This window comes from Cheilinus undulatus, linkage group 14 (assembly GCF_018320785.1).
Source record: "Cheilinus undulatus linkage group 14, ASM1832078v1, whole genome shotgun sequence".
In the NCBI taxonomy this organism is placed as follows: Eukaryota; Metazoa; Chordata; class Actinopteri; order Labriformes; family Labridae; genus Cheilinus; species Cheilinus undulatus.
In genome coordinates, this window is record NC_054878.1 from 12,681,611 (window position 1) to 12,753,699 (window position 72,089).

At 39.5% G+C, this 72,089-nt stretch overlaps 1 protein-coding gene across 1 annotated transcript; it reads left to right on the forward strand.

The window, feature by feature from the left end:
- The first annotated feature begins 247 nt into the window (after window positions 1–247).
- Window positions 248–13,027, forward strand: LOC121521196 (leucine-rich repeat transmembrane protein FLRT2-like). Its single transcript, XM_041804957.1, has 2 exons — window positions 248–926; window positions 3,152–13,027. Exon 2 carries the CDS (start codon window positions 3,593–3,595, stop codon window positions 5,570–5,572), a length of 1,980 nt encoding a protein of 659 aa, XP_041660891.1. The 5' UTR covers window positions 248–926; window positions 3,152–3,592; the 3' UTR covers window positions 5,573–13,027.
- Window positions 13,028–72,089: the final 59,062 nt, after the last annotated feature.

Sequence of the window (72,089 nt, forward strand, 5' to 3'; positions counted from 1 at the left end):
AGAAATGAACTTTCGGGAACATTAAAGGACTGTGGCCTGTGGTGATTTTTCATTGAGAATATGACTGGAGGCCGATTTCCTGGATTTTGTGATTAAAATGCAAATGAAAAGCACAGACACCGTCGCGGGGGTATGAGGTAGGCTGGGCATATAGCATGTAGGAATGACTGGTGTTGAGAGACAAACTATTTTCTGCAGTGTGAGGGCAGCAGGGAGGATCTGTGGCTTACAGCCATCACGGAGCTGCTGGAGGAGATGCATTCTTTATTCTGAGGAGGGGAGGAGTGACAGAGAGGAGAGAGGGAGAGAGAGAGAGAGAGAAAGAGAGAGAGAGAGAGAGGTGAGCAGAGCACACACGTCGCACTATCAAGTGAATCCATCTAAGAAAACAACTCGCAGGGAGTCCGGGGCTGAGCTGCGTAGGCACTGAAGCCAAGTTTGAGCTCCCCCGCTGAAGAGCGCGCAGGACGGACGCAGCTGGCCGTCATGGCCCGTGGAGGATCAGGCGGCGGACACTTCGGCGAGTGCGTCCTCAGCGTTCGGGCAGAGTGTGGACGGAGAAAAGAGGGCTTTGTGATCACTCTGCCACCGCTTTCCTTGGTCCCCATGCGCTGCAGACGGTGCAGTTAAAGCGGAGCAGCGCCGTTGAGAAGCGCCCGGGCGCTGGGCAAAAAGAAAAAAAAAAAAAGAAGAGGGGGGTGAAGTGTTGGACAGCGGTGTAAACGGAGGCACAACCAGGGGGGACCCATGCAGGGAAATATGCTGCTTCGGAGACTGGACGGGCTCACGCTGCTGATCGGGACCGAGTCGCACCAGCTTCACCGAGCGGAGCTTTACGCACGGTCATACAGCAGGACCGCATGAAGGACAGAGGGGAAAAGTTGAACGCGGTAGCTCGGTTTGTAATGGATAAAGGCTCGCCAAAGGTACAGTGCATGTTTCTTTTAAACATGGGCATAAATGTCTGGAAATGAAGTGGCAAACCACAGGCTTGAATTAAGTATAAATAGACTACTTTTCAGTTAAATACTGAGTGATTACGCACGCCAAGCGATCTTAAATCAACCCTTTTTACCATGAAAGAACAGCATATTTGTGTCCTTCGTAGATCCTCGAGCTCTCCACGATCCTCTCAGACTTTCTAAGTTGAATTAAAATACAGCAGAACAAAAGATGAAGCTCTCCGCTCCACATTTTTCACCACGAAAAGCTGACTTTTTAGAGAGGTGGGGTGGGGGGGGGGTGTTTGGTGGTGGAGAGGAGGGGGCTTTCACTCTCAATGCATTGCACGGTTTTCAATTCTCCCTTTGAAATAATTCACTCAGATGAACACCGCTCACTGGGCAGCCTTTGAAGTCTACCTGATCCGCTTCTTATCGCCTCTTAAATACCCTATCCATTTTAAACTTTTAATTGCGTTTCTGTCGCTAAATCCAGTTCTAATCGGATTGTGCTGGCCACATATCACAGCGTTCATCTGGCGGTGAGAAACTGTGCTCCCTCGGCTGGAAATCAAATAATAAAGAAAGAAAAAAAAAAACAGACCTTTTATCACTCTCCCTCTCTTTTCCTTCCATACGCGCCATGAATTTGTTTTGGTGTTGTCAAGTGAAGCTCAGCCTGACACTGTGCGTTTTTACACTTATTATTTGGATTCTTGGTGACATTTTATTTATGCAGCTATAATAATCTTGATGCTGCTGCCTTCTGCTGTTGATTCTGCTGCTGTGGCAGCACATTTTATCGCCTCATGTGGTTGCTTATACCCCTGGAAGCTTATTTGATTAAATTTAGCTCTTTCAATTTAGAGAAGTAGATCACAGATGTGTGTCAAAGGATTGTTTCTCCGTCTCTGCCACAAAGAGCCTGTGCACGTCAACAAACAGACAGAACAGGGGGAATTTAAAGAAGCAGGGCCATGGAGATGACTAGATCCATCTCTTTTATTCACTATTTTTATTCACTATGTTTTCCTTTCCTTCTCTTTCATGGCTGCCAGATATAACAAATCTGGTTTTAAAAATATCCCAAACCTGCAGGACTGCTGATTATTTTTCTTTGCAGATCCCTCAGAACACCTCAATCAGCGCCCATGGGCGCTCTTGTGCAGAACATTTAACCTATCTTTCTCATAATTGTACAACATCGACTCAGGGTGGAGCTTCTGTTAAGCTGAGAGCTGCTGGTGACAACCAGGATCTTTCAATCATGTGGAGGAAGAGGTGTAAAAAATGTTTGATGGGTCGTAAAACTTGGAATAATGGATCAAGGGGTCTACTGTAAACCAATGGCCTTGTGCTTTACCACAAACCTCCCCATGCTGAAAAATAGCCTGTATCGATCATTTATGGCCAGTGTAGGGACTAAATTATTTTCCAATCCCATTTCATTTGACAGCTCCTGTATGTCACTCCAGATAGAGGAGGGGCACATATGCAGGGTCTCTGTCCTCACTATTGTTTTGCAATTCCAGCCTCAGCGGCTTTAAATCTCCAGTTCGATGGCTGTGTCCAGGCCTACCTGAATAACAAGCTCCTCCTAAGGCCAGCGTCAAAACAATTGCCTCTGTTGACTGTAAGCACTCGTGTGTTTACTCACGCACCTCTGCCCACAGCGTCCGTGAAAGTGCACAAACCAGACAGCTGTAAATTGTTTTGCAGATTTTTTTTTTCCCATGAAAAATTCTGCGAATCCATATCTGTGCTCAGTGAGGTGATGTCTTTAAAGGCATTATCTCGTTTGAGCCTGTTTTCCACGGAGCAGCATTTATGTTGCTCAGAACCTCAGTGAGTCCATGAGCATGTGTCCTTGCAGTGCTCTATTCCCTCCTTTGATAGAGAGGAAGGGATAAAAGCCTTCTTTATGTCTGTGAAACCGGATGTGTGAGAGCTGTTGTGAATATTTATCAGACTCTTTTTTATATCTTTTTTTCTAAAGTGGTGCATAATTTTACATTAGCAGTGAATGGTGTGTTTTGTGGCCCCGTCTTTCTATTTTGGAGGAAAGGAGGGCAGGACAGACAGTTGGTATTTGTGTGTGCATGTTTGTATGTCAAATAAAGAGCCTAGAGGGAAAGAGAGAGAGGCCCCTTTTTCCAAGAACAGGCCACCCTTTAAATATACTAATCCCACATTTCTTTGTTTTCCCACAGGTTTCTGGATCCAAATGTCACCCCCCTTGGACTCTGCCCTGGTCGGGGCCCAGCAGTGTGTGACGGACAGGCGTGTGGAGCCTGCGGTGGCTCTGTACTGCGTGGCTTCAAATTGCCCCTGGCTGAGCTCTACATGGAGCAACGAGTGAAGAGTCCAGCAATGGTCTGACGTCTCAGCATGGATGGAGTCAGTCAGAGGACCGGCCACCACTAATGAGACCATCGCGCTTCAGCTGAGGACTAGCATTTACAGGATTACTCCCACGTTTTCCTGCTCATTTTCCAGCTAACTGCATCGTTACCAGACTCTCCTAGTGGGACTTTTAATGCGTCTGGTTTTTGGTGGATATATACGTCATTGCCTTTCTGATTTTCATATTTGTTTTATTCCATCCCACTTTTTTATTGTTGGTTTCCCTTTTCCTGTTTTGTTTTTCCACTATGGAGTTTCTGGTCGGACCCTGGAATAAGGATTGGGCTTCATTCTTGCAATTTTGGTTGACTGTCATCCTAAGCCTCCAAATGCAGTTCAGGCCGGGTGCTTCTTGCCCGGAGGTGTGTCGTTGTGACAACCAGTTCGTGTACTGCAACGAACGCAGCCTGACATCAGTGCCTCTGGGGATACAAGAGGGCTTCAAAGTCCTCTTCCTACACAACAACCAGATAAACAATGCTGGCTTCCCTATGGAACTTCACAATCTTGCCTCGGTAGAAACTGTGTATCTCTATGGCAACCAGCTGGATGAGTTCCCCATCAATCTGCCCAAAAATACCAGGGTCCTTCATCTCCAGGAGAACAATATCCAAACAATCTCCAGGGCAGCCCTGGCCCAGCTGACTCGGCTAGAAGAGCTGCACCTTGATGATAACTCCATCTCCACAGTGGGGGTGGAAGAAGGGGCCTTTAGGGAGGCACTGAGCCTCAAACTCCTCTTCCTTACTAAGAACCACTTAAGCAGTGTTCCCATTGGCCTTCCTGAGGACCTTAAAGAGCTGCGGTTGGATGAGAACCGCATTGCTGTCATTGCAGAGGAGGCCTTTCAGAATGTGACACGTCTGCAGCGCCTCCTGCTGGACGGGAACCTGCTGACAGATGAGGGCATTGCACCTGGGACCTTCCAGGACCTGTCCAACCTCCGTGAGCTGGCCCTGGGTCGCAATTCACTCACCTTCCCCCCACCCCTCCTTCCTAGTCAGTCACTGGTCAAACTCAGCCTACAGGAGAACCAGATTGACCAGATCCCTGTGGCAGCATTCGCTGCCCTTAATAGACTAGAAAAACTGGAAATCTCTAGCAACCAGCTTCAGACTCTGACACAGGGAGTGTTCGATGGACTGTCAAGCCTAAAGCATCTCATGGTGCGAAATAACCCTTGGCGTTGTGACTGTGGCATAAAATGGGTGGTCGTGTGGCTCAAGGCTCTACCTTCGTCCATCAACGCCCGGGGCTTTGTGTGCTCAAGTCCGGACAAGGTGCGTGGCATGGCAATCAGAGAGCTCACGCTGGATATTATAGAGTGCCCAGTCGATGCCAACCAGCCGCCCTGGCCAACCCTTCGTTCCACACCTCCTCCCCCACCCACAACCACCCCTTACACAACCATGATTTCCACCCTCATCACCACATCCATCCCCTACTACTTTGACTCACCCTCCCCTCCTCTACCCCCAGTCCATAACCCTCCTGGCCCTCTGCCTCCTTACGAGGACCCCCTTCAGATTTCCTTCCATGTGGTCAACTCCACAAATATCGAGGTGAGCTGGGCTTCCTATTTCACCGTCACAGCCTACAAGGTCACCTGGATCAAAAGGGGCCAAAGCCAAATAAACGAAGGGATGCGGGAGAGGACTGTGAGTGGGGACCGGCGGCATATCAGCCTCACCAACCTGGAGCCCCGGTCGGTGTATCGTATCTGCGTGCATGTTCTGGACACTCTTAACTCCTACAGGCCAGGAGAGGATACTATATGTTCTGAGGCCAGGACCAAAGCTGCTGTGTCCACAAAGCCTCCCGGCAGAGAGCAAGCTCCTCAGGAGAGCATCAACACTACTCTGCTGATGGCTGGAATCATCGGCGGGGCGGTGCTTATCATTCTGGTAACGCTGCTCAGCCTGTTTTGTTGGCACATGCACAGGAAGAGCCGGTCATCTTCGACCAAGTGGAAATACAACCGTGGTAGGAGAAAAGACGACTACTGCGAGGCTGGAACCAAGAAGGATAACTCCATTCTTGAGATGACTGAGACCAGTTTCCAGATAGTGGCGCTGAACAATGAGCAGCTGCTCAAGGGAGATTTCCGCATTCAGCCCATCTACACGCCCAACGGGGGCATTGGATTTAGAGACTGTCACCTCAGTAACAACAGCATAGCCTACTGCAAGAGCAGCAACGTGCCCAGTACAGAGTTCTGCCACACGTGATGCAGCAGCAAATAGTACATTGGCATTCAAATAAACACAAAGAAAAACGCTCGACTTGCATAAATACACACACTTACACCGTTTGTGTAGACGACAAAATACATAAAAGTTCTAGTGAAATATAACTGTACTATATATATTTCCAAGTTCTGTCTACAATGTAATTTATACTGTGGATAATAATGTGGGATTCTCTGCTATCTTTTTTATTCTTAGAAAAGAGATACAAGTGTTTCTTTTTTATAACCAGCAGGGTTTTGAAAGTTGTTTTAATGGTCAGTACTGTACATGAACATGGATTTGTACAATCATGGCACCCTGGGTGTAGCTTCTGACAAACGCTGTCAGCCTTGGAAACGTTGGGGCGCTTAGAGGGCTGGGATCCTTTGCTAACCACAGAAGTAAAAATATGGCCTTTTTGTGCTTTGAAACTCTGCAAACCCTCCCTGCTACAACAGAACAGTAGTAAAGACAACACAGCACAGGGGAAATCCAAACACCGCTGATTAGAGCGCTGTGGAAATATAGCACTGGTTCACTGTTGGCATGTTGTAAAAAAAAAAAAAAGAAGTGCACTTTCTTATTAATGGAAGCAAGGCAGGAAATGAGCAGAGGTGGTGATCGCATGTAAGGGAATCAGGATGGCTGTGTGGGGAGAATGTCATCGGTGCTGTTGAAAAGCCTGGAATGAGATTTCCCAAAGGTACCTTAACACTAAAGCATCTTTGTTCTGTTGCTTTACAGTAGAACAAAGGTGGGTTTAGTCGGGGGACACGTTTTGGAAAATTCTGAAGAAGGATGTGTCATCTTCAGAACAGTTTTTTCTAAAGTCAGGAGTTGCTATCATTAACACAAGTTGAAAAAGCAACAAAGGATTATTGTCCCTAATGAGGCGCAGGAGTCTGCTGGGACTCCCCGATCCTTTTGAAGAAATTCCCTTATTTGTTCTGCTCCCTTTTTTTCCCCCTCTTGTGTTGCCTGTTTTGGCAAGTGAGGCCACAAGGGGGCAGTTTGTTTCCCTGTGTGTCGTGTGTGGGACAGAGGAACAGAGGGCAAGAAAGAAAAAGAAAGCTGCATAGATCAGTTTACCTCCTCTATTCCCCCTGGAGCCCATTACCCAGACGGCATTACTCATGCTCAAACAGCATTGTTGGAGTATTATCGCTCAACGAGCAACTTAATGATGTGGAATCATTTAAAACTAACAGTGTTTTCTGCGTTTGGTGGCTGAATTATATGGATTTTCACCACTGTGGTCTATCACGAGGCTAAAGGAGTCTGTTTCTCCCTGCGTGAATAGAGCGTGATGAATTTCCACTACACCGCTAATTATACACCCACTTATTTCAACCTTGTCCCAGCATTCATTACCCTATTTGATAAATTGGGAAATTACAACAATAAGATCGCAGCCCGCCCATGATCCGAACAATGCTGCGCAATTTTGACTGAGCAGCTCATCTTCTGTCTCATCATTTACTCTTTTGTGTACATCATACAAGCCTGCCTCATTCATCCACGGTCACCTGAACAATGCAGCTCCTCAATGTGATGATTTTCACCCGATCTAGCCTCATTTTCTGTCTCCCTGTTGGTTCTCTGATCCCTGCATGGGCTCAATTAAAACACTTTTCCTGCCCTTCAGCTCCCAGGCTGCGGTAGCATCTCTGTACAAGTGAGGTGCCAGTGAGAGGACTTCATTATGCACTTCTCCCTAAGAAGATTTTATTTGATTTGACAAGATATTTTTTCAAGGGGCCAAGCTTAAAGAATTCCCACCCATCCCCCCCCCCCACTCTCCCTATAATCCTCGACCAAAAAAGGGAGAAAATATGTAGACGTTTTTTCACTTGGCTGCATGGAGCTCACGCTGAGAGAGATTGGTGTTAACTCTTTGTGAGGCGCACAGATACAGCGACTTAAATGTAAAGGATAGAGGAATCTCCACAACTAGGATGAATATCTTTTGTAAAAGACAAGGTTTTTAAGGGCTTTTACTCAAATTATTCCAGAGTATTGAGATTATCTCTGAGAGGATTCACCTTAGAGGAATATCTCAGAGTAGCTGCACTCAGTGTAATTCCTGCAAAACCCAATCCCATGGGATCATACTTTAATTTGAGGTGATGCACGAACAGATCCCCCTTAAATCTGTTTCACAGAGGCAATGTTGAAGTGAAAAACTGAGTGATTGAATCATTTCATGTCTTTAAAATTAGGAGAGCTTCAGACTTTTTAACAGCTGCTTATTGGTTCGATTTAATGTGATGTTATGACCTTAAGGAAGACAAAAATCTGTATTTCTGGAAAGGCCTTTTAGGCAAGAATTCACAATTTTGGGAAATGCTTATTTACGGTCTTGCTGAGAGCTTAATGAGAAGCCTAATTCCACCCCCAATGTAAAGCCAGTGCTTGCAACCATGCTAGTTTAGCTTAGCATGAAGAAAAAAGGGGCAAACACCTCAATTAAAGAGGACAGTTTGGCTGCAGAATGTTTATATCTCTGACAGCCATTCTCACAGACACTTTCAGCTGAGACGCTGTATATCTTTGAAAGGAAGTGCCGTAATTTGCTGCTTCAAAGTTTCATATTTATTTTATTTTAAGTCTGGCAGTTACAGTCATGCTATAACCACATTACAACATTTCATCGAACAGAGAAAAAGATTAGAGGCCTAATCCAAAATTAAATTATGTATGGATCTGTTTTAGAAGTCGATATGTCTACTCTGCCTTGCTTTAGCATCATTAGCTATAGCTAATGCCAACATAGTTATGCTAGCTGCTTAATTATCATCACTACATAAGCCATTAAATCTAAGTGACCTTTAGAAAATGTAACTAAACCTAATGTAGCTACTTAGCTTACATACCCACTGTACTACAGTGTGTACATAACTACATTGGTATAGCTACGTTTGCCAAAGCTCACACTGCCTATGCTACCTTAGCTACATTGGCTTATGTAGTAACTTATGCAGTATTGTTAGCTATATAGCTACATAACTACATAAGCTAAATAGCCATGTAGGAATGATAGCTTATGTAGCTCATGTATGTAGCTGCATTAGAGTGGTTTTGTGGAGGAAAATCTGGTATTAAATTGTATATAGATCTGTTTTAGAAGTAGTTACACAAACAGTAACTTGTTTTACCTCCATTAGATACAGCTAACATAGCTATGCTAGCTATCTAATAATGTTATTACATAAGCCATTGTAGCCATGTTAGCTTCAGCAAGACAAGCTTTAGCAAATATAGATAAAGGTAACATAGCTACGCAAATAACATACCAAAGTAGCTTACGTAGACACTTTATAAGCTTGGCTTTAGCTACAAAGCTCTGTTATCTACATAGCTTACTCAGCTAATGGCGCTACACTTGCTGCGTTAGTGTTTCCATGAAGGATGAGCTTTTTTCCTGTAAACAGACTGCTTACTCAGCTTTAGTAAATGTTTTGTTATCCCTTACCTTAACTCCAACTCTAAATGAAAGTTTAATCTGAAGTACTTCTAAAGTTTGAGCGTGTATTTCCCTCTGAGCTGTACAGCAGGTCAGATGAACGGTCTCTTAGAGTGGCTGTCTGAGATGAACAGTATCCAGCCAGACCTCTCTCCAATAAAATACAGCAGTTGGGGCATAATGTATGTTTTTTTAACATAGAGAAAAAACACAATGCCAATGAAAATGTCACAGAGGTGCTTTAAAATGATTTTTTGGCAGAGCCAGACCTGTTTTTGCCTGTATAGCATACACGAGTCACTTTAAAGCAGTGTAGCTTAGCATGCAGTTTTCACACCAGGCCAAACACATTTTTTAGCTGTGTATGTTATGCAAAAACTGCAAAATGACCACAATGTGTGCTTTCTACTCAAAAAACAAAAACAAAACAAAACAAAAAAAAAAACAAGAAGCTACTTAGGGAGCTTCAGAGGTGATCATAGGTAGATTTGATTTCCTGCAGATCAAGCTAGCTTAGCTGTTACTGTCTGAATGTTAAATGTGCAGCCAGTGCCTGGAGCAATGTTTGTGTAGCTTAGCATTAAGACTAAAGACAAGGGCAAACAGCTAAGCCAGCTCAGTCTAAGGTGAGAAAATGTGCCATGTGACCACATTGTGTTCTCTACAGAAATGTTAAACAAACAGAGTGTTGAGAATTTTAGTTACCTTCAGAGAGGAGCTGCTTGGTTGCTACTGTCTTTATTTTTAATATGGAGCCTGCACAAGGAGCTTTGTTGGTCTAGCTTAGCATAAAAATGAAGGTGGGGGCACCAGGCTAATCTGGCTTTGTAGAAGGTGAAGAAAATCTGCCTAATGACCCAAATATGTCCCCTTTACATGTGTAGAACAAAAATCTGTTGGTAATTGAGCTGTAGAGGTGCTAGTAGAATAATGTTATGGTTGGAAAGAGCAGTGATGGGTAATAGTGCTTTTAAAAGTAACTTGTTGCTAATGTCAGGCCAAAACCTCATATCTCCAAGATCACCACTTTTAAGGAAATGAAAAAGGCTGTATTTTCCAAATAATTTAACCCTGAATGGACAGAACCACCCTCTCTTTGACACTTTTATTGGTTTAATTTTTGTAAAAAACAAACAAACAAAAAACTACTGACAGATTCAAAGGGTGACCAGTAGCACTGATTTATGAAAAAATGAAAATTAAAACCATTAAAAATGGAGATACAGGGTTTGGGCTCAACACCGCTGGTATGTAACTGTGTTACATACTGAGAAAAGTAATCCATTTAAGTGCTTTTGGATTACCAAAAATTAAAACTCTTGCATTATATTATACATGAGTGAAACTGGACCCACTAAGGGGGGCGCCAAAGGTCCATGGAGGAGTGTGAGTCTGTGGCTTTACTTAAGTTCTTAAAATTAGATTCGCACATATCAATTAAAATCATGATAGCATTTACTAGATAGATATTTTGGTAAAAAAAAAAAAAAAAGATGTGTCATCTTTTTCTTAAGGTTTTCTCAATTAAAGTAACTATTGTGGAACTATTGGTCTAGACAACAACACATAAACTATCATACATTTGTCTCTGAATGTGCTGACCCTAACACCTTACATAGCCTCATTCATAGCCCATTATCTAGGATTGTGCAGACTAAATCACAGCTATGCATGTGTACTGACACAACTGTAGCCTAAAGCTCTGCAGGTATGCAGCTCACAACAAAGAGGAAAACAGAAACTGTGCAGACGCTTCAGAGATTTCCATTTTTGGCAACATATAGACATGACTTTTTTTAAACAAGTATTATTTTTAAGGAAAAAGTAGCAAAATAACAGATTCCTTGAATTGTAGAACAAACAGGTTAAGTGATCTGAGTACTTTCTCATGTTAGATCCTCTGGCAGAAGCCCACCCTTTTGCTATTTTTTAAAATACATTTTACATCACAAAGGCACATATACAAAAAAAAAAAAAAAAAAATGCACATCTGGATTTTACAGTTTGTAATGTGTCTTTACATGTCTTTGTTGTAAACAGCCTTTTATTATTTGTCTTAACAATAGGGCTGTCAGCATTAATCACACTGGGATTAAGGTCCATAATTCATTATTATTGTTTGACTGCATGCTTCATTGTTCTTTTCAGTACAATTTAGTTAAGCCACTTCATCTCCTTGCAGTGACACTGTAAGACCAAACAGTACAAGGTTGTTAAAAAATGAGTTGTGTCAACTTAAAGATCCAAAACAGCTCTTTCAGCTCTATGTTTCTAAATTGATAAAACATATTTTACGTTTTAAGTGAGCAAAACTCAGTCATTCGTAGTATGCTTTGTCACTGTACTCAAATATTTGACAATCATCCCCTTATCTGCAGAGTTATCCCAGAACGCCTTTGGGCATTACTCACCTTTGCACCATGAGTGAAGTTACCCGCTCAGCTAGAGAAGGCTGAGGCTCTCAAACAGGACGTTGCTCTCTGAACTGACTTATTCATGAATGGCACATCACCATTTTGTACCATGTAATTTCAGACAAAGGGAAAAAAGCTGTTTCCTCATGTGTTGCCTTATGCTAATCTAACATGCTTTAGCTTCTTCCTGACCATACAGACACTGGCTTTCTCATTAAACTCTCAGCAGCAGTAGATGTATTTCAAAACATGTCAAACTATAAAATATGCTCCCAGTATCCTGATGGTTAAATACGCTGGTTTTAAAGCTAATAGGAACAGCTGTGCTTGATTCCATGTCTTGTTTGGATTATTATTTTTCATGTTGGGCTTATTTTAAATCAAAACTTCTGTGGTTATCAAAGTATCTCCATTTTCTTTCCATTTTAACCTTTTTTCTACTTACATCGACAAACCAGAAACACTTGAACATTTACATTAACTCTTTTTTCTTCTTTGTTTTTGAAGAAATCCCTGTTTTACGTCATGTACTGATCAAAGAAGAGGACTTTAGCCACACATACTATCTCCCTCATCTGTGAATGTGTAACAGAGACAGATATTTGCCTTACCTTCAGTGCAGGACTGAATGATTAGCTAGAGAGAGATAAAGTGGGAGAAAGCGACGGAGAGGAGACAATGAGACGTAAAACAACAAGAACAGAAAGCACATTTCCCCAGTTGTTGCAGCAGTGAAGATAAAGCTAACAGTATTAAGAGGAAGAACATTAGGGGTGCTAGCTAACGACAAACTCCTCATCCTTAGTGCCAGACCTGAAGCAGTGCACGGCTAATGAGTCAACCAAACGGGGGAAGAGCTTTGGTGGTTGTTTAGCAGCATACATTACTCTTAATTTTCTACTGGCTTGATGAAAGAACTAGGCTGCTGTGCTGTGACCAATGGAATTAAACAAACGTATTGCAGGCTGCTAGCGTGGGATTATCACTGGTTCAGGGTGCTGAGGAGTAATTTCCCTTAAAGCTCATTGATTCACGTTGAAGTAATTGTTTAATCTCTGAGAGGTCAATTTAGACAACAGAAAACATCTGAAGTGTTCTTTTCTTCCTATTGGGTTAAACATTCACTGCAAAATATCTATTCGCCACTCTCATTCATTCAGAGATATTTGCATGTACTGTGTCAGCGCTTTGTAGCCTTCCATCTTTGTTTGGACTTCCGAGTTTCTTTTCCAGCAGTCATCCAAAAGAGATCGAGGTACCATGAGGGAAACTTTACAGAGAGGATCTCTCATTTCTAAGTAAAAGAAGGCGGGAAATTTCAAAAATGCATGTAAAACAGCTCTGTCGGGATCATTCTTCTCATGGAAACGCTGCAGTGTTGCGTTCGCCACCCACACCACGTTTTCTTAGGAACCAAAGTTAAATTTCTGTTCTCATGATGAAATATTGATGTTGTTCCATGTATGTGCCTTGAGGTTGAACTTACAATGTAAAGTCCTTGAAACCTTTAAATGTTTTTGCACAAACTGTAAATACTTAAGTGAAGCTTTTTGAAAATAAAAGAGCCATTGGATTTGAGCTATCATCCCTTTTTTATTTTACAAAGCCGTAGCCTCTACGTAGGGGGTGTTCGAACTTTTTTTCACTGAGGGCTACATACAGAAAAATAAAAGGATGTCTGGGCTCCTCTGATGCGCCTCATCTCTAGTGTAGTTGAAGAGTAACTAAACTTAGTTTTGACTCTTCAGAAAGGGCCATAAGAAAGTCATGGACAGGGCTGAATGGGGGGAGAGATAAGACACATCCACTAAATCCTATAGAGCTCAATAGTGCCTGCCCACTTTTGCAGTGGCTCTGGTTTCAGGATGGAAAATTCCCCATTTAAATCCTCCATAGACATTGTGCAGAGTCCTTATTGCAATGCTTTGAATCCATAATCCAAGCTAACCAGTGACCTGTATACTAGCAACAATAAAAAAATTAAGTCCACAGAACAACAGCATTTGATAAGGGAGAAAAGGGCATATTTTTTATGAGGATGAAGAAACTACGTATCCTGCAATCCATTGCATTTAATTTTAGCTTTTCAGGTTTTCAAGCCTTATAGGCACTTTTGTAACACTTTCTATGCCCCCTCTCTATAGTGAATTAAAACATTATAAGTATACTTCTAACTATGGTTATACAGCATTATAGCTGTGCTATTACACATTATAAGCACTCATGACTATTTATAATGTCCTAAAACAGTGATTATAAGTAATTATAATGCCTGTGTCTATAATCACTTATAATGTTATAGTGTGCATTAAATCATTATGGACAATGGTATTATAATTAGTTGTCATTATTGTTATAAGGCAGTATAAATAGTCATGAATGCTTATAACTATGGTTATACAGCATTAAAGGTGTGGTATAACACATTAGAAGTATACTTGGATTATTATGTTTTAATGTGTTATAGAGAGGTAGGGCATAGAAAGTGTTACCGGCACGTTCTTTCCACACTTATCTTTATTGTAGTATATACATTTTAAACCAGTGTTACTAAACCCTTATCAACCAAAGAGCCAAACTGTTGAAAAATACCTTTGCAAGTGCCACAATCTAAGTGGTATAATGTGGCAAGGGTAAAAGTGGCAATAAAAAAACGCTAAAAATGATTTTTAAAAAAAACTACAAAAAGGTGGCAAAATGGGTGAAAAGGGGCAACATAGGCATAACATAGCAATGACAGTGAAAATTGGCAAAAAAAAAAAAAAAAATGGGAGGAAAAGTGGCAAAAAGGGTAGAAAGTTGCAAAAATGGTTGAAAATAAAACAAAAAAAAAAAGAGTTGCAGGTGGCAAAAATGGTCAAAAAGCAGCAGATACGTAGCAAAAAAATGAATCAAAAGTGACTAGAATGGGCAAAAAGCTGCAACGAGTGGCAAAAAATGGGAGAAAAATGGCATTTATTTGCCAAGGGCAGCTTAAAGTGGCAAAAAAAAAAAGGAGGAAATTGCATAGCAAAAAGCAAGATAAACATGCCAAAAATTGGATTAAAGTCACAAGATTATGTGGCAAAAATTTGCTACAAGCAGCAAAAATCAATTAAAAGTGGCAAAAATTTGCAAATAAGGGGAATGGAAATATACAGACAAAAAATTTAATTAAAGCCTACTGTATAAGCATGGGAAACAAACTGATTTATGTGACTTCAATGGATAATTCTGAGGTCAAAGTGTCCCGTTTTAAGGTTTTCTGGGGGAATAATATTTCAAATTAAGATTTGTAAAGAGACGCAAAGCACCGCTCAAGAGCCACAGGTTGAGTAACACTGTTTTAAAAGATAATGTTGCAGCAAGTCATAGTTTGCGTGTATTTTGCTTTATGCCAAGGCAACATGTATTGCCACCTTCAATAGTCAACAGTCTTCGTTCGCTGGCGCAGTAGACACTTCCAAGAGACCCCACCAGAGACATCAGAGGCATTCCTGCAAAATTCTTTGATTTTGGTTACTGTAGTATTTTTGGTTTAGTTTGAAATATGCAGAGTTTTGTCTGAAGAAGAGGCTGATAATTTAAGGATTTTTGTCCGGAGCATATACTCATGCTTAACACTCAGGCAGCTCATAATAAGTCTAATAAGGATTCTAACAATGTGGGTAACAATCGAATCTGCTATGGAGAAAATGAATGGGATTTTTCTTCTGGAACCACGCTATTGAGCTTAATGTGCTGCAGTGTTAATTTTGACAGCTATTTTCAATTTTAGTCCTAGTTTTAGTCTTTTGGTTACACTTCTTTTAGCTTTAAGTCTAGTTTTAGTCCATAAAAAGTCCTCACATTTTAGTATTTACTTTTAGTCCAAGCATTTTTTCTCTCGCCTGAATCTGGTACCAAATCATAGTAGTGTGTTTTCTGCACTCTGCTAAACTTGGGGTCCCTGCTTTCTACAGCTGAGAGGCAGAAGAACTACAGATGCATTGTTTTTTGACAGATTTAACCACAGTGGAGAAATATCCTGGATTTTTAATGTCTGATGAAAACTACATTACATTTTAGTCTAGTTTTATTCATCTTGATAAAAACTAAACTTACTTTTAGTCAGTTTTAGTCATCAAAGATCTACTATTGGTTAGTCTTAGTCTAGTTTTTGTCATGGAAAAAAAGGCTGTTGATGAACATTTTTAGTCATAGCTTTAGTTGACAAAATTAACACTGATGTGCTTTCCCTTATTAGCCACATTATTATACAGCTTTTGCTTATTTGATTATTAGTCATACATACTGATTTTAAAAGGAATTACATGATTAACATTAGTGTATTTTATGTGTGTTGAACAAAGAAAAACACCGGATTACCCACAATCCTTGACTAACACAGCAGCAGCTTTGATTGTTGGAGCCCACCATGAATTTAATTTATCGGCTGCTGTGACTGAAGTTAATGAAGTAATGAAAGCTAATGTCACAAATGCCACTTGCCTTTAGATCAGCCAATGGAAAAAATCAGTTGCTGTAGCCAGATTTCAGCCTGTAGAGGGCAGTCACTATGCATATTTTAACACAGAAAAAGAATAGTTGTGTTCAAATGTTAAGATTTGCATCCTAACTGATCAGCACAGTACTTCTTAATACTCAGATACAGGCTCTCATCTGAAAAACAGTTGTTACACCATAAAAATGCCAATCTTTATAGGGTTGTTTCTACTTGATAATAATAGGTGAAGTATGCTCTGTGAATTGGACTGTAAGATGGAGCAGATAGCAGAGCTAATGGGCGACTTTCATGCTGCCATTCGCTGCATAGACATTTTATCCTCATTCTTCATTTGGTTGTCTAAGAAGTACAGTACAGCCAAGCACAATCTTAATGTTCTTATGCCGTATTTCATTTTGTTTTAAGAATTTGCTACAGCCAATTAAATATGAACCACAGGCCGCAGTTGGCTCACAGACCATAGTTTGGACACCCTTGTTCTACCAGAACAAAAGTTGTTCTGTTTTTTTTTTTCAGTGAGCTATTTTCTTTTGCATGTTAGTTTTGCATGCTTGCGTAACTTTCTAAGTAGTCTTAAAAGGGAACCACACGCTGAGTTTAATCTATTGTGGGTCAGACATAAGTAATTCTGAGTCAAAGATTTATGCTGTACACACCAATCCAAGTTATCCTCTTATTTCTATACGAGGAGCGAGAGACATCTTAGCGTAGCCACCACAGCTTAGCCCTCAGCTGGGGAAAATCCAGGATACTCTCTCATTCCACTTGTATGGCAAAACTTAATCCCAGAATGGGCTTTTTTTTTTTTTTTTCAGATCTACCAGAGTCCAACTTCTCCCCCTCCCCATGACCACATCCCAGTGCTGCCTTTGTAACCTCCAGCCCTCTGAAAAAGCCACATTAGCCTAATTTTAATTCATAATGACTATTAACCACAACATTCAGCTGAATCACATGAGGGTGTGCCCCTCTGGGTTTTAGAGCAGGAAATACGTGTTTTTTCTCCAAATCCTTTAACGTCAAAATGTGATTTGTTGATGCAGAATTGTTGGCTTTTTGGGGAGATTTGAGGCTTTGGCTTACACTTAAATGTTCTACTGTGCCTGTGTGTTTTACAACGAGAACCATGAAAGATTTAGAGGGTGTGTTTTCAACATTGGCTCCAAAGTCCAGTGAGTTTTGGCTTTAAGGCCTTCCAAAATTCTTTCTGACTAATAATTCAAACCTTGGCTTTACAAAACCATTTTTTTACATTATGCCATAGTTAATTGATATAAAGGGGCAACAAATTTCCTTGATATATGGGTAAGTAATACAGTATTAAGACTACAACTAGGAAATGACCATACATTTTAAAACCATGACATATATCTTCCAAAAATGCAAAGCAGTGGTTCCCAACCTTTTTTTCCAACCTGCATTTACTAAATGCTGAGCCCCTCATGACTCTTGGGTTACCCCAGTGTTCTCCAGCCTCCTCACACAGACCAAACGTGCTGGTTGGGTTAATTGGTGGCTCTAAATTGACCGTAGGTGTGAGCATGCCAGGTGGTTTGCCTCTATATGTTAGCCCTGCAATTGACTGGCAGCCAGTCATGGGTGTACCCCGCCTTTTCCCCCTGTAGCTGGGATTGGCAGCCCCCCATGACCTCAACCAGCATGAGCGCTGTAGCTAATGAATGCATAGATGTTATTCTTACCAAAATGCCTTCAAATTAACATGACCTACTTCATATATGCAAGTCTAATTTTGAGGTTGGGAACCAAGTAGATCTTTGGCTCCCAGGAATCATAACATGAAGTAAACTTATATCTGTATGTTCCTCTTTGGTTTTAAAGCTAGAAACATGCTAATAACAATATGTTTCACAGGAGAATATCATCAGATTATACTAACCTAACTAACTCTATGGTGTGGCTGACGACTCTTTATATTATGTCACCTAACTGCAAAGTATTATAGATGTAACTTAAGACATCACTCATACAGCCTCTCTTTCACAGCAAAGTAAATGACTAAAATTATGAAATTGACCTCTGTTTTGTTGTTAATTTACCTAAGAATCCAGAGTACATGATGTGTTTTAGTATTATTTCTTCCACATAAGTGCCTGTGCAACTAAGATTCCTGTATTGAATGCTGAGAAATGAGTGCAGATGTAGCTCTGCTGGTAGTGCAGGCAACCACATATTGAATCTACAGTCCTTGGCACACAACAGCCCCACAGCTGTTTGGTCCGTGTCTTTCCACACTCTCCCTTCCCATAATTCCTGTTTTTTTTTTCAGCTTTCCTCTCCAAAAAGGCAGAAAGACCCACAAAAAATCTTTAAAATGTTGAGACATGCACCGTTTTACCACAAGTTCAGTTACCACTATTACATATTGCATAAAACTTGAAGCTATTGAAAATTCACTCCTAGATGTCATGAATGGCAGTGCCTCCCAAAGTGAGCCGCAGCCCCCTGGGGGACCCTAAAGGTACTGCAGGTGCTTTTAATTAGATTTACCAGTCATCTCTCAATCAGTTATTCGATCTCATGTGCAAAACTGGTGAAGTTACCAGGTGTGCTTGGGGTCTGGCCAGTGACATTTGACAATGTGATTGGTTGTATGTTGGTATGATGTCATGGCACATTCTGATTGGATGAGTCACAAAAGTGAGTTGTTTTTGCAGGTTTGTTGGATAGTACACTTAAACATATAAAATATGCCAAAGTAATTGTCCTTGTAAGCATGGCTGCTCAATAAAGTTCTCATTGAAAAAACACAACAAATCTATTTAAAATATATGAAATATACTAGTAGATTTATAGCACTCATTTCAGGGTTGCTAGAGGTTTTAGCCAGCTATCAATGCAAAACTGACTACAAACTACAAAATGAACTGTATGATTACAGCGCAAAACTCACATACATTACTGACAGATACAGGTAATTGAACAATTCTGACACCAGAGCACATATGGAACCTACACCAGTGTCATAGTGTAACTGGTGTTGAAATAATTGGTGACACTCCGTTAAACATACTATACGCTGCTCACCTCCTGATATTAAGAAGTTACCAGCACCTTCAAAGTTATTAACATCACTTTAAAAGAGTTTGCAGAGTCAAAAAGTAAATGCAGTGTTACGAGTTTTATTTGGGCCCAAGCAGATTTTTAGGTTTTAAATTAGAGCAAGAGATACCCAAGTATGGGAAAGGCTGGTGTATGGCATAGCTGCTCAGAATATGCTGGGATGCATAGCGATGAAGACCAGGCTAGCATCAACACTTTTTAAAACTTTTTTCACTCATTAGGTCATAATCCCACATTTAAAGTCCCTGTGAAGCGAAATCCAAACTTTGTCTCTTAACAAACTGGATATGCTGGAATAAGGCTGCTGTAAACATGTGAAAACACTGCGATCTATGTGTGGCTGAGTTTTTTATTAAGACTGTCAGAAAGTCTTTCACATCTTTCCTAGTTTGGTTTTATTTGAGCAGGACAAATATAGGAGCCCATTGCATCACCGGTCTTGACTGGAAATTACCCCACCCCTCTAAAGCAACGATGATATAAAATCACTGCACAGTTCGTCATAGTACAGTCTGTTGTTAGAAAGTGTCACTGTCTTCATGACAATGTTTTATTTATTGTGAGGTAAAATTTCCCAAATCTATTAGCCACGGTGCACTACAGCTAACTATAAGCATCATAACAGAGAGATTTGTGCCAGAAAACAGTAAATTTTGTCTCTCTGCTCTGGCACAGAGCCAGTCAGCTGCACTCTGATTAAAAGCATTTTTCAAATGTAAGAGATTATTTTTTTGTTTGTTTGTTTGTTTGTTTGTTTTTTGAGTGGGCATGGCTTCAACTCATTCAACTGGCATGCCCACTAATCTTAGTGCTGATTTTACTGCCACATTTTTCATGATTTTGAAGCTTAATTTTATGATTTAGAGATGTTTTTTTGACAAATTTGGCCTGGTGGTTCATAACCCAGTCGTCTGTCGTACAACATTCCTAAAATAAAGTTGTTGTTTTTTATCACTTCACAGGGACTTTAACATGCTATACATTAAAGCAACAGTGGAGTTGGACAATATGTGTCTATAGGTGAAGTGGTCACTGGCGGTGAGTTTGTACGGTACTTGATAATAGTAACCATAGGCTGAACAACAACTGTACTGGTAGCTATTACAGGACTGCACATTCTGCAAGGCAAAAACAGATGGCACTTTAAGAGCTGCACAACATGTTAATAACTTTGCTTGATGCAATGGAATCTGTGATCCAAGAAGACCACTGAAACATTTTCCCTTCTAGAAGAAACCCCCCAAAACAGATTGTGTCTCATATACCACCACATCTTTTCCAGACTTCAGTATTGATTATTACAGAGCAGTTCTTACTAGCTATCTGAATAAGTATGTATTTATTGAGCCCTGGGGGAAATTTGTTGAAATTTTTACCAAGAATTTAAGTTTAAGTTTGACTTTTGACCTCTGGCCTCCATTTTCACTGGATTTGAAAATGTTGTTAAGCCCCTGAATATTACTAAGAAGGAATGTGGTTCATCCACAAAAGCCATAAACACTGAAAATAACAGACAGAAAAAAATACATGCATGTAATGTCACATAAATATTCATAAAGATTGTCTTTTAATCCCTCTTTATACTGGAGACTGCAGTAGACAATACTAATAGCCTTACCACTGATACAGTCACTTGCTAATTTATACATTAAAGTGACATATAAAACTGTATCATAAACATCTAATGTGATACAATAGGATGGATTAAACTACCCAGTAAAAGACAACCAAGTGTATCAAGATTCATAACAGTAAAATGATACTAAAACCAGTATGTAGCAGTAACAATAATTCAAAAATATAGCTATGTTTACTTGCCAAATCACTAAAGGTTGTAAAAAAAAAAAGAAAATATTCTGAGAAAGACAGGGTAATACTTTAATGAGATTACTAAGAGGAGAGCAGAAACCTGATTTGAGAGATAACTTGTAGATAAAGCACAGGAATTAATATGTAAAGGAGAAATAATTGCAAATGGAGGATTTAAAAAAGGCTTAAGATAAAATTTCTAAAATGTCCAAAAGGTATAAGAGTATTAATTTGAAGTAGAGTTTTTATTTTGTTTCGGGAGCTTTTAGAGGGAACACATAAAGGAATAATTCATCTGTGTTATTAGACTTCTTCTTAAGATAAATTAGTCCAGTTTGCTTCTATACCTACAAACCTCTAAGTCTATAAATGCCTGTGTTATTCAGAATGTCTTGTTATAAAGGCTTGAGCACAGAGTGGTGCAAGGACTTAATTGCAATTCCAAAGTTGGAGGGTTCGTATTCTTCTCTGTCTTTCACTGGACTTCTGAGTGCCTCAACATGCTCAAAAAATCATGAAATTTTGCAGATGCATCAGGACATGCAAAAACTTGCAATATTTTGTGGTCTTAAAACATGCGCAGTCCAGACTGCCTCAATAGCACCCCTAACTGTTTTCAAAGACAAAGCCCCCTCCTTGAATGTTGTCCTAGAATTCTGAAATTTGGTGGATAGATTTGGCTTGACATAATGTACAAAACCCCCTCTAGGAGCAATGCCCTAACTCCAACAGGAAATCAGCCATTTTAAATAAATTAGTCAAAATCGGGTTATTTTTGCCCATTTTCTGGGGTTCTTTGAGGATGAACTCATCTAAGAAAATTAAGCCTATTCAGCTCAAATTTGGGTTACTAATAGTAGAGACCTTTGTAATTAAAATGTGTTTTACTCAAGTACAATATTCAAAGGGCGTGGCCATGGCAAGCCCTCAAATTTAGCATATTTCAAAGAAAAAAAATGTTTATAACTCAGCTATGCATGGTGCAATCTGACTGAAACTTTCAGTGTATGTAAAGGGTCCAGACCTGATTACATACAGATGGTCATATTTTGACAGATTATAGCAAATCCTACTGATGACAGGAAATACCAAGCTTTATAACACAAGCTAATGATTCAAGCCAATCCAAGATGTAAACATGAAATTTGTGTCAGGGTGGCTTACATAGATGATAAAAACCTTTATTCCTTGCTTTGTGTAGTGTCTTTCATCTTTCAGTTTGTTGATGTGTGAGGCGCTTTAACACCTAACTCGACTGCTTGGATTTAAACAAACTCAAGGTTGTTTTCCAAGTTGGTGTGGTTTGTTTGTGCTGGTGTAAAAGCCAACAGTTAGATCCTGGTGTTGACCAAACAACTGAGCTCTTTGGAGAAAGGGGGGCAGTCTGCTTTTATTCAAATGTAATGAATAGCCAGTCTGTCCCAGATAAAGACTGGACCTGGACCTCACTCCGAGCTAGGTCTATATTAATGGTCAATGCATTAATTTATATTTGGGGAAACTGCAAAAATAAATTAATGGATTGAGAAGTGAGATGAATTGAAGAAAGAAAGAAAACTCAGTCACCACTCCCACTGCTCACTGGGACATACACACACTGATGAATAAAAACTAAATACAGTGATTTACAAATCCTTTTTAACCTATACTATATTTAACCTATATAACCTATATATAGATTGAATGCAACACAAAGACAACATATTTAATGTCTAAATGTATGAACTTTATCGTCTTTCGGAAATGTACACACATTCTGAATGGAATGCTTGCAACACATTCCAAAGAAATTGGGACGGGGGCAAGAAAAGACTGAGAAAGTAGTGGAGTGCTGAAAAACACCTGGACCAGTCCAAAGGTAAGTAGGTTAATCGGTAGCAGCTGATAATACCATGACTGAGCTTTTTTTTTTTTAAAGCACTCCTGAAAGGCTCAGTCATTTACATCCAACAATAGTGTGAGGTTCTCTAATTTTTGATTAGGGATGAGTATCGAAATCCGGTACTGACATGGTACCAGTACCAACACATCCCATACTTACCAGACCGAATTACAACACAGGTATCGAAACTTTATTTCGATATCCTGCATCCCCAATGTGACCCCCTGCCATTTCAGTTGAAAGGCAGAAATATGTAATTGGTGTGATTTCCTTTTCTCATCCCATGTACGACTGGCATCTTATAAAGATATTTCTGCGAATCATTTATGATACCCAGTCAGCTCTTATTCTCCCCGGACTTTCAACCCCTTTTTTTCTTTCAAAAACTTCAGTTCAGGCACTGTTTTGGCACTGGAACCTAAAAAAGTTTCGATTTAGCACCAGTATCAGAAAAAAAAAAAAAAAGATACCCAACCCTATTTGTGATAGACAGCATGGGCCTTTAGTCAAACAGTTTATGGACAACATCCTTCAACATGCAACTGCATTTACAGATTTCATATCATAAAATGATTCAGAGAATCTGGAGAAATCTCTGCATATAAGAGGTAATGAAGACCAGCATTGAATGTCTTTGACCTTTGATCTCTTAGGCAGCTATGCATTAATAACAGGCATCATTCTGTGATGAATATCTCATCATGGGCTCAGGGAAACTTCAGAAAATCATTGTCAACTAACATAATATATCACTGCATGTAGGAATAGAAGTTAAGACCCTATCATGCAAAGCAAAAGCCAAAGCCAAAAAAAACAACATTCAGAAATGCTGCTGACTTCTTTGGGCCCAAGCTAATCCGAGATGGACTGACCTGAAGTTGGAAATTGCAATGTGCTCTGATAAGTCCACATTTAAAATTGTTCTAGAAATAATGTTAATCAAGTCCTTGAGGCTGAAAAGGACCATCTAAACTGTTATCAACACAAAGTTCAGGAGCCAGCATTTGTGAAGGTGTGAGGGTGTATGAGTGTATTAGTGCCCCCAGGATGGGTAGCCTGCACGTCTGTGAAGGCAGCATTAATACTAAGAGGAACGTTCAGGTTTTGTAACAACATATGCTTCCATCCAGATTACATTTTTTTTTTTTTTTTTTCAGGGATAGCCTTGCATATTTCAATAAGACAATGTAAAATCACATTTTGCACAAGTTGCAGCAACATGGCTTCACAGTAAAACAGTGCAGGTGTACACTGGCCTGCATACTGGTTGGACCTGTCTCCCATTGAAAATGCATGGTGCATTATGAAGTGCAAAATATGAAAATGGAAATCTTGCACTATTGAGCAACTTAAGATGTACAGCAAGCAATAATGGGAGAGAATTTCACTTTTAGTACTTCGACAATCAGCATCTTCAGTCCTCAGATGCTTGCATTAGCGTTAGAAAGAAAAGGTGTTGGAACACAATGGGAGATATGCTGGTGTCCCATTTTTTTTGGAACAGATTGTAGGCATCTAATTCAGAAAATGTGTTTACTTCCAAAACAAAGCAAAAAAAGTTGATCTGATTGATTGAAAATCACTGTATTCAGTTTTAATTCACACACATTGACACAGTGTCCCATTTTTTGAAGTATCAACGCTGCATACCCATCATCTGCAGGAAAGACAGACCAATTAAAGAGCAGTTTCCCCCCTTGTGAATCTCTGGATGTGAACACAGGGCAAATTTTGACATATATAACAATTCTGTTTTGCCCAGGAACTGGTGGGCTGGTCCAGATGTCAGGGGTGACCGTATGTGCCCTGGAGGTGGCAGCTGGGAGGATACCTGGAGAGATGCGGCATAGGCCTGGACGATGGCCATCAGGAGGCCCGAGCAGTATAACACCAAGGTCGACGTGGCAGTGCTGAACCAGCATATGCTCCCATACCTGACCTGACCTATGCAACCATATAACAAGCTAGGTTTGAAACGTCTCCAGTCACGTCACAAGTCTATTTGTGCATGTACAGCTTATTCAGTCAGCTCCAGGCTATTTAGTCAGCTGTCATAACCCTGAAAAGTAGCATCATATCCATGTTTGAAGTGCAATATAAGTCCATAAACATATGCAGATGTTGAGCTGCATTTAAAAGAAAAGAAGCTGTGTTTGTCATACTCCATATGGCAGGAGCTAATGAAATGTGGACTTTTGCCTTTGGATTCTTCACTGAACAGGTGTTAGCTTTGAGACGCTGTTTTCTCGTCTTTTCCTGCCAAAAGAACATTCAATTTTCTGCTTAGCGCAAGCTCACATTGTGATCCTTGTTTAAGCATCTTCTAATCAGCCTCAATATGGAGGAAAAGTCATTAAAAGATGCAGTTTAAAGCAGAATTATTCCAGGTATTACAAATATTGACATCTGGTAGACTTAACACTGAGTGGGTTGGTTTAAAGCGCCGCTCTGTTGTTATTCCAATCCTCTGTTGGCCTTAGTAGCCTTTAATTACAGTCTGAATGCAGGTGAGGCCTTTGGCTTTTTTCACAGTCCTTCAGGCTAATGCATGCCATGATGGGTCGCTGGATTTGAGCCCATTTGCTGCCAACGCAGAATGCCATGAACATTAATAAAAGCAAACTAAACGGTTGCCTTGTTGGTCTTTGAAATTATATGAAAAAGCTTAATGAATAGAAAATTGGCTGAAAAAGGGCAGCATGGTTTGCATTTATTCCTTCAGTTAAAGAGCAAACAGCCTTTGCAAGGTCTGTTTTCTCTTTCCCCTTGCACTGCTGTTTCCTGAAGGTGCTTACTCTATTTGATGCTGGTCATTAAAATTTGATGTTGTGAGTTGAAAGGGACCAAAAATGCAGCACAGACTATAGGATTTTCTCTGCCAGCATTTCAGCACTAAACACAGGGGATTTTTCAAACACTCATCAATCAAGGGAATGTTTTAAAATGCAAATTTGATCTGTCCGTGCAATTTAAAAATACTAAAGTGAAGGTTTCCAGTGAGGGTAAAGAAAGAATTTATCCTTTTTTTCCCTTTGAGCAGCAAAGACAGTGCGCTTTGTGCCATGGAGACACATTTGATATTTTCAGCACTATAATGAAAACTATGAATACTGTCTGTCTGGTCTTTAATGCCTGCAAGGAGACAAAGGAAAAAAAAAACACCACAGCAATTTCTGCTACGGCGTACACAATTATACTGTTTCCCTCTCCTTTACAAGTTAGCAAAAACAACTCACCAGCTATATGGAGTCCTAATGGGAGACAAAATGAGTTTTTAGCCTGAAAACTGCAAAGTGCCTGAGCTTCTCTCAGGCCCTGAAGGCATTCACAGGTGTCAACACAGTAAAAACACAACCCCTGCTGTATACAGTGTGATGCAACCTACTAACAGAGCTCTGCAACAAACCCCACCATTGTGAAGCTTACATTCGGCAGGTTGTGTTTACACCGTGGCCTGGAGGCATCGATTTCACTGCTGGAGTTGCTGTTTTTGCAGTTGTATATTGCATTATTTTCTGAGGTACATAAAAGGGAAGATTGAGGGCTAAAATTGGTGTGCCTCTAACACTAACCTTCCAACATCTTTTTCTTACTTTTAGTCTTCAGACGATAACATTTGTTAGTTTTCCTCACATTTTAGTGATTATTTTTTAACCTTTTCAGCCTTAAACCTTTATGAAAACTCAGAAATATTGGGATCCAGCTTTAGTCCATGAGAGGCCTTTAAATGTCAAAGTGAAAGCAGAAGTCTACAAAATAATGTCAATTACACAAAAATATGTGATTGAATAAATATTCACTTAATTTGACCCTTAGAGGTCCACTTGCTATGTTTTCATTTTGTTAATTCTTTTCTTTTCACAATATAAACCACTCAGAAAATACAGACCGTGATCATGTTTGGGATCATTTTTCTGTACAACCTCAACTTTATGAAATGAAACCAATATTTTTTTTAAGTTTAATTTACTGTATTAGATTTAGGACCTCCAACAAAAACAAACCCCCCAGAATGGATTTTTAAATTTTTTTATTTAAAACGATATTTATTGGCATTTTTAAAAAGAAATTAAAAAGTGCTGAAATTATATTTAAAAAACCCAGTCTCAGTCCTGTACAATATGGTCCACTTTCCCCTATGTGTAAAATCATTTCTATATCAAATGATCATATTTCCTGTTTTACTTGGTCTGTTGACATCAAACTAAAACGGAAAGAAAACTTAAAAATCACACTTTCCACACTGACTGCAATGCAAAACGTGGCCCTAAGGCATTGGTTTCCAACCTTTATTTGCCCAAGGCACACCTAAGGTTAAGCCAGAATCTCAAGGCACACCATATTTATATGGATAAAAAACAGATTTTTAAAAATAATGTTACAGTCAAGGCTGCCCATAAAGGGAAGAGCTTTCTGAGTCCCAGCCAACTGGGGGATCATGGAGGTCAGCAAATCATGGTCAAGTTAAACTGTGATAACCATTATATTTGACCCAAATAATAAACACTCCTAACAAAGCAACAAAAAATAAGTTTTATTCATTTGTGCTTTGGTATGATATAGCTAAATATCTGAACCCTTCAAGAATTGGGCAAAATTTGGCAAAAAGTAGCCAAATAATGGTAGAAATGGGTGAAAAGGTGGAAAAATGGGTTTAAAGAGATTTTAAAAAGGGGCAAAATTGGGCAAAAAGTAGCAAATTGGGATTTGAGAGCCAGATTAGTGTAAAACAAAAACAAAGCAAAAAAAAGACAAATGTGTTAAGAGAAGAGGCGAAGATGGGCTACAGTTAGCGAAAAAGTGGGAAAAGGGACATAAAATTAGTTAAGTGTGACAAAAAAAAGTGGAAAAAAATGGTTGTAAGAATGGTTAAATTGGTTGACGTTAGCACAAATAAATAATTCCAACATCTGAACCCAAAAATAGCTTGCCAGACTTTTCAGCTCCAAAATGAAGTCACTGTTAGCCAGGATGCTAGCACCAATGCTACTGAACCAGCACACATGCACTGATAACATCAATCACAACTGGGGAGGGCCCATCCACGGGGTTTTTCAGGGCTCAGCTAATTTTGTGGGCAGAACTGGTTGCAGTGCTTTTCATAAAGTTGTAGTCATAATGGACGGATGTAAAAATTTCCAGGGCACACCTAGATTTGCTTCGAGGCACACTAGTGTGCCATGCTGCACCATTTAAGAACCACCGACCTAAAGGTTAAAGTGACCAACCTTTAACAGAGGTAGTCTCACATTTAGTGAAATTAGGATCAACTGAACGCAGTGAATGTGTCTCAGGTGATTGACATCTCTGTCTGAAAGGTCCAGTCACTGGTTAATCAGTATTCCTGGTTACCATTACACCATGAAGACAAAAGAACACTCCAAGCAACTCAGAGAAAGGTTACTGAAAAGTTTAAGTCAGGGGATGGATCAAAAAAAATCCAAGGCACTGAACATTCCCTAGAGCCAGGCCATTCCATTGGAGGCCCTGGGTTGGGGTCAGGCCCCCAAGGTCATTTTAAGTGACCCTTAAGTAGACTGCCTATGCTTAAAGATGATCCACACAAGTTTTTTTTTTTTTTTTTTAATAAAAAAATGTGGGATAATTGTATTTGTGTGATAATCAGTCATATAGTTCCCATTTAATTTATTCCACCTGACATTCTTGCAGTTTCCCTTGTTTATACATCTCCTCTCCTTCCTACCTTACACATACGCCTTTCTCCACTTTGGCATCTCAGCAACGAAATTCAGCACTTGTGGGCATGTCCTTGCAAGCACTTAACCAGTTAAGCCAGACAAAATATCTCTTCTTCTTAATTTGAAAAAAAAAAGTAGATACAGGGGACAGAAAGTTAAAAAAGGAATGGAATGAGAAGTTTGTGTTTTTTGGGGGGTTTTTTTGTTTTGTTTTTTTTTACCTTTTAGTGCTTACTTATGAATGAGTGCATATCAGCATGCAAGGAATACAACTTGATATGACATTTTAAGACAACATGCTAACTTTGACACCACTAATCTCTGATTTTTCTCCCCAAGACTTTGGGGCTGACATCAATTTAAGAGCAAAGGCATGGCAAATCTGCCTGGATCAGGACATACTCAAAAACTGAGTGACCGTGTAAGAAGGAGACTAGTGACAGAGACCAGCAAGACACCTATGACTACTCTGTTACAAGCTTCATCAGCTGAGACGGGACTCTGCAAACAACAACTGTTGTGAAAGGTTCTTCACCAGTCAATGATTATGGGGAGAGAAAGCAACTGTTGAAGAAATCTCAGATTAAATCTTCACGAAAGTCCACCTAAAGGCATGTGGAAGACTACATGGTCAAGCAGAAGAATGTTATTTGGTCTGATGACACCAAAATGGTGCTGTTTGGCTGACACACATCTGCACAAACACACCATCCCTATTATGAAGCATGGTGGTGGCAGCATCATGCTGTGGGGATGCTTCTCAGCAGCCGGCTCTGGAAGGCTGGTGAAGGTAGAGGGTGAGCTGAATTCAGCGAGATAAAGGGAAATCCAAGAGGACATCATTATTCAGTTTGCAAGAGATCTACAGCTTTGGGGATTTATTTCCCAGCAAGACAATGGTGAAAAGCATACAGCTAAAGCTCCACATGGTTTGCAGCCATTTCAGGTGGGGTTAAGTTGTAAAGTAAGCCAGTGTAAAATGCTGTAGTGATTAGCTTCGATGTCACTGTAGAAAAGAGGCTGATTTATCAGAACTGTGTCACATTCCTTTATTGAAACAAGAGCACAGAGTCACACCGAACGTTTTTTCATCTCGGTGAAGATGTTTTCACTCTTCTCCTTACCGACCTCTACAAGTTTTATTCCACTGTTCATAAACTACCGCAGTGTTTGTATCACAGCTACACCTGCATGCAACCTCATTTGTCTGGTTGTTCTGATTGGCTCATAATGATTGCGACGGATAGAATGGTCGTCCAATCATCCACCAAAAATTGTATAAAAAGTTCTGCCCTTTCCAAACACTTTGGATGGGAACTTTCCCAGATGATCATGAACTATATCCTAGCAATGGAGATATGAAACATTCTATCTGGCGTGTCGGGCTGAGGCACTTCAGTTTCCCTTTTTAAAAAAAAATACAATATAGCACTTTTATATTGATACTGGAGAAACATGCCTTGATAATAATAATGATTATAATGTAACACACTACCATTAAATGACAATAGTCTAATCAACACCTCTCTGGTTTCACAAAACCATATTTTTTAATATATACTTTCTTAGATTTATCAACAAACTGCATTGTTAGAGAAACAAAGAAGAGGAACATGTTTCGTTTCTGTCAGCGTATGTTTAGGATTGTGTTTTGAGAAGTGAATGTGTGTGTTGAGGCTGCAGAAATAGTGTTACCATCACATTTAACTCCCAGAAGTATAGAACAGACAGAGCTTCACACCATGTGGAGCTGAGATAGAGGCGAGAACAGCAGTGGGGGAGGAAGGATTCAGATCTTTACCTTAAGCAGAAGGTGTAATGCTGCAGTATAATAAGGCCACCAGAGTTTAAGTTGTTCTTAAGATACACATATGAAATATTATCATCTACAAGCTTTAGTTCTTCTCTAAAATACAACCTTATTTTAAATATATTTTACAGGGTGTGTTATTAAATTGCAATTAATTGCAGTAACAATGTTAGAAGGATTGCATTACAGGAAGACTTACTGCTTTTTCATGTTTAAAATGGTCCTTTTAATCGTCCACATTTTAATTTCAGTCCAATTGTCCCTCTATTGATTATTTATTTGATCAAATTTCTTCTTTTTTACTGTTACTTTTTACATCTACTTGTTTGCTGTAACAAAAAAAGACTATTTTTGGCTGATGTTTTGCTGTCAAATCAAGGCCTAAGTTTACAAATTAGTATTTCATATATGTATATTTAAATCAGGATACAAAAGAATATTTATCACCAGAAGTGGTTCAATTTTCTCCTTCACAACCTGCAATACAAGTTTTCTTTGAGTTGGGGATACAGCGGTGGAATATCATCAACATTAAAATCTAAATATTAGGGATGCAGTGGTCACAGGTGGGTTTATACCTGGGTTTTGAGGTCTTGTTCAGAATGGTTTAGGTTCAGCAAGAATAAAGCAAGAAGAGATCCCACAATTCTAGATTTCTCTGATTAATTATATGAAATTCACAGTTATAATTTACAGTTTGTTCCATCTTGTGTTGTCTAAAATGACCTGTAATAGTTCAGTGTGTAGTGTACCGCGCATTAAACTAAAAATGAGCGAGGGCTAGTTTGACTTAATTGTTACGGGAGATGTCTGTGTACAGTTGCTACAGTCCTTGATGCACTGGTTACAGGATGAACGTTTCCTGACTCTCCTCAACTGTCAAATCAAAACAGAGGCTAAAAGCCACAAAGAAAAAAAATAGATCAAAAAGTCACCGTTCAGGTACAATACAAACAGTGTTACAGCCCCACAGTGCAGCCCTGATCAGCTTGAGACAAGAGGATAGAGACAGAGAATTATTTTGGCTTTCTTGGCTAGCCATTCATTCCAACATGATTCCATGATTTTATTGCTTACACCATGTGTGAGTACATTATGAAGTTAAGAGGTTAATGTCTGCTACAAAAAATCTGTTGTTTCCCTTTGTGTTGAAATTTTGGGTAAAAGTGACAAGAGCAGCATCACAGTGAACTGTGAATTTAAAGGCTTGTTTTGTATGCAATTCTAACAAGGCATACAGTATTACACACAGCCAGCCTGTGTATAATACTGTCTCAAGTTTGTTATCAGATTGTAATCAAATCAAAGAGCTGTAGAGGTTTTTATATCCAACAGTGATGCTGTGGAGAGACAGACTGTGGACCATAAACTGTAGAATGTCAATAGAATGGACACATTCAAAGGTAGGCATACTGCAGACTATGTGCCAATTTTATAACCATTAACTGGAACAAGTGGTCAAATATTTTGAAAGTAATGCTTCTCAACACCAGGGGTAGCATAGCCATTGAATGTTAAGGAGAATTCTCAAACAGCTGACAGACCCCAGCGTGACCACCAGCTGTCTATCCTTCAGTTACTGATATCAGAAGCTACGGATGAATTATGAATAATTCCAAATGCACAGCTAACAATGACTGAGGCAGGAAAACAATTTACAAAAATAAACCATTATTACAACACAGTAATGATGACCTACTTGACCTACATGCACACAGTTTGCATGCATTAGGAGGAAGCATGTTCTAGAGGGCTAGCTTCTGGGCTTAGCTTATGCATGAAATGCTAGAATTATTCATATGCTCATATTTGTAGGCGGTAAAAAGATGCAGCACATGTAAGTACTATTTCTGATTTTCTGTTTGTGTTTGCTTTCATGTTGTTGTTTATAAAAACTCAACTGTCCAATTAGACTAAAGTTAACCCTGTAAAACCTACCATTGTGCAAATCCGCCAGGACATATTCTTACATTTTTACATACTGTAGTACCATTTTTGGGAGTATGTTTATTTGCTTTACACCAATATAACCCTTATATCCCAAGTTTTAATAATATGTATTGACTAATGTCTTAACTACTCCAAAACATTGCTTAAAAGTGCAATAAACTTAAAATTTTTTTTGTTTTTTTTTTTGTTTTTTTCACAAATCTGTCAAAATACAGAAATTGCACAGATGTATCCCTCAAATTTGTAAATGTAAAAAAGTTGCACAACATCCTTTGGAACCACAGGAAATTTATTTGGAGTCTGTACATAACTTGCTTTTTGAGATATAGTCAATTTTGTAACCTGTAAACAAACCGAGCTAGATGAGTAGTTGGACTCTTCATCTGACGATGTAATTAGTTTGAAAGCTTCGCACCGCCTCTAAAACTGTTTGGCACGACCAGGGTTTTGTAAATCTATAACTACATATGTGTGGAAGTCTGTCTAAGGTGTATGTCATGGATGTCTGGTGTGTGTGGGTTGTGTGTCTGAGTGTTTTTGTTAAAAAAGTATGGGTGATTAGAGAGCAAGGGCGAGTATGTGTGCAGGCTAAGTTCTTCAATGTATTCCGTGGAAAAAAATACAACTCCCGGGAAAATACACCACTTCCTGTTGTTTGGTGGGGCTATCAGGTAGGGACACTTAAGAATCATGTGACAGGTCATGCCCACAACATGATGACGTTTATTTCAACGTAGGAAGTGCTGCAAATACCCGTGGTCTTGTTTATAAAGATTTTTGTGATGTGCATTTTATTGCGTATTTTATACAAACCGATCACTGCAAAGAGAAAGCGCTCTGAATCATGGTGAATGTGTGAAATGTTAGTGCAACTCCCTAGGTTTTATATGCCAAAAAAAATGAATGATCTATCTTATCTGGTTTCAAATCTTTCCAATCAAAAATGGATATGCTTATCGTAGCGCCGGCGCTACACTGGGTGCTATAGGGTTAACAATCATATCATTTTTTTTTTGTGTTAGCTGTCAAAGCCAGACTCACTTTTGGAGGTGATGAAGGACAGATTGATGTCAGTCATGAGGATGAGGGGGACAAGGAGCAGATGGAAACACAATGGAAGTCACCTTATGAAATCTGCAGGACTGGGTATAGGCAGACATATTATGTATAGAATTAGATACATTAACGGTTAGGATTAGCATTAGGGACTGAGTCTTATGCTGGTCTTTAGCCTTGGAGGTTGGTTGTTTTTGTCTCTTTATCTTTGCTTTGATTGTAATAATGCGCTGAGTCGGTGAAGTCTGAACAGCCTGTCATTGAGTTTTTAATGGTTGCATTAGAGATCAGCATCAATGTCTAAATGTGAAGAGGTGCTAACACTGGACTAGTCATCTGGTAAATTTATGAAACATATTTAAGGGGAAAACCCCAACATTTTACGCATCCCAATATCAGAGCCTTTCCAATCTCAATATCCCTAAATTTCTACCCGTTTATCCCTGCTCAACACAGTAAAAACATCAATATAAGCCATCATTTTTAAAAATTGCATCCAAAATTGGCCAAGAGGCTACAGACCTCTAAGGTGGGGCATTCGGCAGCAGACCTCTACAATGGGGCAACCCCGACCATGGGGCGGGACATCACACAAGCTGGAACCAGAATAACATATTGAATTAGGTGAATTGCTGTCAGAAGGTTATGTTAAGTGGCTATTTTTCACAAAATCAGAATTTTATGAATACACATGAAAGATTTACCGAGAGGGATACATACAAAGGAAAACCCAAAGAGGGTTAGAGTTAGGCCCGTGTACCCTAAAGGTTAGGGTTAGGGTAAGGGGGAGGGAGATAAAATTACAAATAACATCCGAACTACGGCAAAACCCAAACAGAGTTAGGGTTAGTATGTCACTTCCTAACCCATCGTCGAGGTCGCCCCACCATTGAGGTCTGCAGCCAAATTCCTCTCAGGCCCTGTCCATACGAAGACAAAGTCAGGAGTATACACAAAAAGTTTTTTGTCGCATTGGCATGTCAGCCACATGGAAACTGTGTTTTGGGAGGCCGTAAATGCAACTTTTTGTAACTGGGTCCCAGAGTGAACAAATCTGTTAGCACTTACCATTTCGTCTCAGTGTGGACAGCCAACCACATCTTTCTTGAAACAGTTACATCATACATAGAATAACCTACTTAAGCCGTATACGCCAAAACAACAATGGTGGGTTACAGGGTTGTGTTCCTGCTGCAGTGCTACTGAGCTTATTATGGCCTTCACAGCAAAATCCGATGCTCCTTTACCACCACCAAGAACAGCATACACCAGATGTTCTTAAATCCACCACAGAGAACAACCAGAAGGGCAACCAGGAGAAAGTTTGTGGCAGTTTTCTGTAATCTTCTTCTCTTTGGGTGTATTTTCACGGCAGTGTTACAGTGCCACTTACAGGCTTGGCATATATACTACAGGGTTTTCATTGGCTTTCAGTGGTTCCGTGCTTATGCGGACATTTCCTGAAATTATCCTGTGTTATGGAAAACTTTTCAAAACGAAACAGAAATATATAATTTTCATCTCCGTCTGGACAAGGCCTCAAAATTTGAGTAAGAAACATCTTCATTCATTGTAAATCCTCTGTGGTTCTGTTGGGTTGTCAGTCTGATATCTTTGGAGGGAAATATCCGCCTCTGCAGCTGCCCACTGTTCACAGTCAATGTCTGTTAAAGTGGAGTGAACAGGTACTGTTTAAATGGTTTTTAGGTCTTTGTGACTCTGCCAGAGCAGTGAATGTGGAGGTGTAGGGTGATTTTCTTTGTATCCATCACAATTTAATGACCCTCTCTTCATTGTCACACTCTCATCTATGCATTGTCACTGTTAGCTAACCAGCTAAAGCTGTTAGAATGAAATGACCTTTTATAAATAGCTATTGTGACAGAGTGAGGTGACAAAATGATGCTCTGGTTTGCATGGAGCACAATCACCTTAAAAGCCACGGCTCTAAATGTGCATCCATATGGCCATTATTAATATGCATTATGAATTCCTTCATTATAAATGTACCTGACGCATGAGATGCCTGGTCACAGATATCACAAAGCGGATCATAACAAAGCTTCTTAATGAACTCTCTTAATGCACAGACTTGGATACGATACTCCATAATTCTGCTCATTTGTTTTTAAAATTCTGTTCTAATAGGGCTTAATTATCTGCATCTGTAGTTTAGCAGCGCAGTGGCTGAGCAGACTCAGTTCATTAGCTGAATAAAATATCAAGTTGTCCAAACACCCCCCCCCCCCCCCATGCTTTAGCAAGCCAACAATGCATATGTCTTCTCTGTCTGCAACACAATTGTGAAATTCATCTTGGTTGTTTTTCATGAAGCTGCACAGAGTGATCTTGTGCATATTTGTATGCTAATTGGTGATTCCTCTGTGTTGCTCACATTGCAGTGTTATAAGCCTCAGAGAGGCTGTTATCGCGGGGAAAGGTGATTTCTCAGAAGACATCAGTATAGAAAAATAATTGGTGCGGATCTAAACACATCCGCTGTGTCTGCATTCCTTGATTGAAAGTGCTTTCACCTAGCGCTACTTGAATTTTGAAAAGTATACAATATTAATGTTGTTGAAGGGCACACTGATGTGTTGCTTAAGAGTAGATTTTTATGCATGCACAGCACATAACAGCGCGACGGGGAGAGCGCTTCCCTTTTCTGTAAATCTATTGTTCTGGCTGCAGGATGAAAAAGTAATCTGTGGCTAAACTAAATATGAACCGAGCATTTTAAATAATTAAAACGCCACCTGCCAGGGAAACTTTAAACAAATTCCCCAGCATGGTCCAGATTAAAGTTTAACTTTTTCCCGTGGACCACATGGAGCACGGCAGCACCTCCATATGTTGGGCCAGTGGGTCAGAGGAGTCACAATTCCAGGAGGACCCGAGCAGCTGTGACCCCGAGTGAAACTCAGCCTCTAGTAAGGCTTGTAATGGATGAAGACGGTGATGAATAGTGAAGGCAAAAGGCTCAAGGCTTTCTGGAGGTGACCAAGAGGAAACTCCGAAAATGCTCTTTTTTGGTTTCATGTTTTCTACAAGATCAGGTTATGTGGGGTCGCAGCCCGAGGAGATTTATTGGTGTTGCAGAAACTCTGCAGAGATGGATCACGCAAAGGACCAAACAGCTTCCTGCTGCTTTGTAGAGATAGAATCGAAATATTCCATTACAAATGAAGTGAAATAACGCTGTTCTCAATGATCTTCATGTTCTGTGATGTACAGCTCAGGACAGCACCACAAAGAAATTCATCCCTCAACAAGGCCTCTCTGGATGTATTTATGGCAGCGACTATGAGTTGCACTTTGGGGGTCAAGTTTTCCAAACATGAGTTATGAGGAGCCTTGGTAACAGACAATAAAGTCAGCACACTGTAAAAAACACGTCTTTATTTACAACCATAGCAGGGGACCATAGGTGATTTCAAAAGTAGCTCAGACTGTAGCAAGAGAAAGACAAGCCTGCTTATGTTGTAAAAATCGCAGAAAATAAAACCTTCACTCTGTAATTCTTCATATTTTTATGTTTAACCCTTTTACACTCCATTTATCAAACCTCCCTATGTTGTCTGGCAATTGTGCATCCTATTTTAATAATCTAGTTCCCAAAAAATTGAAAAGAATGCATTTTTACTGCCATCAAAGGAGGAAACTTGCCTCAGGCTCTCCAGATACAGAGTAGCATAAGTCAGACAGGCAGATAGAACAGCTATATTTTCACTACTATAAAACAGAAAAAAGGAATAAAACATTAATTCCACGGGTTAGAGCACATCAGTCCTTTTGAGGGTTAAGAATGTTTGCCACACCTGGGATGAATTACTTCTTTGATAACTTTTCATTTTTGCATCTGGTATTCATTGTGGTGTGCCACAAGGCTCAATTATTGGTCCATGTTAATCAGCTTGCATTCCATTATAAATGGTTCTATCATGGAAAAACATGACGTCTCTTACCATCAGGGCCGGTTCTGGGCATAGGCGATATAGGCGGTTGCCTAGGGGGCCACGGTGAGGGGGGCGCCTTCATGAGCCCTGAACACTTTGAATAGTTCCACCAATGTAACAGATCAACTCCTGCATTGCTCTAACCTCTGCGTCCCTCGTTCGTGAAACAGTCCAGTCTCGCTGCTCTCTCTCTCTCTCTCTCTCTCCATGCACGCCCCCGGCATACGCACACTGGGAGCCCAGCAAGACGTTTAGAGAAAAAAGTTTTCTTTTTCCCCGTTCACACAGCGCCGAACAGACAAGAGGTAGAGATAGAGCCCTGTGTGGGACAGCTAACTCCCTACCTGCCCATTCCCCCTGATTTCCTGATCATTAACACCTGCCTGTGCAGCGTGTGTCATCTCTCTCCCACCTGGACCGGCAACATGCACGTCCAATTCCTCCTAAAGTCTGACCATACACGTAATGAACAGAATGACAGAAGCTGCGTTCAGTTTAAGAAATTATATTGCATTCACTCAAGCACTGCCCTTGAAAAATAAGGTTTTTCACTTTTTTTTGGTTTTGGATTTTCACAACGAATTGTAAGATCGCCTAGGGCATCAGAATGGCTAGAACCGGCCCTGCTTACCATACCTATGCTGATGATCTGATGATACACACTTGTATTCAGGGTGCAGGCTGTTGTTAAACCAAAGGTTGTGTTGAAGGAGGCTCAGCAAGGCCACATCTTGTAACTGGCCTTTTGAATAGCCAGGGTACACTCAAGGCCTCCCATAAGAGGAGATAAAAGGGAGAGCTTTCTGGGGCCCAACCAAATATGTGGCCCATGGAGGTCTGAACAGTCCTGTAAAGTGAAGCTGTGATAATCACATTTTAATTTCAACCTAAATTATAATCACTATTATCAGAGCAACAAGAGTGAATTTTGCTTTTTAATGCTGCTGTACAATAAAGCATTTTTCAAGATGTAAACCCTGTTTTCTTGATCAGACAAGTTCATGTTATTGGATAGATATTTTTTATCTCTCATATTTATATTGAACAACAAAACTCACTAGATATCTGCCTTTTCAGTGAATTTATGCTTATAAACTTACCAGGAGGTCGCCATGTTTTGGCCCACACTGGCACTGTGATGTCACTTAGCCACAGCACTCCTCGCCATTCGTATGCAGTAACCACGGCCAGTGTCAGGGCTACATCTCAGAGACGCTGCACATCTCACGCACTTAGAATTTTGAGATTTGAGGTCTCTTTTATTTTTTCTTTCACCATACTCTAAACTCTTGTGAGTTTTTTAGATCAATATACATATGAGAGGTACAAATATCTATCCAACAGGATAAACTTGTCTGATCATGCAAGGTTCCTTTTAAAACAGAATTACTTTTATAAGGTTGTTAAGAATGTGGATAGGCCCACTGACACACAATGACTCAATAATGGGCTAGGAGTGGCAAAAATGATTAAAGTGGCAAAAGGAAGCCAAACTAAGTTTCTTTGTTTTGTTTTGTTTTTTAGAAAGTGGCTAAACTTGGTTTAAACTTGCAGAAAAATTTTGAAAATGGGTTAGAAGTGGCAAAATGGGTTAAAAGTTGTTAAATTGTTCATATTGAAATGCAGCACATAGGTGTCAGAAATGGCAAAAAACAGGGTTGAAATGGGTTAGAAGAGGCAAAAATTCGTTTTTTGTTTGTTTGTTTGTTTGTTTGTTTAAGTGGTAGAACATAATTTGAACTGGCAGAAAAGTTGTGAAAATGAATTTGAAGTTGCTAAAAAGGGGTAAAGTGGAAAGGTTAGAAGTTGCAAAAATTGTTTAAAAGTGGCCAAAAGCTGCTAAAAAATAAACATGGTGGAAAAGGGATGAAGTGGAGAAGCACTGACATATTTATCATGGATCAACTTTAAAATGAACCATGATTTTCCTGACCTCCATGGGCCCCTGCTTGGCTGGGCCTCAGAAAGCTCTCCCCTTTATCCCCACTTATGGGCAGCCTTGGTAGTCGGCCACATTTCTTGAAAACAGATCTCCAAAAAGCACTGACCTCACATCAGGTCTTAAAGGTATACACAGGAATGTTGAATCCAGTCTAAATGGTTTAATTGTTTAATCTCACATCATAGTGCCAAAATCAGATATAGCTGTTTGACTTGTACAGTGAGGATAAAGATCTACGTTCAGGTCTGCTGTTGCCTGAGGTTTCAACATTGCACTATTGTTACAAAATCTTCTCCATCTTTTGTTCATTTAATGATACGAGGGTCCCTGTAATAAAAGAACAAAGTTTCCTCTAGTCATGAAAGTCTTCTCTGTGATGCATCAGGCTGAAGTCATAAATATATATCTCAGTGAAAGAGAATGAAGTGACACTGTCGGCCAAGAACAAGGCTTTTACAAAAAAAAGGAATTCTCTCATTTGAGATGAAAAGACTACAAAGTGAGTTCTGTCCCCGGCAATCATCTGCAGCTGATGTAACAGTGAGGCATATTTATGTGCACATTCCCAATCAGACTGAAATTAGTCCAGATGAAAGTTTATTCAGAATAATTGTTTTGATTTGTCTTGTTATGTTCAGTCATTAAAAGTTTTTTTTAAGTAATTTACTCTTTAGATAATTTTTCTTCCCTTTTGCTTTTTTGTCCTTAGTTTGATGTCTTTTAATTGATGTTGGTACTGTATAATAGTTATGTGCTAAATGTGGAGCCTTAACATTTTCATATGCCATCCTATTTTGAACAGATAATCAACTGTTGCTAGCTCTATCCTCTGATTTTTCTCTGTCATATGCCGTTATACATTTAAATCAAACACTTCAGATTCCAGTTAGAAGATCATCTCATTACTGTGAGTTCACTCTGAGGTCATTTTCAATTAGAAACTTTATTCAACACAGCAGATGAAGCACATTTTAATGTGATTTTTGCTGACACATGAATCTCTGAATCCATCTGCAACCATCATCTGTCATCTTCTGATAGACGTGTTATATGAACAGAGCTGAATCATTATTTTTTTCCCATTTCCAATAAAGTTGGGAGGAAAATGTGAATTAAAACTGAATACACTTTTCAACATTTATTGTATTGAAAACAGAGACAAGATATCCAATGTTCAAACTGATCAACTCTTTTGTTCTTTTAAATTCTTACTGAATTTGATGCCTGCAACCTGTTTCAAAAAAGTTAGGACAAAAGCATGTTTACCACTGTCTTACGTCACCTATTCTTCACACAACACTCTGCAAGTATCTGAGGACAAGAGACACAAATTGTTGAACTTTTTAAAGTGGAATTCTTTCCCATTCATAATTTATATAGATCAAAGTTTCTCAACAGTGACGGGTTTCCATTGCCGTATTTTGTACTGCATAATGCGCCCGCCATGCATTTTCAATGGGAGACCTGTGCAGACTGCATGCAGGCCAGGCTAGTATATTCACTCTTTGACTGTGAAGCCATGCTGTTGTAACCCGGGCAGAATTAGGCTTGACATTGTCTTTCAGAAATAGGCACGGATGAAAAAACAGGTTTGTGTGGAAGCGTATGTTGCTTCAAAACCCCTACATATCTCTCAGAATTAATGGTGCCTTCACAGATCAGCAAATGACCCACTTTATGGGCACTAATACACCAGAACACCATCACAGATGCTGGCAAATATCTTAGGGGGGAAAGGGCACAAGGCTTTGTCTGCTCAATTTGTCTGCGGCAGTGTGTCACCTTTTCTTCTCTACTGGGCAACAGACAACATCTTCAGCCATCATGGAACCAGACCCCTATAGGGTAAGATTTGACCATCTTTTCATCTCATCATGTCCCAGCTACATCTTCAGCCATCACCTCAACCACCAGCATCTGGACTCCACAGGAGGACAGATCCTGCTGCTGCTACACCTGCTTCAAAGCCTGGTCCACATCTAGGGGGTTGTTAAAGCATGCCTCTTTAATTTTTCACTGTGTTATTGATTACATATTAGCAGCATGCCCATAAAACATGTGTTTCTGTAACATTTGGGTCCAGCTCCCATGTTAATAATGCAGTATGCACAATTTCAGTCACACCAGCTCTGCTGTTGAAAAGTGTGAAAAATATGAGCAATAATTTAAGATGTGCTTTTTCTCATCCTTGTTTGATGTTCCCCGAGTTTGCGAAAGTTTCCAACTTTTCGCTTCCTTTTAGAGGACTCAGACAGCGAGTAATGCCTTTGTGTTTGTGGTTTAGGCACTAAGTGTTATTTTCACAGGAAAATTCATGATGTGCGTTTCTTAGTTGAGTCCTTGGCTGCAAGACATAAACAAGAAATGCACTGATGTTTCAACAACTCTCCAACTATGTGCTGAATCACAAAGCTCTTGCTTTTTAGACTGCATTTTTTGACTCAATCAGTTCAAGTGCCTGTGTCATTCTCTTGAACTTGTTTCCTGATTCTTATCTTCTTATGCTCATGTAAAACATTCTCTATGAATGAGCAAATTCATGCAGTCCCAAATAAACATTTCTGCCTAAATTGGGAGCTCATTAGAGTCACACATATCCACCGAGAGCACGGGAAAGTGAGCCATTATGAATTGATTTCGCTATATCTGGACCATAAAAGCACAGTGCATTAGCATTAGAGAAGATGAACGTTGCATTTGAGATCAGGAGAGGGATGAGAGTGGCTCTGAATTAAACCGACATGTTTAACAAGCTGTTAACAACTCCCACAATCCCGCTCTCCGTCTTTTTCTTCATCTCTCGCTGTGAGTTGCAGAGACAAAAACCAGCCGCGGCCTGAACGGGAGCAGGATCCCACGAGAAAACAGCGAGAAAAGGGCCACTGCGGTGAGGTGGTGACAGTTCACACAGCGAAACTATAGAGGAGTGGGCTGGAGACAGAAAGCAGAAGCCTTTTGTCTCACAGCTGGGGAAAGTGTGCCTCAAAGCTGTTTAAATGTTATGGTGGGTAGGAGCGCTTCTTATGAGCCCGGGTCCGGAGTGCATATTACATGTTAATGACTTGGAACACAGACAGCAGAGCAGAGGCTCAAACTGCCAATTAAGCATATGCTGCAGACGCCACTGGTGTTCAGACACAACCATCTGATAGCGCTCAGGCTTGGCCTGCAGATCTGAATCTCTCCATGGGACGTGGAGGCGCTCCAACGGTGAGTCATTAGCCACAGACATCCCTGAAAACCACCGAGGAGTAGAAGCAGCAGCTCATTGGACATCGCTCATTCAGCTCCATCCTCCTCTGTCAGAGCTTTATTCCTCCGTCAGGCTCACCACTGTTACTCTGATTCTCTCTCATCTGTTTAGTGTCACACCTCCAGATGATGTTTGGATGAGTCTGTAAACAAACCGTGTGCTTTAAGCACTTAAGTTATTCTGTGAAGGTGACACAGCAGAGGAACGGCTCCTTATTGAAGTGGCATTACATCAGTAAAGTGTTATTTCTGAAGTGGAAAGAATTCCAGGGTAATTTAAATGCCTCGCTTGTATAACAGAGAATAGTATATATAATGCCTGAGAGTTCTTTTGCTCTTTATTGTTGCTCAGTCAGGGACACATTTAGAAACTCCTCATTTGTAAATACGTGTTTAGACTCACACTGAGGCAACAGAGTGTAACTTTTCCACCTTAAAGTTGTTTTTCAAAGTCTATCCCAGAGTATAACTTTCAAAACTGAGGATGGCATGTTTCCACCAGTGTTAATTTTGTCAATATGACTAAAAATGTTAAACTTTATCAGGAAATTTAGTACATGGGTTCATGGGTTTAGCTGTATATTGAGACTATGGATTTCACAAATGACTTCGCCCTGCAGATGTTCTACTACATTTCTAGCCAGATGAAAGGCGAGTCTTGAAGCGTCTTGTCCTGAACTTAAAGGCTAGCTGCGCCTCTTTAACAGCTTTTCTCCCTTGTTCTGTCTTGAACATCGTTTAAATGGAAACGCTGATAAACAAATAAATCTTATGGGATATGTGACCAAGTAATGATGTGGAGTTCACAAACAAGTCTGTTCTACAAAACGGGTCTTTATATGAATAACAGGAGCTGACTCCCATTTCACATTATTTTTCAGTATTTTTTCTGATTTGAAGCACATTTAAAAAGCCAAAGTGGTACCAAATAAAGAAAGACAGTTTGACCTCTCAGTCGCCTGCTCAGCAGACCACTCCCGTCAAACACCACCACTGTTTATTTGGGTTTTACAATGTTATTTAGAAAGGCTGAGTGTATTTGCACCTGTCTTTCATTGCAAGATGCATGGATGCGACAAGAACAGACTTTATGAGGGAATGATTATTTTTATAATGCTGTTGTAAGGATAAATAAGTGACAAGCACAGATGTATGTTGGGATGACTGTTTGTCCTTCAACTTGTAAAAAAGATGGGTGCTGTAAATGAAGACAGAGACCAGTTTGGGTCTTCTTTCCATGCGACATGTCATTAAAGGAAGAGGCTTAATTTATCACACTGTTTTTATCATTTTTCTGAAGTTTTTTTTTTTTTTAATTTGATGATTTATAAAACACCTTGATGCTCGACAACACAGTAGTTGTACAGAGGCCGAAGGCAATGCACCAGCCAATGGATACCACTCTGGGAATCCATCCAACCCAAAGAAAAACATTATAAAGAAGGTGGTGAACTCTGGATGAGGGGATAGAGGAGACAAGTAGAGTGGTGAGACAAGAAGAAGAAGCAGAGTTATAGAGGAGCACATCGACTAAGGAAGAACACTCCTCATGTCAGACTAGACTTCAAAGGCCCGTTAATCTGACGTTTCCAAAGATGATCTTGCCCTGTGAAGTGAGGTGTGTTAAGTGCAACTTTACCCTCCCAAATCTTTTCAAAGACAGTCAGAGCCACCCGGTTTTGAAATCATATGTATTTAGCATGCTTGATATTTAAGATCAGAAATCTCTTTGTGTGAGGAGAGCACCAAGGACAGCCAAGCAGAGACTCTGTAGATTATGTTGAACTAAACCATTACCAATCAGGGAGCAAGCTGACTGAAGGAGGAAGCACAACAAACACAGCCATGGCAATAATAGTGAGCACTAACCATAAAGTTAGACTGATGTCAGAAGGTGTTTATAAAACCTGTATCTTAAAATTTACAGCAAGTGAACTGGCAATGAGTGGACCAAATTGCCACCACCATGGACAGTGAACAGCAAACCAAATGTAGCTTCTTAACTCAAAAGTTGTTTGATAGCACAAGATTTTGATTTCTCTGGTTGTTAGTGAACAAATCTGTTAGTTATAAGTAGCTGAGGTCGACATTTACCACGCAAGACACACATCCTTGAAAAGACAGAAATGTCTCTTTGCTGTTTTTGTGCAATTTTTGTTTTGAGCATCTTTGTACTTTTGTTTGTTGTTCCTCTTTTTACATTTTTTGCATCTCCCTAAAGATATTATGTAGTCCTTTATTTTTTCTGCCACTTGATGTCTTCTTGAACCTCTTTGTTGTCATTGTGCATCTGTGTATGTATAGTTTTCAACTCTTTGTAGCTCTTTTTTTATGCCACCACTTGTCTGATTGAACCTCTTTGTCATTTTGCATCTCTTTGAGGACATAATGAAACTCTTGCAAATAATGTTTTAGTTCTCTTTGAAGCCAAACTGCTTGTCTTTGTGGCCATAATTAAGCTTGTCTTTGAGGCTGTTTTGCCTTTTTATTATGGATGTTCTGTTCCCTTTTTGCCATCTGATTAGCTTATGATAAATGTTATGAGCGACCATTAGTCAGCTCATACTCAAGGCCCTCGTCAGGATTGTGTGGCCGATCAGTTCACCTATTCTACCTGTTTATCATCCACCTTTGATACTAATGAAGTAACTACTGAGGCACCAGAGGGACTAATAAGCCTCAAGATGGACAGACACACTCCTGTTTTCAATTCTGACTTATAGTGGGCAAACGTAAGAAATCCTTCCTTGAGTAAAAACATGGTCAAACTGAACAAGTACATCCATACAGTCGGTATGAAGAACAGGGAAACTTCTGTCAGTTTCTGCAGACCCACATCCATGGGCATGTCAGCTTTGATGCCTGCAGGTTTTTCTTCGCTTTTTCAGCTCTGTCAAGATTAACGACTATACACAAATGTCCAGCCCCAGATTGTGGATTTCTGTGGGGTTTAACTTGCCTTAACAACAACTTTGATGTTTTCAAACTGCTTGTGTCTGGCGTGGGCTTTTTGTTTATCTCTTTCAGAAGTTCTCTTGCACACTTACAGCCATTATTTTTCTGTATTTGGCCCTTTTTTTTAACAGATCTCAGTTTCTTAAACTTCACTGGGCCTGCTGCAGAGAACCATCTTTTCAGCATGGTGCTAAAACAACCAGAATTTAAAACCTGAAAGTTGCTTTTACTAAGAAATAAAGGTGCCTAAGGGCTAGATTATTTCTTAAAATCACATAGTACAAACAGGCGATGCTGTTTCCATTGAATTCGTGTATTTGGAGCCTAATATAAACCTTCATAACCCTTTTCTCTGGCTCATAGATGCTGTTTAGTGCCAGCTGTCATAGAACAAGTGGGTTAAAGCTCTATTTTGGTGCTTTTTTATTCCCTTTCTGCCTCCTACCTACATTCAAAATTCACATCTTAATCACTGAAAGTTGTAAAACTTGTGTTTGAGGTGCATCTAGAATGATTACACCTTAAGTCCCCTTGGAGCATGAGGCCCCTTGCATTTGTCTACCTTTACTCAGTAAAACCATCTATCACAGCAGGTTGTAGACCATTATAAACATGCACAGGCATTCCTTACCTTTCTTTCCTATATGGATTCATGTAACTCTCTGAAAGCTGCCTCTCATCTTTGGATGGCCTCCCTCACTTCTGTCCTTCTCAGACACATCAATTGTGAGCTGTCTCCTCAGGCAGATTTACAGCTGTGCAGTGTTGTTTCCAGTTTCCTGATTGACCTTTCAGTTCTCTGGGACATATTTATGTCTTGTGAAAGTTTTGCATACTCTCTCTGATCGGCTCACACTTCACTTTACCAGTTTACATTTTTTTTTTTTTTTTAATTTTGTTACGTTGCAGCTAGGGCTGTCAAGATTAAAAGCATTAATCGTGAGTAACTACTGAGTTAGCGACTCCATCGCTGTTGAGATCCCTGCCAGCTACACTTGTGCTGAAGGGTGAGGTGATACAGGAGCAGCCAGGCAGAAGGTGGGACTCAGACACCACGATCCACGCAACCGCAGTGGTTTAAAGAATTTCCATGGCTTACCCTCTGCCAGACACGGGCAAAAATGTTTTACACCCTGTGTCGCCATTGGACAATTTAAGGACTGGGATCAGGATTAAGCAAAACTAATGAACATTTAGTCGTGAGTTTAACATTCGTCTTACATTTTATTGTATGAGACCACCTATGTATTAATCTTCTAGTAGCAGGACTTCTGCGCCACTGTAACAACAGTAGGTCAGCTGGCTGCTTGTTTAGGGTTGTTTTTGTTGCTCATGTTTGTGTGTGCGCAAGGTGTGTTTATGAACTTATAGCGGGGGTGGGCCCCACCAAATTTAGATGTGCTGTACGGTCCATGAGTTCTTCAGTCATTATTTCATGATAAATGACATTGGCTTTGTCAAAATAAAACATTCATGATTCACTGCAGTTTTTTGCAATAGCCGGTTTTCTCTTCATAAATGAAATGACTGACAATCTTAAAGGAAATGGTATGCTGTTTGTCAAGGTTCAACTTGAAAATGGTCAAAATGGTTTCCAAGTGTCAAGCAAGGGGTTTGTGTGAAAATCAACTCTTATTTCAGCCAAAATAGATTAGTTTGAAAGGTTGCTGGAATTCAACTGAGATTTTAAAGGTTAAGTTCTGCCTATTACTGTATCGTGTTTCTAAGTTTCTAACTCAGTGACTCAAAGATCTCTGTGAATCAAAAGGTTAGTAAGGCCTGGTGTGGTGAAGGCTTGTGCCATATAAAATATACGGTGGACTTTTTGTAAGCAAAGTTATATGTTCATGACAGAAGTGAAATTATGTTACATGATGTTACTTTTAGAGTCTATCGATGCCCATATCATTAAGAAAACATGACGAAATAGGACGTTAAACTTGAGTTGTGAAACCACTATTCTAAAGAGAAAATAACAGGGTTCATGTCTATCTTTATAAGTCTTAAATTAGGTCTAAGGTCCAAAGTGATACATTTTCTTAAAAAGAGTTATTTCCGTTTGAGAGGTCCTAAATTGTAGGTAGCTATACCGTATTTGGGGACTTGGAATGGATGGAAACCAGTAGGGCGTTAACACCACCACAGCTGCAGCCAAACAATGCTACATTTTGCAATGTTTTTGTTAATGGGATCAAACTCATGCAACTGCTGTCATGTCAATAAAAGGCAAGATGACAATATATTAAGACATCTTAAAATTGGATTATTGTTTTTGTTTGTTATAAAAGTTCTGTTGAAACGTCCAAACTTTTCAGCCCTTCAGAAATTATCCCCTGTACCTCCACTTGCTCTTGATCTCCTCTAAAGGTATAAATATTATTCCAAAGATGTCCTCCCATTTGCTGTTTTAATGATGGTGTTGCGGGGAGCTGTCTACCATGTCGCTCTCACGTAAGTGTTTAATTGGGTCGAGCTCTGGTGACTGTGAAGGCCACAGCATATGATACAAACCATTTTATACTCATTAAACCATGCAGTGACCCCCTATGCCCTGTCGGGAAGCATCTGCATTCATTAAATGGAATAAATGAGATGATATATTGGATTTATATGCTTGAGATGGTAATCAAAAGAACTCTACATGTGAAAAAGTCTCTCAGTGATGGGCACAAGCAGGCAGCAGTTGCTTTGTCTCAGACAGCTTGTGATTTTTGTTGTACATGGCACAGACTAGGACCTCATATTGTGCTATTGTTGAAAGTTCATTTTGCTGCTGATATGCAGGAAGCAAAATCAACAGTGACAATTCAATTTTCCCCGTTCAGCCACTCCTGAGCTTAAACCACACACATCTGCTGATAAGCGTCTCCGCACGGCGAGGAAAGTTGGTGCCAAAAGCAGTTTGCACAGCATCCCTTTGACCTTGGCATGATTGCCTGTGAGGCACTTTAATTTAATCAGCTTCCTGAAGCTTGAAGCTGTGCTCATTGTTAAGAAGAGCAGGACCGGGGAGCGCCGTCCACACACATACACACAATGAAGGCGTACTCCTCCTCATGCTGAGGCAAGGTTAGTGACGGACCAAAGCTCCAGGGACCCGGGGCCTCACAGCCACACAAAGGCCAGCAGACAGAGGAGTTCGCCAGGCATCTCCATCAAACGGGCCCGTCTCTAATTATGTCATCAATCAGGGATGAGATGACGGGCAGGTACTCAATTAATGGACATTGGAATGCAGAGCAGGGTCTTTGGGCGCTCTGCCATCTCTGTCATCTTAGGCAGGCAACAGGACATGCACATCAATGCACTTGGAAAATGCATGAGGCTCCAGCTAGGACAAACACACTGCTATTGTAGAAGATCTGAAGAATGTTAAGGCGGCATTATGGCTGCACTGCTGCTGAATTAATCGTGTAACTCTGAGAGAATTTCTAAATGCATGTCTTGAAGATTATTACGCCATATTAGCTACTTGTGATATGATGCCTTTCTTCTTTTGTTGGCTTGTTTGCAGTGGAAAACTTTTGTATCCAAGTAGCTTAATCTGCTGTCCATCTGTTTCATAATACTTTAAAGAAGAGAACAAGTACACATTGTCATGGCTTTATGGCATTTAAAATTGGATTTATGCAGCAAATGTACTAAAACTGAAACTCTCATCTCATTAATTTTCAGCAGATGAGAAGGAACAGTGCACAAGCCTATTAGGTCTAATCATCTGCTGTGGGTCTCGACACTTACTAGCAACCAAAACCATCTTTATCATAACAAAAGCCACTTTAATAGCACATGCTATGTATCTATCAATCTATTTAATACAACTGCAGATACCCCATGGAGTTTATCTCATAAATGACAATGTAAAAAATATACAGTGATTTTGAAATCCTTCCCAAACTATATGCAATTTCAGGCCAATCAGCCCGCACCTCTGATATGTCAGGATGCCCACAGCATGGGTAACTTGCAAATCTGTTGATGCCATATGAATATCACATTATTAATATTCATATTTTACATCAGTGCTTTTCAGTTTTTGCCCATGGCAAAAAAGATCAAGTCAAGATCTTTAGGGACATCATATTCATACAAATGCAAAATCAATGCTGTAACAGATAATGCAACATCTTTTGTTGTTTACATAGCCTACATTTAGATGTTGAAAAAAGGTCTATATCAGGGGTGTCCAACCTTTTTCCGCTGAGGGCCACATACAGAAAATCTGAAGGATAGTGGGGCCACTTTCATAAACCTCTCCTTTATGATATCAGAATTAATTAATCCAGTCCAATTTAGGTAAAGATTTTAAGTCACTAAAAGATGCACGTCAATGAATTGTTGTGTCAAAATGTTTGTTAACAGAATTAGCACAGTAGGTAATTAATGCCATATTCACAAACTATATGTTTTGTGTGTTTCATATTGACAGATGAGCATAGTTTTGTGTTACCTTCCCGGACGAGCCCCCAAGGTTACACAAATGTATTCTTTTCTGTCAATAAGAAAACAGATAAAATATACAGTCAAGCACCAGCGTCATGTTATAATGTGGGCCATTTTTCATTCATGTTTTAGAGTTTTCTCCGAGCCAATTAAAATGGGCCATGGGTCACATTTGGCCATAGATTGGACACCCCTGGTCTACATATGGTCTACATATAGACTATAATCAGACATTTAAATAATTTCTCCATATAGACTAATTTACATGTTGAAAAGACTACACTTTAGGTTAAGCTGTAAATGGAAACAATGAGTCATACTGATGTGGCACAAAAGTGGAAAACATTTCAACAAACTCTTATTGATTCATTGCTACTATTGTTTAATGCTTTTAGCAGTTCTGTAGGCAGAATTAAAGGATTATAAAATGCCAAGTATCCAGTATAAGAAATAGCAGAGGTAAACCTAAAGAACTCCAGGCGTTAGAGTGAATTCAAAGAGGTAAAGCCAACACATGCAGGTCGAGTTTTCTAAGCTGATCATTAAAAGAAATTAATCATTTCATTCACAGCTGGAAGATGATATTGAACTATACATATAATCATTGCATTTAATCAAGTATGCAGACACATCTAGAATCCACATCATTTGTTTACTAAGATGCAGACGCCATCACCAGAGTATCTATTTCTTCCATCAGAGCTATTAGAGCAGCTCAAATGGACTTTGATCAGTGATTTGGTTACAAAATGAATCGCGCTGGAATTAATGATGTTCGATTACCAGGCTAGCCCACTTGTGAGATGCTAACTGCACTCATTAGCCCCTGAACTGGGCAGGCGTGAAATGGACCCCCTCAGTGTGTCAATGCTAACCTCTGCCTCAGTGTGCACCAAGCAGCAATATCAGCCGCTGTTAAGATGGAGCTGGCTGATAAATAGGAGGGCAGAAATGCACTTAAACTGATTCATTTGATTAGTATTGGATGTATTTTTTTTTCTCGGTGCAGACAACCTGTGCCTTTCTATGAGGGGGGGCTGAGACTGTGAGCCTGGCGGTGTTTGTGTGAGTGTGTTTGGCTGACGGATGTTCTCTCAGTCAAACCATGAAAATACCTCCCCAACAAGTGAATTAAGGTGAAGCCAATACTTATGCCCACACCAAGAGATTCTTTATACAGCCTGGATCAATAGTTTTCTGCAGTGGAGAGATATCCTTGGAGCTAGGCTGGCCATTCCTCTCTGCCTCTGCAGTTTTATATGAAATCTGGCAATTTGAAATGAATTTAAAATGAATGCTCACAAAGGATGAGGGAATGCGGATGCCATGAAGTCACTGCACAAGAGAAAAGTGAAATAAGGACAAATGCAAGTTTGCTAGACCCATCTTCACTAAATCATTGTAGTTTCCTTAAATTTGAGTGTATTTTTAGAGTTAGTCCTTGATTTTTTTTTCTTTTTACAAATAATGCAACATTTTGTCTGGTGAACGTTGAATCTAGCTTTTTCTTCAAGTAAGTAAAGTCCATAGTTTTATAAAAAGATGCCTGAAGCACACCATGGACAGGGCTGGGTGGGGGAGAACACAATTCACCCAATGCAGTTTTCTTTTTGCCATAATGGCACAGCCTTTTACGGTAGACTTATAACATGGCTCATGGCTTTTGTGAAACTAGTTTTTGCAATCTCCAAGCAGGATTTTATGTGTTCTGCATTAAAAGAGGCTGTTGTCCTTCTGGAACTTTGTCCCATCTCCACACAGGACCTCTGGAGCTCAGTCAGAGTGACCATCAAGTTCTTGGTCACCTTTCTTACTCAGGTTCTTCTCCCCTGATTTCTCACTTTGGCCGGGTGACCGGCTCCTGAAAGAGTCCTGATAGTGCTTTTGGGAGACTTCAGGGCAGCAGAATTTGTTGCCTTCCTCAGATCTGTACCTTGAAACAATCCTGTCTCTTAGCTCTGCAGGTAGTTCCTTTGACCCTATGGTCTAGTTTTTGCTTTAATATGCATTGTCAGCTATAAAACCTTCTATAGAGAGGTGTGTGCCTTTTCAAATCATATCCAATCAATTCATTTTGCCACAGGCAAAGGTGTCGAAACATCTCAGTAACAATACAGAGAAATGGGATGAGCCTGAGCTAAACTTTGAGCGTTCCTGTGTCCTGATGGAACAATGTTTACCAGTGAATTGTGAAAAAAATTCTGCAAGTATGAATCACATCCAATGCCCCTCTATTAGACATCTTCATTGTTTTCTCTTTTCTTTCTTTTTTTTTCTTTTAAGACTCAAAGTGTAATGTAATTACACTCCCAAAGAGGCACACGTTCTGTTTACTGTGCCTGCATGTGCATGCTGATTAATGCTTGGTCTTACCTGCTATAAGTATAATGTGGTTATTAATATGTGGAAGTAAAACTGCATTTTGGGAAGGTTTAACAGTATTTTAAAATGGATACTTCTAGTACCACAAGTAAAATACAAAAGCTTAAGGGGCAGATTCAGTAAGACGTTTTGCTTATGCTAATAGCACAGGCTTTAGCATGAGAATTGCACCTGCAAAAAGCATCTCTTTTGCAACTAATCCACTAAAAAATTTGCACTGATTATATGCAGATGCAAAACTGCCCACAATTTCGCCTGCTTGGTACATTTAGTGCTTTCATACATCACAGGCTGTACGCTTCAATCACCAACACCTTAATGACAGAGGAAAAGAAAGATACAGTGTTCAGACCGAGGCCTTCTTCCTGCCGAGACATGCAGCAAAGCGCACACCTGTCGGCACATTAGATGATTATTAGATATGTGATTCAGAGGCTGGAAAAAAAGCTAAAACACAAAACATATGTACCTCTGCTGGTGTTACTGAATCACATAAAACACTATATTTTCAGACAAACTAATAGGTTTGTAAATCAGTCACTTGTCAGTTAGAGTAGAGAGAAGTCATTCTGTGTCGTGTTGAACTTCCTGCTGCATAAATCGATATTTTTTCAATAAATTAATTTGAGCATTAAGGATTTTTTTTTTTAACCATGAGAATTAACAGCAGCCCAAACTGATTCAGACAACCACACTTTTACACAGACGTGGTCTTTAATTAGAATTAACAGAGCAGTAAAGACACATTTAATTGATGAAGAGGATGAGACGGAGGACAATGATGCACACCATAGCGCACATCACAGCTGTTCCTATATGAGGCAGTACTAGCCTGTTATTAGGCACTACAGTGTTTTTTACAGTCTTTTACAGGTAAATCATAGTATTTCAGGACCAGTGTTGTGTTTATTTTCACCAAATGCCCATGCATAATGACAATCCCTCCATCATCTATATGTGCATGTCCATATCTGCAATCCAAGAGTGTCACGGTGAAGGACCGATGGATAGCTTTTAGCTGCTGCTAAATGAAGATCATGTTTTTGATTTTTTTTTTCCTCTCACTTCAGCCTTTAAAAAAAGTGGGAGGCCACTTTTGAGCTCTGTTCTTATGAGTATTACTTACTTCTCATGCCACCATCAGCTAATAGAAAAAGCCAGTTGAAGTGGCCATGTTTTAATCTGCAGAGGATAGTCTCTATGCATGCTAATCTAAAATGTAGATTCTAAAGATATAAAAAAAATGCCATATTAAGCCTAAAAACTGGTCTGAAGTTTTAGTAAATCTTTAAACTGACCATAGCTGTCTGACAAGGATAGCTCTGGCTAATTAAATCAAAGGAGTCTTCAAATTAATGGCTTGAGGCTACATTCATAACTCAATTCTCAAAGGCGGAGGCCATCATGTCATTATTAAAAAAGTCTGTGTGATGATCTGATCCATACAAAGCATGTAAACCTTTTAGGATAGCAAAGCAGAGCTCTATTTTTTTTTTTTTTTTTTTTAGATACTTTTGAAGTATGATGATGGCAAACTAAAGCCCAGAGCCTGGTTGTTCACAAATTATCCAACTGTCTGATAGGATTACATCTGGGTTGTTCAGAAGCTAAAAAAAAAATCATGCAACTCAATATGACCAGGTGTCCCATTCTGGTATTAATCCAGATACGACATCCAATCTGTTGTCCAGAACTTAAGTTTAGGAAAAGGACTGTTTTGATCAAAAATAAGGATTATCCTGATCCCATCAGAGGGCCTGGATTGATTTCCAGGAAAGAATTTATTACAACTATTAAACTGGTCAGAAAATCCAACATTTCTACAGGGTAGTTCATATGAAATATACTTTTTAAATACAGCCATTTTGCACCAGAATGTTCTTTTCTACAGGGACATTAAGTATGGTAGGTATTAATAAATGAAAGATTTTTTATCCTTCAAATACGTCTCACTAAAGAGCATCACTATTTTACATTTAAAATCTAGTTTAAAGCAATCTGAATTAATCTTTTCTGATGTGCTTTTGAATGTCTGAATGACTCTGAGTGCAACTGCACTGCACTCAACACACACACACACCTGCACAAACACACACACACACAGTGCTGTGACTTCGCAGACAACATTATGTTAAATAGAAGGGTAGAGGACCTGGAAAAATGCCTTCAAGAACTACAGGGCCCTGTGGACTGACCAGGTGCAGTTTATTGACAGATTTTGTGCAGCTCATCTGCAAACTGTTTGCATGTGGAGGATGTGTAAATGCAACTGGCTTTATGTCTACAGTCCATGGTTGAATCTAAATGTATGAACTTATGCTGAAGAGCTGTATACACTTCTCTCAACAGAACCACGGCCCACCATTAAAGTGAGAAACCAGTAATAACTACTGCTATGAAGTGATCAAATAAGAGCTCTGCTTCAAATCACTGCTCTGTGATTGATAAAATAATATAAATGTTGCTTGTTTTTCAGTTCCCAGTTCACCCTCATATCTGGGTGGTTATCTAAAGTGACCTACTATGCTCTGATCAGAGCCCTTTGCAGTACCAAAGTAACTGACTTTCTGTTAGTGCTACACTGATGAAACTGTTATTTCAAAGTGGAACAATTATACTGTATACTGTTGCTTTAAAGCAGCAAAGAGAGTCTTTTAATTTGTATGGATTTTGGCGCTCCTGTGGGCAAAGTATGTAGCGCAAAGTCTCCTTCAAAGCTTCAAATATTGAAATGTTCCACTGAAATGTCTGTTTCATCAAAAGAGAGCACTCTTATACTTTATACTTTGCATAGTATACTATCTTAAAAATTTCCAAAGGTTCTCAAAACCAGAGAATTTCCTAACTTCTATAGTTATAACAACATGGTGTGGGACTTTCATAGCAGAGCCACAGTGACAGACACATTTATTTGATACTGTGAAAATGTGAGAGGGGTCTGGCTTCATCTGAGACTCCATGGATCCCAGAAAAGAAGTGCCCCAATTTACTGGTACAATATATTTCCAGTTTTAGATTTTTCTTATTCAACTTTATTCACTTAAAAAAAAAAATAAAAAAATAAATAAAAAAATAGCAGTTACAGTCATGAAATAACCACAATGACCACATTAACCACATCCCTTTGTCTGTAACCAAAACATTAGGGACAAAGAAATATTTCATAAATAAAACAGAGAAAAAAGATCAGAGGTCTAGTCTGGGATTATAGACCCACTTTAGACGTAGTTACATGAACTGTGGAGTAAGCTTTAGGTTTAGCTAACATAGCTACATAATTTCCATTACTACATAAACCAACATGGGTAAGTTAGCTTTTAGTAATGTGAGCATAACCTACCTAAGTAGATAATGTACATAAGTAGCTTACATCTTTGTGACCTAAGCTTTAGCTACATTAGCAATGTAGCTATGTTATTTACAAAGCTGCATAGATAACATATCTACATAGCTTACATAGCTGCTTTGTGAGCTTAGCTTTAGCTAAGCTAAAGTTTGCTATGTAAGTTTGCTATGTAGTTCCATTATCTATGTGGCTTACACAGCTAACAGATGTAAGCTACATAGCTCAGTTATCTATGTAGCTTACGTAGCTATGTAAGATAAGTAGCTCCTTTATCTACACAGCTTACACAGCTAACAGGTGAGCTACTCTTGCTGTGAGTGTTTTCATGGAGGTCGAGCTTTTTTTCTGTAATCAGACTTTTAATTTGGTTTTATTATTTTTTTATTTTTATTTTTTTTTATTTCCTTTCTGAGATATACGGTCTGCAGCCAGACTGGTGGAAAATTTGGATTATTATGTGAAAACACATCACAAAAGAAAAGGTAACACCTGCACAAAAACACAACATTTTTAATATACATTTCAACCATACATTCGTCTTCATCAGGTCTGACTGTTCACACATAGAAACCCATATTTAAACATTCTCCAGCAGATTAACTAGCGGTGACGTAGCAGCTGTGGGTATTTTCCTATGCTAGCATTAGCAGGTTAGAAAGCAGTGCCATATCCGCTTGTTTACCTGCTGGGATGGAGAATGTACAAGTATGGGTTACCTTCCTGCTGTGTGAACATTTAGGTCTGATGAATTGTGATTAAAACTGTGTGCATTAAAACTTTTGAGGCATGGATTACTGCTCAGGTGTCACCTATCTTTTCTTGATGAGTCTTGCACCAATCTTACACCCAGTCATGTGCATAAAATTCCTCTTTCTCAATTATGCAGAAACTGGCACATAATGAAGCAGGAACTGCAACCGCAAGCTACCCCACTGCTACTACATCTTATTCATGTTTTGTGCTGCTTACTTGTGTGTGTGTGTGCTGTTCACTTAAGCTTACCCCCATAAGGATGTGGTTTCATAAATTCCTCATGATGAGGGAGAAAAGCTGTTAAAAGTGTCCTTCCTGGTTTGTGCTGCAAGCAAGCCAGTAATGCTTTCTGGGTAGCTTAAAGTAAGTGGCCTTGAAGTGCCAGGATGTGGTCTACCTTAGACCTCTTATTTGTAAAGCCTGACTATTTAGGCCCGACTTGTGCTGGAGCAGTGGATCACAGATCCCGGTCAGCAGTATCAGTGGTGGGCAAGGTCCTAGCTTAGCACCCCTGTAGTCTACGCTCTTGCACCTTTCCCTTCCACATAGGAACAGCAATGCCCCTCTTCCAGTCGGTAGGGATGATGCCTGTTGTTCATATGGAGCAGATGAGCTCATGCAGGAGGAAGGTTTATCCAGATAAAACATTCTTAACAACCAAGTTCAGATATTGATTTACTCTATCATCGCCACATTTGACTCTTCAGCTGACACTTGGCAGCCTCTTTCACATCAACACTTCCAATAGACAGGAAACTACCCAGAGCATGTGCGAACTTGAACAGGGCTTTGCTTAACTGGATCTCCTACAGCTCATAATAACATGGTATGGAATACCCTTTGCTGTTGGAGCTGACACACTAGGTTAGTATATTATCATTATTTTAATGGATTCCTTACACTTTCCTTTTGTGGTTTGGATTAAAAAGAAAAAAGTGCCTCTACTCTCTTCAGATATGATGTATAGCTGGCTAGCTGTTCTGCCTTGTAAACCACGACTGACAATTGCTGTGTTGGATCATGGTCTATGTTCAATTACAGCATTATGAAGGATTTTTTTTCCTTGGTTTTCAAATATATTTCAACAAGCTCATGTCCCTCAAGGGAACTGAACATTATCTATGATAATCTGAAAATGATTAAATCACCAGGTTGAGAGCTGTGCCGTTCCTGGGTATTGAAGAGTGTGTTCTGTGTGTCTTATCCTGGTCTACATCTGAGGCTCTGAGAGCATCAACATGTTTTTATATCACTTGCGTGCTTTTATCTTTACATCTCTTGACAGATAATTCAGTCACTCAAGTGGTAGAAGTGCTCGTCTCATTCTAAGCGCTGGTCCGTCTATGCTGATGGTGGAACTTATGGAAAAATTCAACAGGGGAGAATTCAAGTCATGCACAAAGGTATTTACACACATCTGAGATTGAAGGCTCTCCTCCTTTCTCTTAAGGTTTCTTTTATTTATCATTTACATATCTGTGTCCCTGACAATGTGATCATCTTCAGTTTTCATACTGTTCCACTTTATGAGCATGAAATGGCTTTAGAGGATGCCACCTGCAGAGGCTGACATGTAACAGGTTGATTTAACCTTTAATTACAGCCTTATAGTGCATAGTGTTGAAAGACAGCCATCCTTGGACTTTAATAACCCATACAGTAGAGGAGACCGAGGTAAGAGGCATCCTCTGAGATCTATAGGAACACGTCCTGTTTGTCTCTTGGTACAGTCTGGCCTGTAGCATTTGTGATTTTTGGCAAATAAAGTGTTACAAATGTGTGCTTTGCGGCTGAACATCACAGTTGGTTTGGCTCAGAACAGGTTGAACTCAAGGTTCAGAGGTCTTCTCCCTTCACTATGACTGATTACCGCATGTGTGCTGAACTAGCACAAAGTATTGATTTATTGCTTTGACCAGTATCGATCCGAGACGTCTTCCCCCAGGCTAACAACACCTTGTGGAATAATTGTAAACAAGATGGGACTGTTTAACCTATTTCTTGTTTTAATTATTAGCAATAAAGACAAGATGATAGGGGAAGGATATAATTTGCCTAACTCCAATTTTCAGTAAGCAATTATAAGGCATTTTAATGTGAAAGTCAATGGAGATGGATGACAAGTCATAGTGAACTCATAGGAGTTAGTCCCAGTATGTCCCTTGTCCCTACTACTTACCCTTTCCCTTACAATTTGTGCATTCATGTCTAGGGTTAGGAGTGTCCCAAGTCTTTTGGGAATGGGCAAGTAGGGTGAATGCAGTTGCATCTCAAAAATGAAAATCATTTTCCTTTTATCCTGTGATTTTACTTCAGAAAGTTCAACTTCCGTGCATTCTAGATTCATCTCATAAAAAGTGTTTTTTTTTTTGGTTCAGCTGACACAACTAAAAAACACACTATCTAAAAATATAATATTAGGGAAAAGTCCAATTTGTAAAGATTTCTGGAGCCTTCATTCTCTCACTCACTCTTCTTTTTGCCACTTTTTTTCCAATTTTTGCCCTTTTTTACTGTGTTTTTGCCATTTTTTGGCCATTTAAGCATCCTTTTGTCATTAAATACCACTTTTTCCTACTTTTAGCCCATTTTTGCCATTCATGACTGCTTTTCTTAACTCATTTTTTTTTTTTTTTTTTTTTTGCCTTGTTTTTGCCACCTTTGGACCATTTTTTTTGCCACCTGTTACTCTTTTTTTTTGTCACTTCTCACCCATCTTTTTTTTTTTCATTTTTTCTAACCCCATTTTTGCCCGTTTTTTGCTACTTTTTGACCATTTTTGCCATCTTTAACTTATTTTTATTGCTACTTTAAACTGTTTTTGCCACTTTTCACCTCTTAGATTGTGGCTCTTGCAGAGGTATTTTTCAACAGTTTGGCTCTTTGGTTGAGTAACACTGCTTTAAGGATTATCAGAGCAGAATAATCAGGTTGTATTGGCAATAAATTCATTACTGAAACCAAGACGGATATTTAAGAATTAGACATGAGTGTTTGAAAATATGGTTAAGTTTTTTTTTTTTTTTTTTAAATCTGAATCTTTATGTGGGTGGGGGTCCACCAAATGAGTAATTTTCTCTTAGGGGAGGCTCACTCTCACACACTTTGAAAACCCCTGCTCTAGGGAAATGTCTAAAGGAATCAGGGCAACCTGGGCTTCATAACACCCCAGCAGTGCCATGGACTGATTGCCACCATGCTATGTCCCATTAATGTAGTAATTCATGTAAACAGAGCTCCGATCAAATACTGAATGCATCATTTTCCAGAAGTTTTACATTTCAGTATTATAAATATGTTTTTGGACAGATGTTTTGTGATATTCCAATATCACATAAGGCTTTCACACATCAGTGCTTCTGAGTTTTTGCCCTTTTTACCAGGCACACATTTGTAACCCAATGGAAAACACTCCACAACCCACTTCTGGGTCCCAACCCACCAGCTGAGAACCTCTGGCTGAAAGACTGAATGCTTTTATGTTGTAAAGAACTAGCATTTGTGTTTCTGTCTCTGACATTAAATTTGTCTTGATTCAGTTCGGCTGTGTTTCAGTTGTATCTCTGTGTAGTCAGTTAATTGTTCGCTATTATCATCCTCACTGTGTCTTCTCTGGTGTTACTTCCTGTTTTGTCTTCCCCGCTGGTGTTGATTGCCCTCATTGTTCTCACCTGTCTCTTGTTAGTCTCACCTGTATTTAATTGCCTTGTGTATTTAATCCCTGTGCTCTCTCTCTTCCATGTCAGTTGATTCTACATCTTCTCCTGCTCTGTTTGTCTTCTCCCTGTGGATTCTCTGAAAACTTTAGATGAGTTCTCCCATGAGTGTTTGTTTGCTGTTTTGATCTTTTGTTTATCTAAATTCTTTCAGTTTTGCCTGCGTTTGGGTCTTCTTTGTTTAACCTTTGAAAGCATGAAAAAAATGTGGAAATGCCATCTGAAAATGAGAAAATGAAATATTGATGACATGTGAAATATTAACTGTGTTAGTCCATCATTCCAGGGGAGACTGGCTAATTCTAGCTGTCTTAGTGTTGGATGCTTTCTGCTGTTTCTTCATATGATAAATGGCCTACTGATTATGTAACTATTTTTGATTTATCCATCAGTTTTCTGGCATCAGTTCTGATCATCATTCTGGTGTTTTCTTTCATGACTCATAGCTATATGAATGAAAGGTTTGCTGAGCAGGTCAGCTGTAGGTGCTCTACTGAGATGTGCTACCATGTTGATCTGTGCAACACAGGGATTTGATAAGGGCTCATCATCTAGTGATATGTGCTTAATCAAAAACTTAATCTAAATCTAAAATAGAGATTTTATTATAAAGTATTATAGTGTTCTCAGAGTGATATCAGTAGAGCAGTTAGTACATTAAAGCCCAAAGAGACCTGCACGCTGCAGTTACCATTACAAAATTTCTCCATATATTAGACCCCCGAAAAATAGTTTTGGTTTGTTCTTTTCCCCCACAGGTTGACCAACTTGCCTTGCTTGGAGGCAATCAAAACCACAAATGACTTAGTCCTATAAACCTCCGACTACAGTTCGAGGGAGACAAGAGTCTTGAGGAGTCTTGCATTGAGTTAAGGTGCTAGCTACGCCGCTTTAACTGCTTTTCCCCCTTTTCCCCCCTTTCTCCCTTTTTCTTTGTAATATTGTTTTTTTTATGGGAAAATAAAGTCTTTGTACGTGCACTATGCAGGGAAATTGGCAGTACGGAGAGATTTCAAGTTTGTCATCACTGCCAGTAATAAAGAAGCTGAAACAAAGGGAACTGCAGATAGATGAGTGGTATAAACATCTATGCAGCAGTCAGGACAGGAAGCAGAAAGTTGTAGTCGACTTTAATGAGTGGGTAAATCTTCCTTTCATACATTTTTAAATGAAGTGGAACAGCAGAATCATGTCTAATAGATGGTCCCAATGCCTGGCCAGTTAAGATCCACTGATCGCCTCCTAAGCAGTCCAGAGAGGGTAAAGTCACTCGTAAGTATGGAAGCCCATTTGTGCTGCTTCTAAGAAGGAAATGTGTTTTTTTTTTAAAGATATAATTTTAGGTGGGAAAAATCTACTATGATTATGAGAAAGTAAGTCAAAAAAAGAGAAGAAAATGTAAAATTTGAGATAAAAATTGGAATCATCGGATTAAAAGTCCAGATTATGAGAGAAGTTTTCATTAGAGGAATAAAGTAAGATAGGAAATTGCTATTATGAGATTAAAGGTCAAATTTTATGAGATGAAAAAAATCATAATTAGATTATGGGATTATGGGTCAATATTATGAGATTAAAAATCATTATGAGTTAAAACATTGAAATTATTAGATAGTCATTATTGTGAGACAAAAAAGTCTTACTGATGAATAAAGTGAAATTTCTGTTATAAAAGTAATTAATTTGAGATAAAACGTCAAAATTATAGTCAAACTTCTGAGATAAAAATTCATTATAAGACTAAAAGTCATAATTATGAGATGTAAGTCATTATTTTGGGATAAAAAGTCCAATTTAAAATATAAAAAAGTCAATATTCTGTGATAAAAGTCATTATTATGAGGTTGAAAGTCAAAATTCTGTGATACAAATAAACATTTCTGAGATAAAATGTCATGAGATAAAAAGTCAAAAATTATTAGATAAAAGGTTATTTTGAGAAAAAAAAGTTTTACTTATGTATGAAGTCAAAATTCTATTAAAGAAAGTAATTAATTTGAGGCAAAAAGTCAAAATTATAGTCAAAAATATGCGATAAAAATTCATTATAGGACAAAAAGTCATAATAATGAGATGTTAAAGTAATGACTTTGAGATAAAAATTCTAAATTAAAAAATTAAAAAAAGTCAGTGTTTTGTGATAAAGCCATTATTATGAGGTAAAAATTCAAAATTATAAATTTAAAGGTCATTATTTTGTGACAAAAAGTCAAAATCCTGTGATACAAAATCACATTTCTGAGATATAACATCATTATGAGATATAAAGTCCAAATTATTTGATAAAAGGTCAACATTATGAGATAAAATGGCATTATCCTCTGATCTTAAAAAGTCATTATGTTATCTGAAATCAAATTTTGAGAAAAGTCATAATCATGAAATGTAAAAGTAAAATCATAAGATTGAAAATTGGAATTACAAGATCAACGGTAAAATTAAAGGTGCTTATAATTTTGAAATTTTAATTTGTTTATTTATGCCTTTTCTTTTTGTCATAGTTGCAATTTTATATCCCAAAGTTATGACAGTTATCTCATTAATCATATTTGAGATTGTGTTTCAAATGTTATAGTTACATAACCTTCATATTTTTCTTGTTGAAGTGGTGAAAACGGTCTTCCTGATAATCAGAGCTTTGCTGACTTTGGTCAGACGAGGGGAAAATGGCTCAAAATCAGAATGGTTGTTGTTTTGTATCCAGCATAAGGGTCTATCAAACAATGACGGAACAGTCCCATCTTGAACAGGCGGTATAAAAGTCTTTTAACACAGCGGTTACCAGAGAAGGTAAAAGAGAAGTACTGAGTAGATAGCAGGTCCAAACTCTTGTCTTCTGAATCATAATAACACACTGCAGACACATCTACCAGCCCAGCTTCCACACACTGAACAATTATGTATATCTACAGCACAACTCTAACACACACCCCTGCTCTCCACAGCTTCCTACATTCGTGCTGTAGCATGACATACTGAAACACTGGCCCCAGGGCACCAGCAGCACTCACACGCATGATATTTCATCAGTTACTGTAAGCAGCTGTCACTGTTCATTACACTTTGAATCAGGGTGTAATAAGTTACATAAATGTGACACTGAACACTTAATGCGGCGTGTATTTATTCCTAAGATTATGTATCCATTCACTCGAAGGTTAACATGTAGGTGGGATGTCTAAGTGACACTTCAGTAAACATATCTTGGTGAACTGAATTTTCTTTCCTGTCATGACTTTAAAAATCACATTTGAAAAGTTATCTAAAATAAGTAACTCCTCATTAAAAACCCACTGATAGCCAATTATAGCTGAAATACTCCAGTATTGTCAGATTTCCATTAATTACCAGTCTACTAAATGACTCTACTTATTTTTGTTCTCAGTCTCAGTTTTACTGTACCGTCCCTGCACTGACTCAATCCATCACCAGCTGTGGATCTCCAGGAAAAGGAATGTTAGGGTGGAGGCTAATGAAGGCTGACTGGGTGAAAGAGCAGAATGGCGCCAGGGAGCTCGCCTGGCCTCAGCCCCTCCAGGGAATCACAAAAGACCTGCAAGAAGAAGAGATCATGGCCCTGCCAATCCCTGATACCCTTTGAAAAGGACAGGCATTGTCTGGCCTGCACTCAGATGCCTGAAAATAAGCATTCCTCTGGGAATTTTGAGCTGGTGTAGGTGCCAGGGAAGGAAAAAGGATCCGGTGATGCAAGGTTAATTTTTCCAAGAAAATGAATGCCCCCCCCTTTTTTTTTTTTTTTTTTTTTTTTTTTGCATGCAGATGTTGAAGTTTGGTGACATTTGTCTTGCAGTTTTTCATCTCTTCTTCTCTCATTCTCTGAAATAATCAAGGTTGGCAGCCTGCTGTTTTAAAAGTAATTCTGATGCAGAAATGTTGGACTTGGGGTTGTATAATGCCATCTTTTTTTCAGTAGTGAAAGCACTGTAGAAGTGTCAGGACTTAAATTTATCTAATATGAACAGAAATGGACAACACTTAGTGAGTGTTCGTCAAGTTTTTGGCTTGTTAAAGTGCTTTTCAACGACATGTTACAGTCACCTGTTTATATGCACATTTCAACAAACAGCAAGAACTGGTCATCAAACCATCAACCTCAGAATGAGAGCCAACAAAGAGAGCAAAAGCTGTCTGACCACTATGCCCTGTTTAAGGGGACATATTTTACCCTTTAAGACAAGTTTATATCGGTCTCCCAAAACATGCCAATGAAGTTTGTTGCTGAAAAATCACTCCAGTATTGGATTTTTGCATGTCTAAAAACCCCTCTGTTTCAGCCCTTCTCAGAACGAGACGTTTCTGTGTCTGTGGCTTTAAATGTTAATGAGCTGTCTGACTCCGCCCTTGCCCACGCCACTCTCAGGAAATGGATGTGGCACTCCAGATGTTACAGACACTTTCATCCAAAGTTTAGGACCAGACTGGAATTCAAACCATCGATCTCCCAGACTGTAATCAGCAGGGTAACCCACTGAGCTCTCCAGCATCTCAGCTGGTAGCTGAGTGGAAGACCAGTAGAGGAGGGCCAACCAAACCTGGGGGCAGTGCTTTTAGGCTGGTAATGAATGCCTAAAATAAAATTCAATCATACTATCCCTGTCCATTGTGTAGCTTTAGCCCCTCTACTGCCTCTACCTTAGACCTTAGAGAAGATGCGCTTGATTTGCTTACCCAGCTGTCCAGGAATGATATTAATAATGATATTATTAAGAGATAAAGTCTGTTTTCTGGCTCAAATCTCTGTTATTATTTTCTTAATTATCCGTAGACCACTGCAGGTGATATATTTGACAAATTTACTTCACAATGAACAAAAAACAGCATTTAACTCACCGTTAACTTTCAATAAAGGCAGTGACATCAGCTAACAACAGACTGTAGTGAGGTTAACTGCTCTGTGATTTTATTTTGTAGTGTTAGAGGGGTAAGGTCATGACATCATTAGCCCTTATAATAGCCCCGCCCACATGAAACAAGCCAGGGAAGAGGTGAAAACCTTTCTAACGGTCTACATCCAGAATTCAGTGTTTACACATGTTTACAGTAAACACATTCCAACATATCTAGTGTGTTAGGACAAAAACTTTGGATTTCACTTTACAGGGTCTTTAAATCCATTTTTGCCACTTTATAATAACATTACAACAACTTTCCGGCCCCTTTCTGCCAATTTTAAGCCTGTTTTGCCATTTGTAACCCCTTTTAACCACTTTTTATTTCACAATTTGGTCCATTTTGTGACTTTCCCCTTATTTATTGCCTCTGTTAACCCAGTTTTGCTGATTTAAACCAATTTTGCCACTTTTACACCTATGTTTCCCACTTGTAACTCCCTTTTCTGACTATTTTTGCTGTTTCTAACTAATTTTGACACTGTTTAAGAAAAGGGACTTAGATTTTTAAGAAGGCTATATGATACGATACAAACAAATATGAAACAAATATATTTGTTTTTTTGATTAGTGATTATTCAGGTAAAAAATGGTTATGACTGCTTAACTTTATAATAGACCATGATTTTGCTGACCTGCATGGGCCCTCCATTTGGCTGGGCCTCAGAAAGCTCCCCCTTTATCCCCTCTTATGGGCAGCCTTGTTGACAGTAAGAGAGGTAATAAATCAGGTGATAGGTATATTGATTTAGGTCCTAAAACAGAAAAAGCTATCCTAGTGTTGTGCAGTTATGGTATAATGCTATATATCACAGCAGTAATAATATTTCTTATACTGTAACTGTCAATTTGGAGGCAGAGCTTTGCCTTGTAATTCCACATCAACATGGAAAGTCACCAAATGCTCCAGCTGGAGGAGCTGCATAGCAAGAGCGCTGAGATGATTGCCATAATCACAGAGAACGTGTTTCAATCAGTGAGAGGCGCTCACTCAGAAGCTTGACCAGAACGGTTAGCAGGTTAAAACAGCTGGCCTGTCTCTGAATGCTGCAGCTGAAGGGATTTACATAGAAAATTAAAAGAAAAAAAAAACATTACGGCTGCCATCCTGGTATCAATCAGTCCTCTGAGTGCTTTCACAGGCAATCATGAGCTATGGATGAGCAGAGATGTCAGAGGAAATTGTCCAGGCCAGAGTGAAATGGAAACACTCATCATAGACATGAAGAAATGGTGAAATAATTTCATCGAGCATGTCGGGGATATATTTAACAAAATGTCTGCTGTTGTTTGTGTTATCTCTTTTGCCTGTTTTGTAAAAGAACATTGAACACCATCAATCAGAATAAAGATATAGCTTATGAGTTCCCCGCTGCTTCTTTCTGCCTTTTTCCCCAGCCTGCCATATTGGGCCATAGATCTCCAAGGCCTGACACTTCGATGAGCCCATTCCAAGGGAGTGATATTGCACCATAGATTTTAAGAACGTGACAGAAACACCAATACAGTGCTGAACAAAGAGGCATTAAGGCAAAGATAAACCTCTGTGAAAAGGACATAAATCTGCAGGGGCTGGGTCTAAGATGGAGCCCAGAGGGGTGATGGCCACCCTTAATCAATAAGAGCCTCATCAAGAAAGCTTTCCGTCACACCGATGAAACTTAGACCAGGACTGAAAGGGGGAACTGCTGAAAGAGTATGCTTAGCTGTGGTGCTCCAGACATACTCCAGTTGGTTACTGATTTTGAAGTATTCCTGGACTAAAATGAGGTGATTAAACTTTATTAAGCCTTCCTTAAAGAAAAACATCTTTCTTTGTGCTCCTATCATACCAAAAATATACCAAAAATGGGTACTGCTAATTGTTGTTGATATGCATATTGGCCGACTTCCTAAAATGTCAATAGTCTGTCAACCTATTCTCACTAAACAGACATGTGACAGTGACTCACAGAACTGCTTGACTACTCAGAGGTCATCTCAAGTGTTAATCCCCAGATTCCATCAGTTAAGTGGACAGTGGCTTGCCAGTGGACTCAAAGTTCATTACAAGTTCACTGTGGAGGGACCTGAGACCATGTCACAAGACTTCCTCTTTTCTTTGACATTGATTAATGCTGATGAACCCCGTAACCCCTGTGCCCACTTTGGCCATTTTTTGATCATATTTTTTTTCTCTGTTCATCATTCATCGCTCTACTCTATAGAGATAGATGTCAATGACGTGGTTTCTCATCTGTTCTTGAATTCGCCGTTTCTGTGTTCCTCACTGACAACTCCATCTTGCAAAGCTCCCATCTGAACAGTTTGGACCTGGTTAGAAAGTGACAGGACCAATCAGCATCGAGGGGCAAAACTTTCAGGCACAGCAGAGTCATGATGTAAGCAAGCAACGACAAGATGCTGGTGCAGTTATGGTGGAAGAGATTAGCGTGGATGCTGCTAAAACGTCACGTGTTTTGTTGCTCTGATTGGCCCGTTAAGATGTGACAGATAGAATGTTCATCTAATCACCCTCCCAGTTTTTTTTCAAAGGCTCTGCCCTTTCCAAAACACCCTCTATGGAAGGTTTTCCAGATGGCGTGTCAGGTTAATGATGTACTGCTTTTTGAAATCTTTAAGCCTACTTCACTTTGTCAGACAGGCTCTATTTAAGGGATTTCCGGATTCGATGGGTCTGGTAGTGATTGGGCTTGGGTGTGGCTAGTGAAATAACATTCAGCATTTCAAAAAAATAGGCTGAAACATTAAGTGTGACAAATATGCAAAAAAAATATAAACCAGGAAGGGAGCAAATACTTTTTTATACCACTGTACAAGTTAGGTAGGGTTAGAAGCATATGCTAGTTCAGCACTTCCCTCTGTCAGCCTCGGTCCTGTACTGCTCTGGCCTCCTGATGGCCATCCTCCAGGCCTGTGCCAGGCCCATGCCCATCTCTCCAAGGATCCTCTCAACTGCCCTCCTCCACAGCACACATGGTTGTCTGGACCAGCCCACATGGTCTTGGGCTATGACATGAGTGTTATAAGGCCCAGGAAAGTGCACCAGATGCCCGTAAAAGTACAGCTGCTGTTCCCTTATCAGGCAATAACTGCGCCCAGATGGTCCTCTACCGTCTCACACAGACTACAAACCCTGGCCCCCACACTCTGCGTGATGTCCAGTTTTGCCATCAAGTCTTGTCCTGTGAGTCACCTCAGTGATATTACTGGATTCCTCAAATATAAACCCCCCTCCACCTAGGTAACCTTGGGATCCATTCACTGGCAGCAGCCAGTGTACAGGACTTGAAGTCCATCTATGCTGAGGATCTCAAAAGGCATCCGTGTTCCAAGAGCGGCCACAAGCTCAGCCGTATGCAGTTGTGCAATGTCTGGCTCCTCAAGGTGACCGACATCCAGTCTGATTCAACCAGAGTCAGCCTTCCTAGGGCCCCTCAAATTCAGGGTCGTGACCAGAAGTCGATGGTCACATCTAACACACTGTGCCCTCCTGAAAACCCCGCAGTCCCTGAGCAGCCTCCAGCACCTGCCTACATAATTAATCTCCTTCTTCATGACGGCATCATTGAAATATCAATTCCAGGGCTGCAAATCAGGTCTCTGGAACGAAGATCCAGCAATCCTCAGGCTCCGACTGCTGGCAAGGTCAAGGAGCATTAAAGAGTTTTCATCTCACTTTCAGAGCTATGTGGACCAACACATGCCTTGTAGCCTTCCCTGTCAGTGTCAGTGGTAGCATCAAAGTCAACAGGAATAACCAAGGCATCAACCCTAGGGCCTGAATCGACTACTGAGTTGAGTCTGGTGTAGAATGAGCCCTGATGGAGCATAGACTGTGACTAACGAGACCGTACTAATTATATGTGCTTTAATATTAACCACACATTGTTACACATATTTTGGACTTGATCATATGTGAAATTTGGTGTATTTTTTTATTCCATTCATTTGGGACTCAATAATCAGCCTGGAAGTCTCAGTACTCACTGTGGTATGAGAGAGAGCAGAGACAGATGTAAATACAGCTTGAGACTGAGGCATCTCTGCTCATACTGTCTCACCTTGAGACATGCTCATCTCCTTGACATTTACAGGTGCACTGCTGAAATAATTAAACAGCTGCACGGATCAGGCAGCCAAAAAGAGGATAAAGTGATGAGTAAAAAGCCTGCAAAGAAAATAATGTGACACAAAGGTCTAACTTTGAGATGCTGTGCTATTGTACTTTTAAATAAGTTCTACTCTTGGAGAGTTTTTTAAAGAGTTGGCTTCTGCTGACTTTCTTTTCAAACATCTGCACTCAAAGAGATGGAATAATCAATGACACAATGCTCCTTTTACAATCTAGCATACCGCAAGTTAGTCTCAACATCTCTGTTTCTGTTTGGCCAGCTTCCTACAACCATGAAAAATAAATAATCAAGACATGATGGGTGTTTCAACTTTCTGTTTTTGAGTTGTTTGTGTATGTTTTTTTGGAAGGGTGCCAGGTTCAAATCAAGAGCAAAATAAGAGCAAATATGACGGCCTACGTACAACCACTCATCTCAGCAGAAGATTCTCCTCTCCCTTGCCCCCGCTCACAGGGAGTGCAGCATTACACAGACCCTTTCTTTAAGTGCTCTAGGCCTCTCTGCCTTGTGGTCAATTGTCATGTTATATTAAACATGTGAAAGACGAATCATGTGAGAGCATTCTCTGGAGGGAGTCTTTGAAGAATCCATCAGACACGTTATTGATCTGGAAAGAGGCGAGTAAAGGCAGAGAGATCAATGGTAAACCGCTGTCAGCATGGAAATAAATATTTAAATATGTAATGATTCAGTTTATTAATCATACTGTAATTACAGCTCATGAGACTACTTTTCCAGGGTATACAGTTATATTTTTGTGACTAATGTGTTTAAAGTTTCTGTTCTTAATGTGTCTTTGTACCGATCAAAACAATTAAGCTGGAAGAGAAAAAATGTTCGACAACTACTGCAGGATTTTTGTTTCCTTTGAGTTGGGATTTAGTGAAGCATGGAGTAAATGTCTAATTAAACACGATAAACAGAGCTTAGTTCTGGTTAATGCATGAATGAATAATGGTTGGAAGTATGCTTCCAGTTCTGGCCCACTGGATGGGGGAAAACTGACTCTTTGTGTTGGGTTTGGCCCATTTAGAGTAGTGAGATACATTCAGTTTGATCTCTTGACTGGACCAAACAAGGCACAAGAGTACCACGAAGGAAGCTAGGGTTAGCATTAGCATACAAAGTAACCCGATGTTACATCCTGTGTGGACCCCCAGGTTGAACAGAAATGAGACGTTCTGGTTTATGCAGGAGTCTCTGTTTGCTTTAAAAGCTTTCCCTAACTTTACTCATAAAATCCACACAATCCGCATGTGCCGAGTTCACTTTCTGCAAAGGTCCATCCACTGGTGCACAACCTACCTACTGGTGATAAAATTAGTGGATAGATATGGTGTTTTATTCTGAAATTGAACCAATCATTGTAAAGCTTGACATACAGTAGATTTCTAAATCTAAATTGGTTTTGTTTAATGAGAAATCTCGCACATGAGGACTAACCCTTAAATTCCACATACTCCATCTGCATAGCGATCTGCTTGCAAAGCACTCTGCAGAGCAAATTACTCCCTTTCTAGTTAATCTTGGCACTTCCACTGCACATGCTCTGGTCAGTCTTTGGCCATTCCACTCAGTTCCACTCAAATTACCCACCAGTTATATTTTCAGCGCTGGTCATGGTCAAACCATGTCAATTCACATCGAACAGATCACTCCAGACAAAGTTTGTTAAACTAAAACTAACTAAATAGCTAAAACTAAAATTCAAAAATCATTTTAGTTAACTGAAACTAAATAAAAACAGCTTTACCAAAAAAAACAAAAAACAAAAAACAACAAAAAAAAAAAAACTAACTGAAAGTGTATTGTGCACTTACAAAACTAACTAAAATAAAATAAAAATGGAGACAAAGTATTCTTAGTTTTAATCTTTGACACAACAAGACTGACTGGCACAGACACCCAAGTCTGGGGAGTGTAAAATTGCCTGATCTGATTGGTTTAGACTCCACACAGTGGTAGTTTTATGTCTGGAGTTGTATTCAAACATCATCATTGAGTAAGTTGAAGAGTGGCCTTTTTTTAATGTGTTTTTTAAAAATGTGTGACGCTCACTCATCCCTGAAATGTATCTGTAAAAAGTAAAACTAACAACTAAAATGAAGCATTTTTGCAAAATAAAAACTAAACTTAACTAACAAACCGACATTCAAAACAAATAAAAACTAAACTGAAATTGAACATGGAAAGTGAAAACAAAATAAAAATTAAAACTAATGAAAAATCCAAAACTATTATAACCTTGCTCCAGACAGCTGGAAAAATGTGAAAAGTATCCAGTCACTGTCAAATACAACACAATGCATGGACTCCCGATCATAAATCATCGCTATATTGTCCCATCCTGTGGAACATGCAACAGGTCACAGGATGGTCAGTGGGTCACAGAGCTACTCTGGCGCCACTGATAAAGAAAAGTTCATTTTTGAGGTGGACTTTCTGATATACTCACCCATGGCAAAAGCAAAAAAAAAAGATTCAAAACAACAACAACAACCTCACAATAATGTCAAAATGAACAGAAAATCAATCTAGAAAGGAAAAATATTCTTTCACCCTCATACTCTTGGGCTATGCGCCGCAGCACTCCAGGAATGCTTCCAGTGGGCAACGGTTTGCCGTTGGTTGGAGCAACCAAAATGTAGCCTACACAGAGTAAGTGGAATTTGGCGGTAATAATGACAGATTTAACCATTTGGTTCCTAAAGAGTGTTGTGTGTAATGAGATGACCAACACGGCACACCACACACTAACATATTCTTTCCCAAGCAATCATTCTTTCTCAAAACTCCAAATCTCACCAGTCAAAGGTGACTTTAGAGTAAACAAGCTGAATGTGGCTAACTGTTACATTACTGCAACATCCATTGTGCTAGGAATAATGGTGGCTCCCTCCCTTGTCAATTTGGTTGTGGTGTGTTTTACAGGAAACATTGCATAAACACTCATTGCCATGAATCATCAAGTTGGTCCTCCGTTTCTGATATCATTTCAACTCTATAGTTTAGATTTAGAATTGTTGCTATGGCTGTATTTGCTGTGCTTGCTCAGTCCTTGATGTTCCCCCACATT

Bases quoted from the DNA above. Each gene is read 5' to 3' on its own strand.
- LOC121521196 (XM_041804957.1), top strand. From the start codon at position 3,593: ATGGAGTTTCTGGTCGGACCCTGGAATAAGGATTGGGCTTCATTCTTG.